We start from the raw sequence: 64,548 nt of genomic DNA on the forward strand, positions 1-64,548 counted from the left end.
TTACCTGTGACACATACCAGCACCTACGTGTTACCTGTGACACATACCAGCACCTACGTGTTACCTGTGACACATACCAGCATCGTGTTACCTGTGACACATACCAGCATCGTGTTACCTGTGACACATACCACCACCTACGTGTTACCTGTGACACATACCAGCATCTACGTGTTACCTGTGACACATACCAGCATCTACATGTTACCTGTGACACATACTAGCACCTACGTGTTACCTGTGACACATACCAGCACTTACATATTACCAGTGTGACACATACCAGCACCTACATGTTACCTGTACGTGACACACACAAATGCCAAAAAATGGTTATTTAGTGCATAGTGTAGCAAGAACAAATTAAACAGTTTGGTTATTAATGAATAAAGAAAATATGTCATTATGCATATATTCCCAATCATTCTCTATAATCTGCAGTGATCAGATAAAATCCATGTTAAATGTTCATTTATCTGGCCCTCACTCGTGCCTTCCTTCCAATCTCACAGGTATATTCTTTTTGACCAGCTTAATACCGTCACAGCCCCAAGTAAATATCGGCCCATTATTTTTTGTAAACAATTTACTAAATATTTTTAGTCAAACCTTTTCTCCTGAAAGGTGAAGGATGTCAGCTATGAGAAATGGAAACGGTCTCCAACTTTTGCACCTAGTGCTGACATCAAGCACAATATAGATATAGATGAAAGCTCCCTCTGTAATATTCCATCAAACACTCCCATATCAGATACAGCACAAGATAGGTGTAGATTAAAGCTCCCTTGACATTATTTGACCCAGCACACCCAAGTCAGATAGAACACAGGCCAGTACAGAGGAAAGCTCCCTCTTCACTTCACGACCAAGTCAGGTAAAGAGCACATTAATGAAGACCTAGGCCAACGCCAAAATATCTAATCAAGCACTCTTATGTCAAGTTAGATGCAGATTAAAGCTCATGCCACACTGTCCTAAGAGAAGGGATTGAGAGATATGCTGTTAGGACAAGTAGGTTAATTATTGGGGCGCCAGTGAGAGCGCACGGTAACTGGGGCGCAGGTGAGAGTGCACGGTAACTGGGGCGCAGGTGAGAGTGCACGGTAACTGGGGCGCAGGTGAGAGTGCACGGTAACTGGGGCGCAGGTGAGAGTGCACGGTAACTGGGGCGCAGGTGAGAGTGCACGGTATTAGAGAGAGTATATATTACTGGGGTACCGGTGAGGGCGTACATTACTGGGGTGCCGGTGAGGGCGTACATCACTGGGGTGCCGGTGAGGGCGTACATTACTGGGGTGCCGGTGAGGGCGTACATTACAGGGGTACCGGTGAGGGTGTACATTACTGGGGTAACGGTGAGGGTGTACATTACTGGGGTGCCGGTGAGGGTGTACATTACTGGGGTGCCGGTGAGGGTGTACATTACTGGGGTGCCGGTGAGGGTGTACATTACTGGGGTGCCGGTGAGGGTGTACATTACTGGGGTGCCGGTGAGGGTGTACATTACTGGGGTGCCGGTGAGGGTGTACATTACTGGGGTGCCGGTGAGGGTGTACATTACTGGGGTGCCGGTGAGGGTGTACACTAATTGGGGTACCAATGAGAGTGCAAACTAACCATGGATAACACTACATGGCATCAGGCCAAGAAACCAGCCTCACTCCAGTTAAGTAGTATAAACAATGTAACTGAGATCCACAACAGGTGATGCCTGAACTGCAGCGATATCAGCAGTTTCAAATATCCATGTCTTTAACACTTTCCCCTGAATAGAAACTAATTGGTAAAGCTCTGTGTTTTGACTGAAATGAATAGGTATTTACTCACTGTGAGCTTCACCTGTCAGCTCTCTGGTTGCTGTGACAGGTTTTCTCCCAAACAAACTCTTCCAGATGCACCCCAAAGGAATAGTATACCTGGGACGTAAGGTTCAACATCTTACTGCACACATATATTAAAATTAGTTCTATAATACTAAATAAGTTTTCATCAATCCTACTCCATCTGTAGGACAGAGAGTGGAGAAATGAAAATCTCACAGTGTGGATGGGCAATACTAAACCTGAGGTTGGGCGTATTGTTGGGATGGAACAGGGTCAGCTTGGCTGTAGCCGATCTACAATTCTGTCACCCATCACTTCAATGCAGATGTGTGGTTAACATGCTCAGGTCACAGGGAGGAAAGGGTACTCTATTTTCCTTTATAAATCTGGCTGATTCTAATAGATTCTCTGCATTGTGTTACCTTTCCCTCCTCCACATTTTCTCATTTTGTTTCCCTCAGTTAAGCACAGGAGTGAGCCTAGAGTTCCACCAAAACCATTTCAGGGAGTCAACCACTACAATTGTCCAATAAGAAGACTGTTCCATTAGGGTAAAGGAAGGACTCTTATAGTGAGCACTAAAGATCCAAAAATTAACAAAATTTTAAAATAACTTGTACTTTTTCTTCCTCATCAACACTTTTACCTTAGTATTTATTGTTACCAAAGAACACCTCCTTATTTCTTTGTCTAAATTAAGGCTTTTTATTCAGACCTCCCCTCCTTACTCAAATGATGGAGCAGTCCTTCAAGGCGTTCCTTCTTTGAGTTAACCCTTTCTCTGCTGTTCCTGTTTGTGTTCTCTCAGATACACATAAATAATGCAACCACCACAACCACTCAGAAAATATTACAGAATAAACAAGCATGGCAAAGTTTTAATTGTCTTACACATAACACACACACGTACAGACATACACAGACAAAAGTGTATGCAGAGATAGACGCACCCATATGGACAGATACAGAGACACATGCATGCACACTAATAATATTTTCTGTTCACCTGCTGGTCCTAACAGTTCTAAGGAGGCAATGTAACATACATCAGATAGAATAACTAACTTGTCCACATCAATAATATTAGTAGACTGCTCAAGTTACTGATTGTCAGGTGTTTTTTAGTTAGTTATGCCAGTGACCTGACCAAGTTAGTGATAGTAACTTATTCAAGTTACTGACCCATGCATAAAAACAGAAAAAGCTGGAAGTGCACACCAAACCAATCAATATCTGTTACTATTTCATCAGAACAGACTATCAGGATTTTCCAGCTATCATTATTTTCTTTTTAGTGCTGACAGTGGTAACCCGACTGAGTGAGCAACAGAAACTATTTCAATCAGTGACAGGAGTAACTTTTCTAAGTTTGTAATAGTAAGCTGCTCAAACCAGTGGTAGTAACAGAGTAATGCTCCATTAATATTGTTTTGTGCACTCTCAGTTCCTTCCACTTGGCTTTGTGCATGGGCAAAGTCATCAAGGCTGATCTTGCAAGGCATCCATTTGTGGCACGGAACCTCACAGGATGCCGTTCTATCCTTCCGACTCTTGGCACTCCCAATTTTCCTGCTTTCTTGCAATCCAGCGGAAGCCTCATTACTCTTCCCAAAACTATGCAAATACAGAGGTCCTACTTTGAATCTTGCAATTTGAAAGAGATCTCATGTCCCAAAATGCTGCTCACTCATATGAAATGGGTAGCATGATTGTTTCTGTGGCATGGCCTTTAGAGGTTGGCTTGTTAAAGGGAATATCAGACCACAGGAACTTCATCAGTCAATGCTCGATAACCTGGGAGCATACATGAGGATTAATTCCGTGAGCCTATTCTCCCAGCAGGGAGCCACATTTGTAGGGAGCGTGGATCAGCCAATCATCATTACAGTGTTGTAGCTTCAATTCCGACCAAACTCCCCTTGAGTTCAACTTCCCTGCTGGGATTGTGGGAATGCTTAATTAACCCTATGGTGCCTTCACTTTGAGACAGTTCGCTGTGCCAGGATTATTTTAAAGAACAGAGGGACTTAACAGATGGCTCTCAGGAAAGCAAGGCTTCCCATAAGTTCTGGACGACGACAACACCCTACAGGACACCAGCAGAATGCACATGCAATGATGCCTTGACCAGAATTAACATGGAACACACTATAGGTATACTGAAGCAAAGATTCCATTGCATAGACCAATCGAGGGTGGAGGGAACCCTTGGGTGAGAGGGATAATAAGAGTTACAAAAGAAGGATACTTGCTGTGCTATGGTACCAAGCTGACAAGTTTACCCTCTCTGACTCTTTCAATGGCCTCCAGGCCGAAAATTCAGAGGTCATTTTCTTTGAAACATGTAAAGCATCTAAAGTTGGGTGGTCAGCAAAGAACGTTATCTTCTCCCATAAACGCGAGAAAACATACAGATGTTGGATTTTAAAAGAGCAGGGATGCAGCCACCCGGGTGCCATGCCTACATCCCTTCTTGTACGAGTCCATTAGAATGCCACATGCTTGATGGCTCATTTTTTGAATCCTAGCTATTTTGAACATCACAATTGGTGATTTTAATTCTTGCTTTATACTCGCTGACTGGTACATTCCCTGCCGCATTAATTATGATTTATGAATACAAAATTTGAGCTAATCAGATACAGGTGTGCCACACAATTTTCGAGCATGATAGCGTAATGTTGAAGTATGATAGACAAAAATGCGGCTAGATTCAACTTGTTTTTATGGCTATATAAATATATCATATCCACCCTGCCTCATCAAGCACTCTCTGATCAGAAACATGATGGATTAGACTTAAAATAGAGGTCATGCTGCATTTTCTCATTACTCACTCCGAGAGCAGGTATAGATAAGATTAAATGTAGTGTAAGATTGCCACTACATTTCCTTTTAAAGACCCTCCTACAACGCTCCAGTTTTATCTTAGCTCCTGCCTTAGGAGAGCATGATCATTGTATCGCTCTGACATCTCCAGTTCCCGCACAAGCCTTCTTCGTGGCATATATCCGTGAACCTGCCACTTACTGCTCAGTCTGTCCCCCAACTCTTTTTGTGTTGAGCTCAAGGCAAAAAAGGCAGTTTCTCTAAGTAGGCAGAGTTTCCTATGAACCAAAGCAGTACCTTTATGCTTGCCATGTCTGAGATAACATGCCCATGATGAACAATTATCATTCTTTGACAGGATAATGCGTGGAATGCCTACTATGTTCTCCTGTCTGCTCCAAAAGGTGGTAAATGCCATAATGTTAGATGATTGCATTCAGGCCAAAATTAATATACAGGTTTAATTACAATAAAGATAATACACAGAAGCAGTAAGACACAGCAAGAAACTAGATGGGGTCATTTTAACTTTGGGCGATGGAGCAAATTGGGTGACGTCGATGGGAGGGAAAATTGGGTGTGGTGTATAATGGGCGGCCAAATCGATATCGTCCATTTTACACCATCGCCCAAAGTTAAAATGACCCCCAAGAAGTATCGTACTTCAAACAATAAATATACAGTCAGTCCACAAGGGGTTAAAATATAGAACATATTTTGAATACAGTTTGATAAACTACATGACTTTTGAATGAAAACAACTTTCGTAGACTTCCCAATGCAATGTCCTTTAGGTGATGCAATTTCTATATTGACCACGAAGTCCAGATAATCCATTCACACCTGTCAATCAATCAAAGTTCAACAACACAATGGAGTTTACTCCTCACAGAATGGCTTGACGAGTAGATGTGCTCACCTCATCCAGGTTTCACTTAACTAACAATGTTTTCACCACATTTACTTTGATCTGCGTTTTTTTGCCTATTGGCTAATTTACAAATCACACAACCTGGCCTGATCCTGCAGCGAATTTATCTGCAGGCCTCTATCTCGAATCTGGGAAAGGGAAGTCACTTCCATCTCAACTCCAGTTATTACAAAACTATATGGCCTAAAATACAGAAATTTGATGAGGATGAAAACCCTGCCTTTATCACAGCTACTTTAGTGCCAACTAGAGCCCAGTTGGTTGCAGCTTTATGACAGTCTAACACTCACTAGAGACTTCTGAAATTTTACTTAAGGAGCTTTGCAATTGCTAGAGGTTTTGACCACAGCAGACTGCAAACCCAGATTCCAGAGGATCTCACTTGGCACCAAGCACCAGTCATATCCCTTTTTTTATACTGTGAGTTTTACATTGTTTAAAAGAGCAATTTCTGAGCTTTCCCATTAGTTTTATCATCTGAGTTCTATTTTTGATTTACTGGGTTTCTCAGATATTTCCATCTATTTTTCTTTTTGTTTTTCCTTTTTCTCATTAACTGTTGCTGTTATGGTTGCCAAATTTTACTGTGTGGCTTTGTTTCACATAACAGAGTCAGAGAGGAGTGTTTTACAAGATAGTGTTAGACCAGGGTTGTAATTGAGTTTCCTGGCATGAAGAAAGACTTTTACAGAGAGCTAAAATTACTGTATATACTACAGAAGACTGCATTACACATAATGTGTATGGAGTAATGATTAAGTGCACAAGGATTGTTTTTTTTGTTCACATGATATGAGCAAATGTGGCAAGGTTGCATTTACTGTCCATTCCTAGTTGCCCTGAGAAGGTAATGGTGGGCCTTGTTCTTAAACTGCTGTAGTCCTTGTGGTGATGGTGCTTCCATGATGGTGTTATAGGTAGGGTTATACCAGGATGTTGACCCCAGCAATGATGAAACAACAGCATTATATTTCCAAGTTCCCATGATAATGCTGCTCTTGTTCTTCATAGTGGTAGAGGCTCTGGGGCTAGGAAGTACTGCTGAAATAAGCTTGGTGAGCTGCTGCAGTGCACCCTGTTGATAGTACGTACTGTAGCAGTATACTGCATATATGCATATATAAGAACATCATGAGGAAGTTTAGCAGCCTAGCTAACTGACAGAAGGAAAAGCATAAGCATTTGTAATGGCTCAGTGTGTTAGGAGACAATTATTTTATGTTTGGGACTCAGTTCAAATCCAATCGAGATAAGGGGACCAAAGTTAATAGTCCAAGATAGAACAGGTTCTTCCAGTGTCAATCCAGTTCCTATCATACATGAGCTTTCACCACTAAATAGTTACTCCTCAGTGACAATAATTGGACATTTTGCCTCTGTGAGGTTACAAAAATAATCCATAAAGGGCAGTATTTCATGGTGCACTGCTTCATTGCCAGCCTAAATAGTGGCAAAATCTGTGTTCTGTCCTAAACTGGATCTATTTGATTTATCAAGTACATGATATCAACAGCCACAAAATGGACAAGAACCAATCTATGTCCCAGCAATGTTGTCTTTTCAATTTTTCAAATGTTTAAAAAAGCCTCGCCCATAAGAGTGGAGGAAACACATGGATCAGGCATAAAAACAGAAAATGCTGGAGAGGCTCAGCAAGTCAGGCAGCATCTGTAGAGAAAGAAACAGAGTTAACGTTTCAGGTCAAAGACCTTTTATCAGAACTGGAAGATGTTAAAAGAGTTAAAGTAATAGAGACCATACCAGAGGTGGCCAGGACGAAAGAAAGATTCTGAGTAACTGAATAGACTATTCCAATGCTCTCCTGGCCGGCCTCCCACCTTGCACCCTCTGTGAACTTAAGCTCATCCAAAACTCTGCTGCCCGTATCCTAACTCACACCAAGTCCCGTTCACCCATCACCCCTGTGCTCGCTGACCTACATTGGCTCCTGGTCTGGCAACGCTTCGATTTTAAAATTCTCATCCTTATTTTCAAATCCCTCCATGGCCTCACCTCCCCCCCGCCCCACCCTCCATCTCTGTGTCTTCCTCCAGCCCTCCAGCCCTCTGAGATGTCTGCGCTCCTCCAATTCTGGCCTCCTGCACATCCCCGATTTTAATCACTTCACCATTGGCGGCTGTGCCTTCAGCTGCCTAGGCCTTAAGCACTGGAATTCCCTCCCTAAGCCTCTCCGCCTCTCTACCTCTCTTTCCTCCTTTAAGATGCTCCTTAAAATCTATCTCTTTGACCAAGCCTGTCCTAATATCTCCTTATGTGGCTCGGAGTCAAATTTTGTTTGCTAACACTCCTGTGAAGTGCCTTGGGACATTTTACTATGTTAAGGGCACTGTATAAATGCAAGTTGTTATTGTTGTCAAACATATATCAGATCACATGCTTTCTCAGCCTCAGAGCCTCTTAATATTTTACATGAGAGCTGCTGCTATGCTGTCAAGAAAGTCGTAGATAACATGAGAAACACATTTTAAACCTGTGATAAATAAAATTCCTACAAACACAATCCCACAATCTATTGCCAGTAACATAGTCAAGGGTGTTCCTTTCTAGGGGTTAGCACATGGATATCTGTTTTAATAGTCAACATTATCTCCTGCCAAAACAGACCATAATTTGTAGAATCCAGGATTCATTATTGTCTAAATAAATGATGGCTACTAAAGCTCCTGGTTGACAGGAGATACCATTAAAAGCAAAAATTATTCCATTAAAAGCCTTATATTTCTTTCAGACTCTTTTATCATCACATTGGCTGCTTTGGAGAGGAGCCCACTACCTGGAACTGCCAGGGATTGCAGTACTAATGACGGTGAGTGACATAAGTCACCAAGAGAGAGAACGAGAAAGGCGGGAGAAAGAGAAGACAGTGATTTTTTTAAAAGTCTATTTGAGTTTGAAATGCTAATTTCAATATTTATCACATCTACAAAAACCAGACTCAGTTGGATTAGTTTCCAGTATTGTACTTTTGTCACAAGCTGAAGTTGCCCTCCCCACCCCCACTCCAACACCCACAGCATCAAGTGCTGGTGTAGGGTAAAGAAATCACAGCATTGGGGACTTGCTAATTCCATTGAAATGGAGATAAAGGATAAAGAGGAGTTATTTTGGAGAATGGAATAAAACAAGTGTGCAAGAACCCTGTTTTCACTCAGAGCCCAAATGAGCAGTGACACATCAAGGTTGCCAGAGTCTGGAGTATCTAGGAAATGAGAATTGTTGTTGTCTCTCCTTCTGAAAATTTCACCTCATGCAAACAGCTGCAAAATGTTATTCTTATCCTTGCACATCATGGACATGGGTTTGAATGCAGCCCAAGACTAGTGGGATGCAAACCTCATCTATCTGAAGGCTTCTCAGGGACTGATGTGAATAAGTTGCAATGATCCAGTTCGCAGTGGGCAGGAAGCCACAACATTAAACTGGTCAACTTCAATGTACAGTTAACTCTCTATGTAAGAAATGGCAATTTGCCACATTAAAAAGTTGTTGTATTTGTTTTATTATAAGTTTGTAAAATTTGGGGTTGACTGTATCTTCTTTTCCAAATTCAACTTAAGTCACCAATCATGTATGGAATGGGAACAGACTGCAAAAGTACAAGGAAAATACATGGAAACTTTTTTTAGTTAACATAAGTGTAAGCATAACAGTTTATTCTGGTTACTAATTGAGTTTGGATGGTGTTGATGGCAAAATGATCCAGAACTCTCCCAAACTCATGCATTCCTATTATTTGAGAGTTCTTAAAAGCTTATTTCCTCCAGTGCTGTGATATTCAAATGACATTTCTCTACACCAATTTTAAAATTGCAGCAAAATGGTCTCCACTTTGATGTGAAGCCGATGTTGGTGTGTAAACAGAGATTGCATTGGAGCAACTGAGGATTTCACACCCAAACTGCAGATCCCAGATGGCAGTGTAAACATGGTCTTCCACAGTTCAGGTTTAAAAGTGCACAGTGGAGCAAGTCAGCCAAGTAGGTAAGAAGGTATTATGATTTAAAATTAAGTTTCCAATTGGAGGTCCCTAGCAACAATGTATAAAATGTTTCATTGTTTGCAAACTTTACAAATTGTCATGTGTACGTATACTCTGAGCATTATGACATCAGCATGCGTAATGATGTAATGATGTCAACAGGCTTCAAACTGATTTGAAACCCAAAGAGTAAGATTGGATTATCGGCTCTCCAAACCTAAAGTGAACTCGGGAGGGATTCCCTCTCGGTTCACTTGGCATCCTCTGTTTCAACCTCCCATTTCCTGACTTCAGCCCCGACTCCTGCTGCTCCACTCATGAATTCCTACTTCAGTCCATGCTCTCCCCTGCTCTCTCCTACCTACCTCCCAACTTTGGTCCTGGTTCCCACTACTCTCTGATATTGAAAAACATGGCACTTTTACACAAGATTGAGATTTTAATGACCCAAATTGCACGTTAACACTGCTTGCTTACAATTATGTAAATGGATAATTTGCTCTTTATATTTGAACAGTTTTCACATAGAATAACACCACAGGCAATTTGCTACATTTTAATTCTGTACACCATGGACGGGCATTAATCCTAACATAGTACTTGTTAAGCAGGGTTGACCATATGTGATTAGGAAAAGTATAAAGGTGACAGGGCGAGAAAATCAAAATGAGGTGAAAGTTTCTAAATCACTATGAACAGGGAGATTTAACACAAAAACCTGTGAAAGTCTATTTTGGAAGGGAAGGTGATTCTACATGAAAGGACGACCACTGATAGGCCCTTACTCATACCGATCCCAAGTGAAATATCCCCGTTGAATCTGATTTACCATCTTGAGTCCTCACAGGTTGAGCAATTGGAGTCAAGATGGGAATCAGGTCAGCAGATTCTCAATCCTCCCTCAACTACATCAACATTAGAACATCAAAACATCTCAACCTCAATCAAAGCACAGATCCCAAGAGCCCTGACCACTGCTCTTAGTTCTTAGTTCGGGTCTGTAGACTAAAAAAGCCATCACATTTTTGTTACATTCACAGCTAAGTTACACCTTCTGCACCACGATTGCTGCAATATTTTTAATACTTACTTAATTTTGGATTTTGTTCCTATTTTTGATTTTTTTTTTTAAATTCCCTTTGCATCATTCCCCAGCCAACAAGTTGAAGGATGGGCCTCTACTCATGTCACTCTTGAGTCAATTGGTACACAGACTACAAAAACAGTGGAGATGAATTACCTTCCAATCTTCCTTCCCTCCACCTTGGGAGATGCTTCCACTCAGAATCTTCCCAAAACAATTCTGTTGAGATTGTATGAAAAATCTTGTACACAAACCTAAATCCTTCAGTTTTATGCGCGGCGATGTATTATGCCCTTGTCCTATCTCGCAATAATTATATTTTAATCATCCATCACAGATAGGATTTAAGTGTCAAATAGCAGCTATTTGATAAAAGCCCTTTGTTACATTTAACACTAGATGTGGTATATTTACATACACAGGGTACACCTGGAATATATATTGGAATGAATACACAACAGTCTTAATCTGTAGCATTATTGAGAGGAGATGATGTAACAGCTATTGGAGGCATACATATAACATAAGAAGAGAAAATGGCAGAAGCAATATGAGCGTAATTTGTAAAGATGAAAACAACAAAGTAATAATTAGCAATAGCTATTAACCACCAGACAGAGAGCTGTTTAGGTAACTAAATGAGGTAAGTAGGAAATTCTAATCAATAATCATAGGGAATTCAATATCCTAGAATAAAGGGGTGAGAGCACAATTCATTTCATAGAGGTAACAATAACTGCTTAATACATTGAAGTCAGCACAGAAAGGCAGTTGCTGCAACAGATTATGAATTTCAGCAGAACTGATTGATAACCTGGAAACAGGTGGAAATTGTATACTTTAATTTCACTTTGTAATTATGACTAAAGCTAAAAATGATGAAACAGTTTTACTAGACATTAGAAAAGCAAACAGAGCAACAAGAAGAGTTGTAGGGAGGATTAGGTGGGAAGAGGATGCAGGAAAAACAGATAAAAATATTGAATTTTTTAAAGACCACTTAAGGGGATGTGGGAAAAAAATGATATCTCTATGAGAATAGTGAGAAATATAACAAAACCAATACCACTGAGATTGAAGAGGGAGCTCAAAAATAACATTGGTGGGTGGGAGGGTCTTCTGTGTGTTACGTGTAACAAAACTGCATAATTTTTCTTTGTAAATGTGATTCATGTTTTTGTTACACATAATGCACAGAGCAAATCTTTCCCTCAAAGCAGAAATGTTTTAAGATATAAGAAAACAAAAAGTGGTGAGGACTGGTAGTCATAAAAGGACAGCCTGAATGGGTATTGAAGTAGAAAAATAATAGAAAGGTGGACAAAACCATGAGGGATTTGGATGCATTTTCTGCAACCTGTGGGGTTAGCAGAATGTAATGGCTAGATAGGTCCTTCAACAAAGTTGACGAGTTGAAGTGGTGGCAGTATTAACTGTACATTAATTTTCACAAATGAAGTTTGTTGACAAATCACAGATCTAGTCATTTTCCTCAGGAATATAAGATCCACAGACAGTAACGCATGTGTTAAACGTACAGAAGGTAACTGGGCCATGTGACATACACCCTGTCAAGAAAATTAGAAAGCATTTTCTGAGACTCTGGTTAATGTTCTTAAAAATTCTAGAAGTTTCATCAATAGATGAGCTTTACCTGATGACTAGAAGTTAGCAAATGCTATATTGATATTCAGAAAAGGAGTGAGACGTTTAGGTAGGAATCATAGATTAGTTAGCTTAACATCAGTACAAAAAACACTCCAGGACCTCTTGTAGGTTGCTATCAATGTTCATTTAAAGAGCACAGAGCAGAGGCCACAAGGCGTAGACAGCATGAATACAAAAGCAGCAGGTGGTGCCTCAGGTATCTACTGAAACTCCTCGAGGAGATAAGTAATTTATGGACGTAGGTAGTCTGCCGGTTATACTATATTTGATTTTTAGAAAGCATTTGATGAGGTCCACGTGTAAGGTTTTTAAAGATTAAGGCTCATGGGATGAATTAACTTGAATGAAAATTTAATTTGCAATAGAAAACAATCCAAACCCAGCACAACAGCCGGAAGCAATTGAGGAAGAGGAGGAGGAGGAAGTGGAACAGCTCGAGGAGAAAGAAGAGTAAGAGGGCCTGGACCTCCCCCTTTCTCCAGGCCCAGATGAAGAGGCTTTTGGGGAGGATACAGAACACCAGGGCCCTAATCTTTGTCCTCCTCTAGAGCACGTCATCCTCGAGAACCCTAAGCTCCTCCAACTTAACATCTGCATCACTCAGCACACCCGTTCCAGGCACCAGCGCAGAGACTGGCACTTGAGGAAGGTAGTTAGCCGGAGTCAGGAAAGTTCCCCAGGTGAGACACAGAGCATTTGGGGACCTGGAAGATTGGCAAATGGGGGAGGATATGGCCATTTCTCCACAAAGGCTGAGTATGAGGCGGCTATGGACATCAGAGATCTGGGATCCAGACTTCATGGGTACTCGCCTCAAAAGATGCACGTACCAGCAACATGAGAGGTACATGAGTGCTCTGGGGATGATCTCCCTTGATATATGGCATCTCACAGGTGTGGCTGCAGAGTCCATACTCTGATTTGCAGCAACATCATAGAGGTGTTGTCTGCTCTGCAGGAACCAAGTGGCAACAGCATTCAGGTCTAGAGTAAATCCCCAGGTAAAGTGCAGACAGGGACCAGTCAGCACCTCCACCTCCATGGAAGCACGGACTGAAGCTGTAGTGGCATTAGGGGACATATTGGAGGGCATCTTTAATTGTGTCTTTCAGTCCTTGGCTAATACAGTGACTCAGGGCTTAGTGACAGCCTTCACACCAGTCATCCAGCTGATGTGGATGCAGGGCCTCATGGAAGTCCAAGTGCCTGATGTGCCATCTCTCAGAACTACAGCACATGCCAGGACTCTGGCCTTCCCCCTGAGAGCACCATGCCAGTGGAATCTGGCAGACTGCCCAGGAGCTCCCTCCAAAGATGCAACCAGCAGTGGCTCCATTCCAGGAGCCAGGTGCCATGAGTCGAGAGCCACCTCAGTCCAGCAGGAGCCCATCACTTCCCACCTTCCTGGCTGTCAGGGCACTGTTAGACGCAGCACTAGAACAGGTGATAGAAAGACATGTTTAGGCACCGGGGGATGCATGATGTTAGGAAACTGTAGGGTGACTGTTTGATTGTATGACAAGTTCAAAGTGCTCTTGCTTTACTCGTAGTTAGTTATGGAGGCTGCTTTGTACATTGCCATAACTGTATGATGCTTGACCGTGCGCTTATTCTGTTCTATGGGGGATGATTTGTATTTTACCATTAATAGATTCATGTTGAATGTGCACTTAATTTGTGTTTTGTTATTCATGGAGGTTTGTTTGTGTTTTGCCATTTTTTGAATTAAAGTTGATTGTGCGCTTAATCTCTGGTTTGTTAATCATGTAGATCACAGTCATACAGGAAAGGGTGCACTTGTTTGATGCAGACACTCACACAGGTGATGACACTTGTAACTTCGTCATGTCGGGGCAAAGAAGGCTGATGTGTTTAGCATGTCCTCGGGTAGGTGTTGCTTTCAGACAATCTTTATTGGCAAGTGAGGGATAAGGTGGAAAAGCTGTGTTCTGTAAATGGAGGCAATCAGATGCTGAAGCCCTCTGTAACAGGCTGCACTCTGACAGTGCTGTCAGCTTCGTGCGACACGTCTGAGCAGCCATCATCGATGGGGCTCCGGAGCTTGCAGCTCAAGATCTTCTGGTGCAACTGCCTCTTAGCCAGGTATGTCCAGACTGAGCCCTTCCTGTAAGGCGAAATTGTGAAGTGTGCAGCAGGCCCCAATTATTCTTGTCACCCTCTCAGGCGCGTACTGCAAGATGGCCCCTGACTTGTCCAGGCATCTGAATCGGCCTTCAGAAACCCTATGGTTCTCTTTCTCAGCCGTATGGTCTCTATATGGGCTCGATTGTAATGCTCCTCTGCTTCATCGCAGGTCACACGGAATGGTGTCATCGGCTATGGCATCAGGAGGTAAGCCTTGTCCCCCAGCATCCATCCGTCGATTCGGCTCTCCTACCTGAATGGCTGAGTGCCACAGGATGATTGTGCCATGGCAGCTTTCCCCATGCTGTGAGTTGACGTGCACTATCCATTGCTGGGCATCACAGACAATCTGCACATTCAGCGAGTGGAACACCTTCTTCTTGATGTTGGACACTGGGTTCTGAGTTGGCACTTTGAGAGCCACATGGGTGCCGTCGATAGCCCCCTGAATCCTAGGAAAGTCAGTGAGCCGGTAAATAAGAACACATGAACATGAGAAACATGAGCAGGAGTAGGACATACGGTCCCTCGAGCCTGCTCTGCCATTCAATTAGATCACGGCTGATCTGCGACCTCAACTCCACTTTCCCGCCTGATTCCCATAACCCCTTGATTCCTTTAGTGCCCAAAAATCTATTGATCTCATTCTTGAATATACTCAACGACTGAGCATCCACAGCCCTCTGGGGTAGAGAATTCCAAAGATTTTCAACTCTGAGTGAAGAAATTTTTCCTTATCTCAGTCTTAAATGGCTGACCTTTTATCTTGCGGCTATGACCCCTAGTTCTAGACTTTCCAGCCAGGAAAACAGCCTCTCAGCATCTACCCTGTCAAGCTCTCTAAGAATTTTAGTTATTTCAATGAGATCACCTCTCATTCTTCTAAACTCCAGAGAATATAGGCCCATTTTACTCAATATCTCCTCATAGGACAACCCTCTCATCCCAGGAATCAATCTAGTGAACCTTCATTGCACCCCCTCTAAGGCAAGTATATCCTTCCTTGGGCAAGAAGACCAAAACTATACACAGTACTCCAGGTGACCCTCTTGCAATAAAGTAACATAACATATGCCTTCCTAATTGCTTGCTGTACCTACATGTTAACTTTCTGCAATTCATGTACAAGGACACCCAAATCCCCCTGAATTCCAACCTTTCTTAGTCTCTCACCTTTTAAAAAATATTCTGCTTTTCTATTCTTCCTACCAAAGTGGATAATTTCACATTTCCCCACATTATACTCCATCTGCCACCTTTTCGCCCACTCACTTAACCTGTCTATATCCCTTTGCAGCCTCTTTGCGTCCTCCTCACAGCTTACTTTCCCACCTAGCTTTGTATCATCAGCAAACGTGGATACATTACACTCAGTCCCCTCACCTAAGTCATAGAGTTATACAGCATGGATAGAGGCCCTTCGGCCCATCGTGTCCGCGCCGGAGATATATATTGTAAACAGCTGAGGCCCAAGCACTGATCCTTACGGCACCCCACTAGTTACAACCTGCCAACCTGAAAATGACCCGTTTATTCCTAATCTCTGTTTTCTGTCCATTAACCAATCCTCAATCCATGCTAATATATTACCATGAACCCTAATCTTGTGTAATAACCTACTGTGTAGCACCTTATCGAATGCCTTTTGAAAATCCAAATATACTACATCCACTGGCTCCCCTTTATCTACCCTGCTAGTTACACCCTCAAAAAACTCTAATAGATTTAGAGTTCTCTGTATAGAACTCGATTAGAGTCTCTCTGCTCTGTGTCGGTCTGGCGATAGTTGATGAAATCAGGTGACATTCAGAAAAGGGCATCTGTCACCTGATGAACGTAGGCTCTAACTGATCCCTGATTGATGTTACATAGATTCCCTGTGGCTGAATGGAAGGATCCGGAGCTATAAAAATTCAGGGCCACTGAGACCTTCATCTGTACAGATAACGCACTGCAGGCAGTTTAATGTGGCTTGAGATCTTCTTCCAAAATGTAACAGAGGTGGCCTATGGCTTTTTTGGAGAAGATCAGTCTTCTGACGCACAGCTCCTCCGAAAGGTCTTGGTAGGACCTGCGCTGCATGTACACGATCTGCGAGGGCAATAGCGAGTGGGCTACTGTCTTCTGCCATGATGTCTCATTCTCGTAGCCTCTTGTCTCCTACTGCTCCTCTTCCTCCTCCATTATAATGGAGTACAGAGATATGGCCATTGGATAGCCCTTACCTGCTGCTCAGTTGATCTGAACACACGGGTGGAGGGGTTTGGGGTCCGAAAAAATCTTGGATGCAGTGAGACTGACGACACTGTAGTAACATGTAGTGCAGTAATAAAAAGTCAAAAAATATCACTAGGAAACCTGCAAGATATCGAGTTCTTGCAGAAATCCAGCAAAATAGTTTGGGGACTCTTCAGTGCTCAAACCCCTCAGATGGGTCAAAATCAGGTGACAGAGGGCGTGCTGTGCCTCTTATATCAGGGCATAAATCTAAGCCAGCGCATTGGTGGAAACTTGTGTCAGTTGCGCCATTGTATGGGGGCAGGACTATGGAAATGAGTGGTGCAGGGCTTCAACGAGCAGATGATAGAACCGGCCAAAAAGAGTGAGGAAACTGGGACATAGGAACAGGAGTAGGCCATTTAGCCCCTCGAGCCTGTTCCGACAGTCAATGAGATCATGGCTGATCTGTGACCTAACTCCATATACCCGTCTAAGCCCCATATCCCTTAATACCTTTGGTTAACATAAATCTATCAATCTCAGGTTTAAAATGAACAATTGAGCTAGTATCGACTGCCATTTGCAGAAGAGAGTTCCAAACTTCTACCACCTTTTGCGTGTACAAATGTTTCCTAACTTCACTCCTGAAAGTCCTGGCTCTAATCTTTAGGCTATGTCCCTTAGTCCTAGACTCCCCAGCCAGCAGAAATAGTTTCTCTATCAACCCTATCAGTTCCTCTTATTATCTTGAAAACTTCGATCATATCACCCCTTAATTTTCAAAATTCCAGGGAATGCAACCCTAGTTTGTGTAATCTCTCCTTGTACTTTAACCTTTGGAGTCCAGGTATCATTCTAGTAAATCTACGCTGCACTCCCTCCAAGGCCAATATATCCTTTCTAAGGTGCGGTGCCCAGAACTGAACACAATACTCCAGGTGTGGTCTAACCAGGGCTTTGTATAGCTGTAGCATAACTTCTACCCCCTTGTATTCTAGTCCTCTAGATATAAAGGCCAGTATTCCATTAGCCTTTTTGATTATTTTCTGTACCTGTCCATGACATTTTAATGATCTATGTACATGGACACCTAAGTCTCTTTGGACCGCCACTGTTTTGAGCTTTTCACCATTTAGAAAGTACTCTGATCTGTCCTTTTTAGGTCCAAAGTGGATAACCTCACACTGGCCTACATTGAAATCCATTTGCCACCGTTTTGCCCATTCATTTAATCTATTAATATCTCTCTGAAATGTTATGCTTCCATCTACACTGCTTACAATGCTGCCTATCTTTGTGTCAATGGCAAACTTGGATATGTGGCTCTCTATCTGGTCATCTAAGTTGTTAATAAATAGAGTGAATAGTTGAGCCTCAACACAGATCCCTGTGGGACACCACTCGTCACATCCTGCCAATTTGAGTACCTGCCCATTATCCTTGCTCTCTGTCTTCTGCCGCTCAGCCAATTTCCTAACCAGGTCAATAATTTGCCCTCAATTCCATGAGCATCAACTTTACCTAACAGTCTCTTATGAAGTACTTTATCGAATGCCTTCTGGAAGTCCATATAAATAACATCCATAGACATTCCCCTGTCCACTACTTTAGTCACCTCTTCAAAAAATTCAATCAGGTTCATCGGGCATGACCTACCCTTTACAAATCCATGCTGGCTCTCTCTGATCAGATGAAAAGTTTCAAGGTGTTCAGTCACTCTATCCTTAATTATAGACTGTAGTAATTTCCTGACAACAGATGTTAGGCTAACTGGTCTAGAATTCCCTGGTTTCCCTCTCTCACCTTTCTTAAATAGTGGATCAAAAGAACATAAGAAATAGAAGCAGGAGTAAACCACATGGCCCCTCAAGCCTGCTGCGCCATTCAATCAGATCATGGCTGACCTTCGACCTCAACTCCACTTTCCCGCCCAATCCCCATATCCCTTGATTCCCCTAGAGTCCAAAAATCTATCGATCACAGCCTTAAACATATTCAACGACTCAGCATCCACAGCCCTCTGGGGTAGAGAATTCCAAAGATTCACAACCCTCTGAGTAAAGAAATTCCTCCTCATCTCAGACTTGAATGGCCAACCTCTTATCATGATACTATGCCCCCTAGTTCTAGACTCGTCAAACTCCCTCAGAATCTTGTACGTTTCAATGAAATCACCTCTCATTCTTCTAAACTCCATAGAGTATAGGCCCATTCTTCTCATGTGACATGTGCAATTTTCCAATCTAAAGGAACAGTTCCTGAATTGAGAGAACTTTGGAAGAGTTAGGGCATCTGCAATATTCTCACCTCCCTCCTTTGAAACCCTGGAATGGAAACCATCTGGTCCTGGGGACTTGTCACTCTTTAGTGGAGGGTGGAGATTTGTCAGCACGAAAGCGGTGCAAGTCACTTAGATGCAAATTTCCTCGCTAAAAATCTGCAATATGCTCATGCATCATATTCACATCAACAGTATGAAGAAATTCCAGATCATTGTGTACTTGGAATGTTGAATACTGATTAGAATTAAGGGAATATTTAGAAATCACAATTTCTGTGTCTCTCACAATATTCAGTAAGCAATTACATATATTGATTTGTCAAATATTACCACAGTACACAGAGTCAACCAATAAAACAAAATACAATGTTTTAGTATTTAGAAATAACTTTGCTTTATTATGCGATGGAGTCTTGGATATTTACTGAGCCCATGGACAGAACCACGGTGTCCATGGGCTCAGTAAATCCATTCCTTTGGTGTTTTACAGACCCTAAATTATGTGCTGTTTATAAAATTTATTGTTGTAAAATATCAGAAATCTGAACTAGATATAATAACCTGCTACAACTAAAGCTCCAGAACAGAACATCATATATATGCATAAATACAGTGAGACATAAATACAGACCCCCATGGACGCACATGTGCAGAGACATTTATATATTACATATAATTAACACATATTTGCAAAATACACATAGCAAGTGTGTATAAAGTATGATATGAACAACACCCTGCATCAAAGTGCTAATGTTGTCCAGGAAACGGCTGATTTTCTCATTACAGTCTAAGTATTAATTAAAGAAAACTAATTATATCAATTGAAAAAAAGCTGATGCAAACATAAAATCTAAGTAGCTGCAACTTTTGAAACTGTTGTGTATGATGAGCAATTTAGGGCGCAGTTATAGTGTCACTTTCAATGCAAAGTGGTTTTGACTGTGAAAGTTACTGTATAACTCTAAAGTCAGATTGGCAATTTGACTCCGGGTTGCACCAAAACATGTTTCACAATGCTTCGACTTTGCGCTGGATGTGGTATAACTGCAGTCTGGTGAGTAGGAACGTATGGGGCCTCCTGAAGACTTTATATACTTACTTTACAATATTTTTAATGTTAGTGGAAAGTAGTTGCTCCCTCACATCTCCCCTAACATTAAAAATTTACCTTCTGGGGAGCAGAACTCTTGTGCATGAATCCAAGCTTCTACGTGCTGAGCTTTTTGTCACTTCGTTCAATGTGACCTGCAGTGAGAAGCAGCTGACAGCATAACTCAGGTCTTCCAGCTGAATATCATACTTTACTGATCCCTGTCTGAAGCCACTATCTGCAGCAATAGTCTTTCCATAAGTAAGTCTTTAATACTTTGATCTGCGTGGTGATATTGCCATTTAAATGTTATGTTGGATAAACAGTTTTCCTTCTTGGTTTCAGCACTGATTTTAATCCCTTCTTTTTATAGCTCTACAGCCATGCACTGTCCTGGGGGCTTTTTAGCTTAATGTGTAAATTAGGATTCTGCTCTTCTGATGACTGAGTGGCTGAGCTGTACAAACCAGGAAGTTTCCAAGTTCGAGTCCCGGTCTGTACCGACTCAGCTGATCTCAGCCAGGGTAGCAGTATGAGTGCCACAGTTGGCCTCACCTAACCTGCGTTAGGGAAAATAAAACTGACCAGGATTCCAGCTCTTAATTGCTATCCAACGACCCCTGCTAATTCTCTGGATTATTAGTCCAGGCCTCTTGAGTTACGGACTGCAGCAGTTCAAGAAGGCGACTCACCACCACCTTCTCAAGGACAATTAGGGATGGGCAATAAATGCTGGCCTCGCCAGCAACGCCCACATTCCATGAATGAATTTTTTAAAAGTCCAGCAACATTACCACACTACCGTACCCAACAAGCGAACAAATGGAAAACCCCAACCACTGCGAGTAATGGATTCTACTGTAATTTTCCACAAAAATTCACAGTGGTAGTGAAAATTCTTGTGTCTTTGTGTATAGGTCAGTATTTAAGATCTTGTTACATGTGACTACAATACGTTATATATTTAGCACATTACATATAATACTGGAACATGTCAAAGTAAAACTATATTATTCAGCTATTTGGAATAGTTTCTGCCAAAAAAAAAGGGTAAGCAATAATAACATGTATTAAAGGCTCCCCTTAAAGACTCACTGGGTAGCTGGCCCATTCAAACCAAGGAAGTTCCCAAGTTTAATACCTGATCTACATTGTTAACTGATCTCAACCAGAACACAGTAAGGGGCCCTACAACTAGCCTCAACACCTGAGTTAGGAAGGAGGCAACCAACTATAGTTCCTGCATTTGACTTCTATGCAGTGGCCCCTGATGGAAGTGCATGTATGTAGATAACAGATAAGAACAGAATCAAGCTTAGCCGTGATGCCTTTGTACCTCCTCCATGGTCAAACAGCCTGCCAATTATCACCATTAAGGTTCATCCACGATTATTAGCCATTTGGGTGAGATACCAAAGGGTGTGGAACTGTATCTCAGCAAGGAGTCAACAGCTCAAGGAGAGGAGGCATAATGGAATATATTGTTTAAAAAGTAAGAAATCACAGTGGGATAGTTGGTGATTGTTACTGCTGTATATTCAATGCAACTTCTTGTTGTTGCCTGACAAAGCCTTGGCTCCATGGTAGCTCTCGCCTCGATTCAGAAAGTTGTGGGTTCAAGGCCCATTCCAGCATTTAAGCACAAAATCTTGACTGACATTCCAGTGCCGTTTTTTCAGAGGGTCTCACCTGCCCTCTCATGTGGACATAAAAGAGACTCCTCCAGAGACTTGAGCACATAATCTAGGCTGACACTCCAGCGCAGTACAGAGGTGGCATCTTTCGGATGAGTCGTCAAACCGAGACCCTGTCTGTCCTCTCAGGTGGACGGTAAAGATCCTATGACTCTATTGAAGAAGAGTAGGGGAGTTCTCCCAGTGTCCTGGCCAACGTTTATCCTTCAACCAGCACCTAAAACAAGTGATCTAGTCATTTATTTCATTGCTGTTTGTGGGACCTTGCTGTGTGCAAATTGACTGACGCGTTTCAACAACAACAACTTGCATTTATATAGCGCCTTTAACAAAGTAAAACGTCCCATGGCGCTTCACAGGAGCGTTATCAACAAAATACCAAGGATGTGCTGAGGAGATATTATGACAGGTAACCAAAAGCTTGGTCAAAGAGGTAGGTTTTAAGAAGTGTCTTAAAGGAGGAGAGGGAGATAGAGAGGTGGAGAGATTCCTATATTACAACAGTGACTACACTTCAAAAATACTTCATTGGTTGTAAAGTGCTTTGGGACATCTTGAGATCGCAAAAGGCGCTACATAAATGCAAGTCTTTCTTTTTCTTTTATGATACATTTCTGGCCACCCCAAACACACAATGCCTAATGAAGTTCTGAGGAGGAGTGTTCACAAGAGCCAAGACCCTGGTTATGTAGATTCCTGAATCGCATGACTTCCTTCTAGTCATTTAATTCTTTCAATTTATCAAACTGGGATGTGAAGCTTTGCCATGAAATAATTGAAAAGCTTTGCTATTCTGAACCAGTTTTCCTGGCGGAGCTGTTGTACATCGACCCACAGATTAACAGCAACTACACACTTTCAGCAATAGCAGAGGAGTCTCTTGGAATCTGAACAAAAATGTTTAATGATGTACAGCTCTGGCTGGAGGCCATGCAAAGAGCAGGATATACAGGAAACAATCTCTAACTTCAGCACTCACAGGATTTGAATGTTATAATTAACTGTTGTGGAAATGGAAATTAAAAATGGGTATATTTTATGTACACTGTGGTATCAGCCTAATGAGAAATGATTGCCAGTAAAATGCACATTTATAATGCAGGCAAAGATTAATGTGTTTAGACCTACAATTATCATTGAGCATCAATTATAACTCCATTTATTTATTTGCAGATATAATTCACCAGGATTCCCTGCAGTTGAACCATACCTGGTCGGTGTTGAGACCCAACAGCAGCTGGAGCATGACTGGGCTATTAAGATTCTGGTAGAATCTCCCCTAGGACTGGAGTGGCCATTTGAGTTTGCCAGAGAAACATGTCAGTGAAAGAGGCTTATCACAGGGAGAACAAATTCAGGAAAATGAAGGAAGTTGACTACAATCAATGGGGAGAGAGGAGAAGATTGATGAAAGGCAAAGCACAAAGATTGAAGGCCTGAGCCTGAAACTGATAGAGTTGTATGGACTTGTAAGGCGCTGCAGGATGAGCAAAAGACAAATATCATGAGGGGTGGATGAAAGGCAGTAAAGAACTGAGAAGTTATCAAGCAAAAATGAGGATGTCAGGGAGCTCAATAGGGTCTCCTGGAGTTCAATCAAAGATAGAGGGGTTTTGGGCCCTTCACAGAAGCCAGGCTACAACAATTATTAAAGGCTAGTACAAAAAGAAGCAAAGGAGGGACTCGAAAACGTAACCTGAAAAAGAACATAAGGAAAGATTTGTGTAGGTACAGAAGGATGTGCTGAGGAGATAAAGAGAAACTAAAAATTATGCAGAGAAAAAAACTCAGTACTTATAGCCTTGAAATTACTGTTGGCAATATTGGTGGATGAATTCTTAATGAATTCATATGATATTCCTTTGTCCAACATTTTAGCAGAGGCAATAACCTATTTAAAATAAACAGGCGAGCACCTGCTTTGAAATACTTGACAAAGAAATGTTATACAAATGTGGTAAGTGTTCCTTCATTAATACTGCCAACAAAGGAGGGGGTATACAGGTAGGAATAAAGGAACCATAGAAGAAGAAAACTTAAATTATTTCTTTTAGAAAGATCTGTAATGTATGGGGAAAATCAGCAATCACATTGCACATAGACTGAAATGTGTTAAGGAGAAATGTTTATTATTTTCTTCCTTCAGCCAATAATTTGTACTGAATAAATTGAGACTTTACATGCTAATTGAAAACATCTCTTAAAAAATTATTTGATTCATTTATAGTTTTATACACTAAAACTACCAATGTAATACCACTTTTCACTAATTATTTCATCAGTCAAGAGGTTAGTCACACAACCAGGTGTCACTTTGTCGTCATCACTCTTCTCTACTCAAATCCAGTAATTTTTTTTAATATAAATCACCAATTGCGAACAATGGTGCGATAAGCACGTGGAAATACTCTGAGCAAAAAACTCAAAATAACATAATAGTTAAAATAAACATCTTTTTCCTATCTTGCTCTTTCTGTCTCACTCCTTGTAAGTCATTTATAGTACACAGCTTGCACCAACACAAAGTGCTTTCAGTTTCCCATCAGCACAAACTGTGTAGTGGAATTCAAGTGTGAAGTCGGCTGAATCGCATGTGGATGACCACTTCCAGGAGGCAATGTCGATGCTGCTACGCTACAGATATTTGTCTCTGTGTAGTGTGATACGCTGCAGGCAGGCCCAAAACGTGCCACCGGCTGCAGGTTGCAATGAGCTCAGTGACAAGGAACTTCTGCCCACATGTGTTTGCAGCGCTTTCTCCTGTGGGTAACTAATTGTTAATGTTATGAAAAGTGGGTGTGGGCGCATCCGCTGTCTCTAAACATTAAAACGTTTCCATACGAAGTTTAAAAAGTTACCAGGCAGCCCAATATGGCGTGAGACTGCCTTCTGGAAATGAACTCACACCTCCTGATCAGGGCCTCGCTCACAAGTTACACTGCTGCTTTTGTATTGATTCACATCCAGAACTGGTTTGCTTAGTGGTAGTCCAATGGCATTCTAATGCCACTTTGGCTTTGCACTGGCTACAGTAACTTCGGTTTAAAGTTGGCTGCAATATATGATTGTCTGGCTACGTCCCTGTGTTACTTGTGCATGTGTTTATCTGCATGTTTCTGTGGATATTTGTGTATGAATGTGCATTTATGTGTGTACATTTGTGTATGAGGGAGGGTTCTTTTATTTTAACACTGATAGCAGCAATAAACAAAGCCAGTAGAATGCTGAACTTGTCAGAGGAAGTTATGATCAAACTGCACAGTGCTCTGCTCAGACCCTACCTTGAGAATGTTTCCAGTCCTAGTCATTGAAACACAAGGGAGACAATCAAACCCTGGAGTCAGTACAAAGAAGCACCACAAGACTGATCCTCCTGTTAGAGATCTGGGACATAAGAAAAGGCTGAAAAAATTTGGGCTTTGCAGCTTTTAAAAATTGCATCGAAGAGGTGGTCTTATAGAGATAATATAAGATAGTAAATGGCATAGAAAAGGTAAATCTAAACTATTACTTTAAATTGCAAGAGAACAAGGCGTTACAGGTTCAAACTAGTAAAAGGCAAATTTAGTACAGCTAACAGGAAGTTCTTCCTCACACAGTGATCACCACATGTGTCAACAAGTGACTCCTGCATAGGGTAGTGTACAACTCCCTCCACTGCCTCGCCACTCCCGATCGCTACAACCTCCTCCAGCCTTACAACTTTCCAAGAACTCTGCATTCCTTCTGACGTCTAGGCCCTTAAGTTCTGGAACTCCCTCCCCAAACCTCTTTGCATCTCCACCTCTCTCACCTCTTTTAAGATACTGCTTGAAGCCTACCTCCTCCAACAGACACCTGGTCGCCTGTCCTAATGTCTCCTTCTTTGGCTCGCTGTCAATTTTTGTCTGATAATGCTCCCGTGAAGCACCTTGGGACGTTTTACTACATTAAAGGCACTATATAAATGGCAGTTGTTATCGGAGGCCCAAACTCTGGAATCATTTAAAAATCAATGGAATGCTGCAAGGGGGGGGACATTAGGGATGAACTAAGACGGGACGAATGGCCTTCCTTACCTGCATTTATCTTGTGTTCTACAATATTAATTTATTTCCTTTTTTTGTTTGTATTCATTATAATCCACAGCAATCGATTTACCAAACTGTCGTCCTTTCTCTCAGTGGACCACAGTTGGAGATATTGTATTCATCTCGCTGATTCTAAGATAATTTTCTGTCCGATTTTGAATCCACTGCAACGCGGCCGCTGTAGATGTTGGAGATAGCCCAAAGGATCTTTTACCAGGATGTTTGTCGTTTTTCATGATCCCATTTATTCTGAAACAGGCCCCTTCGTCCTTTTGCTCCATTTATGGCTCATCCCTCCTGTGTTGTTTCCATATCGGTGGGGAGACTATTTAGAAAAAAAAGCAGTCTGAGCCCAGCATGTCCCATCTCTCAAATCACCAAGGCCACTGTTACACCACTGCCAGCCAATGCTACTCCCACTGCCAAGAAAGGGCCCCAGCCTCCAACCCACGTACACTTAGAGCAAACAGTCACCTCCCCGGGGCTGGCATACTGGCCCGCTCTGGCATTAGCTCCAGACCGCTGTGGTCACATAGATATCACTGCCAGGGCGGAAAGCACTTCGCAGCAAACTTATCAGTCCGACTGCAGCTTAAAGGCAGACACATTATTGAAAAGCCAACGCTACGCGGCAGATTTTTATGTTTGTGCGTATTGGTGTGTGTGGTTGTATGTGTGTGTTTGCATGTGTGCGTGTACTTGTGCATATTGGTGTGTGTGTATGTTTGTGTGTGGTTGTATGTGTTTGTGTGAGTGTGTGTATGTGTGTATTTGTGTTTGCTTGTATGTGTATTTATGTGGGTTTGTGTGTGTGTTTGTGTCTGTATTTATGTGTTTGTGTTTGTACCTGTATGTTTATGTGCATTTGTGTATGTAAGTGTTTGTATGTGTGTATTTATGGGTGTGTCTGTGTTTGTATGTGTGTGCGTGTTTTTGTAGGTGTGTTTATGTGTATGAGTGTTTGTGTGTGTGTTTGTGCCTATTTATGTGTGTATTTCTGAGTGTGTGTTTGTTAGTGGATGTGTATGTTTGTATGAGTGTGTGTATGTGTGTGCCTTTAAGTGTATTTGTGTGAGAGTTTGTGTGTGTATGTTCATATGTGTTTGTGTGTGTTTGTATGTGTGTGTTTATGTGTGTGTTTTTATGTATGCGTTTGTGTGTGTAAGCTTTTGTATGTATATTTGTGTGTGTGATTGTATTTATGTGTTTGTGTGAATTTTTGTATGTGTTTTAATGTATGCATTTCTGTGTTTTAGTGTGTGACCGTCTGTTTGTGTGTATTTATGTGTGTGTGTTTGCGTGAGTGTGTGTTTGTGCATATTGGTGTCTACATGTTTGTGTGTGGTTGTATGTGTGTGTTTGTGTGAGTGTGTGTTTGTATGTGTATATTTATGTGTGTTTGTGAATGTGGGTTGGTATCTGTATGTTTATGTGCATTTGTGTGTGTGTGATTGTATGTGTATTTATTTGTGTGTGTCTGTGTTTGTGTGAGTTTTTTTATGTGTGTTTATGTGTGTGTGTTTATGTGTGTATGTTTGTGTGTGTGTGCATATTGGTGTGTATGGTTGTATGTGTGTTTGTGTGTCTGATTGTATGTGTATGTGAATGTGTGTTTGCATGCATATTGGTGTGTGTTTGTTTGTGTGTGTTTGTCTGAGGAATGTGTGTATATGTGTTTGTATGAGTTTCTGTTTGTATGTTGTATGTGCATTTGCTTTGTTGGTGTGTATGTGCGTTTGTGTATGTTTTTGTATGTATGCATTTGTGCGTGAGTTTTTGTATGTGTGTTTGTGTGTATTTATGTGTGCGTGTGAATGTTGTGTGTTTGTGTGTGCGTTTGTATGTGTATGTTTATGTGTGTGTTTGTGTGTGCGCTTGTGTGTGGTTATGTATGTGTAGGTGTATGTGTTTGTGTGAGTGTCTGTATGTGTGTTTATGTTTGTGTTTGTATGTGTGTGTTTATATTTGTGCGTTTGTTTGTGTGTCTGAGTGTGAGGGGGAAAAACCGCAGCAGTTTTATGATCATTGCAATCGTCGCAAACCTGTCATAGATTCCCCGCACATTCCCAACGGCGGAGGAGGAAGGGCCGAACTCGAGGTTAAGCAGAGAGCATCAGCCTGTAGTGTCCCCACCCAACGGCAGCACCAGCCTCACCTGCCCTGTACTTTCTGTATGGATATTGAGAAGACTCGTTTGCAATACCTAGCCTTTAGAAATCAAATTCGTTTTAATATATTTTATTGTGGGAAAAATATTTCCTTATTATTCTGTAGTACAGACACGCCAGTCGTGACACACATATATTTACAATCGACAATGAAGACCATTATAAAACAGATCTATGGGGACGGACGAGATAAGACATCAACAGGTACATCAAGAAACAGAAATCACACAGTGCCATTCACATACACAAGGTCCTCGGCGCTAAACTCCTACAGACCGTCCTTTTCTTTTAAAAACCCGTAGAAACTTGCAAATGAGCCTCTCTCACTCACACACATTCCCGTGTGTTCAAAGCTGCAGCTGGCCTTGCGGGCACTTTAATTTTTTTAAATCCTCCGACCTAAAACGTGAAAAAAACACCATCCCCCATGGCTCTGTCTGTGGGTACGCTGGATGCTACTAGCCACCTTTAATCAAATCCGTCTTAAAAGAATTAAATTCTCGATGTACAGCGAGAGACGAGGCGGACTCCTTCCATCACTGGCCTCCTAATCCCAAGGTCATTGCAAGCGAGGACGATCCGTCTTCACCACTGCAGTTGAACTTTTATTTTAAAACAAACAGTCTCTTTAATTAAAGTATAATCACACGGTTGAAGTTTTTTTTAGTCCATTTTGTGTCCTGCAACTCGATCAGAAGTGGACTCGATAATTCCACAATGGGCCAGTATAATAAAACGTGTTGAATATATATATATATATATATATTTGTTTAATGATCTCAGTCCACTTGTCCGGCTGCTCGGGGTGATCATTGCACGAATTATACTGAAAAGTTTGTATCGCTGTTTTTTGTTATCCAATAATGCCTCTAATCTTCTGAAATGACATCAATGTCCTCCGGGCTGGTCTGTCTGGTGGCCATTCTCCACCTGTTAACGTGCTGTGTCCCTTTACGTTTTTGCTGTGTGTCTGGGCTCTCTTCCTCCAATTTCTGTCGCTTGTATTTGGTCCTTCTATTCTGAAACCACACTTTTACCTGACGAGAGAAGCAGAAAAATGAGTGAGACTTTCCATTTGATTTTATTATTTATCCAAGTAGAATAATATCACACGGAAATTTGGATAACTGTCAGGGAGGCCACATCTCAAGAAAATATCTCAGGGGCGGAGCTGGCACAGCCTCGTGTATTATGTTTACCTAAATATGTACATAGACTGGGGTTGCCTGTTTCTAATCTCATTCACTTTAATGGGAGGAAAATCGTGGGCTGATGCGGGCCGAAGTGGAAAATCCTAACCACATTCTCCAGCCCAGCCCTCCACCTGTCCTGGCAGCTGTAATCTAGGATGTGTTTCTCATCAGGGTATTTGCCCAATTTTACTTTGTAGAGAGCTACGCTACTTGCCCCTACAATCGCCTTTGGTGAACTATTCCAAAAACTGGCCACCCTCTCAGTAAACTAACATTTCCTTAAGCCGAAGCTTACTTTTTCTCAACTTATATTCAGTCCTCTACAATGTCCTATCAATTAGACCATAAGACCTTAAGAGATAGGAGCAGGAGTGGAGCTGGAGCGTCTCGAGCCTGCTCCGCCATTTAATGAGATCATGGCTGATCTGATTTTTACCTCAACTCCACTTTCCCGCCTTTTCCCCATATCCTTTGGCTCTCTTGCTGATCAAAAATTTGTCTAACTCAGCCTTGAATGTATTCAATGACTCAGCCTCCACAGCTTTTTGGAGTAAAGAATTCCAAAGATTCACGACCCTCTGGGAGAAGAAATTCCTCCTCATTTCCATCTTAAAAGGGTGACCCCTTATTCTGAGACAATGCCCCCTAGTTTTAGATTCCCCCATGAGGGGTAACATCCTCTCAGCATCTACCCTATCGAGTCCCCTCAGAATCTTGTATGTTTCAATAAGATCTCCTCTCATTCTTCTAAACTCCAATGAGTATAGACCCAATCTGTTCAATCTTTCCTCATAAGACAACCCTTCCATACCCGGAATCAACCTAGTGAACCTTCTCTAAACTGCCTCCAAAGCAAGTATGTCCTTCCTTAAATAAGGGCACCAGAACTGTACACAGTGCTCCAGGTGTGGTCTCACCAGCACCCTGTACAGTTGTAGCATGACTTCCCTGCTTTTGTACTCCATCCCCCTAGAAATAAAGGCCAATATTCAGTTTGCCTTCTGGATTACCTGCTGCACCTATATGTTGACTTCATTCCAATAGTTCTGACTGCTTCTCTACACACCTGAGTCTTATTAACTTGAAAACCTCAATCATATCTTTCCCCTCCTCCAACCAAAAATCTAAGTTCGTTAAGCCTCTTCTCCTGTTTTATTCTTTAGTTCCCTTAACATTTTAGTGACTTTTCTCTATGCCTTTTCCAGCTCAGCTACATCCTCCCTGTAGTGTGGGTTCCAGAACTTTTTTTTTATTCATTCATGGGATGTGGGCATCGCTGGTGAGGCCAGCATTTATTGCCCATCTCTAATTGCCCTTGAGAAGGTGGTGGTGAGCCGCCTTCTTGAACCGCTGCAGTCCATGTGGTGAAGGCTCTCCCACGGTGCTGTTAGGTAGGGAGTTCCAGGATTTTGACCCAGCGACAATGAAGGAACAGCGATATATTTCCAAGTCGGGATGATGTGTGACTTGGAGGGGAACATGCAGGTGGTGTTGTTCCCATGTGCCTGCTGCCCTTGTCCTTCTAGGTGGTAGAGATCATGAGTTTGGGACGTGATGTTGAAGATGCCTTGGCGAGTTGCTGCAGTGCATCCTGTAGATGGTACACACTGCAGCCATAGTGCACTGGTGGTGAAGGGAGTGAATGTTTAGGGTGGTGGATGGGGTGCCAATCAAGCGGGCTGCTTTGTCCTGGATGGTGTTGAGCTTCTTGAGTGTTGTTGGAGTTTCACTCATCCAGGCAAGTGGAGAGTATTCCATCACACTCCTGACTCATGCCTTGTAGATGGTGGAAAGGCTTTGGGGAGTCAGGAGGTGAGTCACTCGCCACAGAATACCCAGCATCTGACCTGCTTTTGCAGCCACAGTATTTATGTGGCTGGTCCAGTTAAGTTTCTGGTCAATGGTGATGCCCAGGATGTTGATGGTGGGGGATTCAGCAATGGTAATGCTGTTGAATATCAAGGGGAGGTGTTTAGACTCTTTCTTGTTGGAGATGGTCATTGCCTGGCACTTGTCCGGCGCGAATGTTACTTGCCACTTATCAACCCAAGCCTGGATGTTGTCCAGGTCTTGCTGCATGCTTCATTATCTGAGGGGTTTGGAATGGAACTGAACACTGTGCAATCATCAGTGAACACCCCTGTTTCTGACCTTATGATGGAGGGAAGGTCTTTGATGAAGCAGCTAAAGATGATTGGACCTAGGACACTGCCATAAGGAACTCCTGCAGCAAAGTCCTGGGGTTGAGATGATTGGCCTCCAACAACCACTACCATCTTTCTTTGTGCTAGGTAAGGCTCCAGCTATTGGAAAGTTTTCCCCCTGATTCCCATTGACTTCAATGTTACTAGGGCTCCTTGGTGCCACACTCAGTCAAATGCTGCCTTGATGTCAAGGGCAGTCACTCTCACCTCACCTCTGGAATTCAGCTCTTTTGTCCATGTTTGGACCAAGGCTGTAATGAGGTCCGGAGCTGAGTGGTCCTGGCGGAACCCAAACTGAGCATTGGTGAGCAGGTTATTGGTGAGTAAGTGCCACTTGATAGCACTGTCGACGACACCTTCCATCACTTTGCTGATGATTGAGAGTAGACTGATAGGGCGGTAATTGGCTGAATTGGATTTGTCTGCTTTTTGTGGACAGAACATACCTGGGCAATTTTCCACAGTGTCAGGTAGATGCCAGTGTTGAGGCTGTACTGGAACAGTTTGGCTAGAGGCATGGCCAGTAATAGAACTGTACAGACTACTCCAAGTGTGGCCTGATCAATACTTTATATAGTGGCAGAATTACTTACCTTGAGCTCTGTGTTTTTATATAACCAAACATCCCATTAGCTTTTTTGACAGCAGTCAGACATTGGCTTGATGTCTTGATGGGTCTATCTACTATCACTTTCAGATCCCTTTCTTGGTCAATTATATTTTCCTATTAATCCTGTAATTCCTCTGCCGGTTCTATATCCCTAAGCATAGGACTTTACTTATCTACATTAAACTGTCTAATTGTCCATCACCTCCCCATAAAGTCTGAGTCTACTGTTGCTTTTCCTCATCTTCCACCATATTAACCCCCCCCCCCCCACCGATATTTTCACAGATTAGGTGGCCACTTTGCTGAAAACCACCATTTTGTCTGCAGGTGTCCCCGAGCTACAACGAAAGGAAAGGACTTGCATTTATATTGCAACTTTCATGACCTCAGGGCATCCCAACGTGCTTTACAGCCTATTAAGTACTTTTGAAGTGTAGTTGCTGTTGTAATGTAGAAAACGTGGCAGCCAATTTGTGCACAGCAAGGTCCTACATTCAGCAATGGGGTAAATGACCAGATCATTTGTTTTTAGCAATGTTGGTTGAGGGATAAATGTTATGTGTCGAAAACTTCAAGAACAACGTTTTATCTTTGTCCTTGGTATTCTACAGTTCTATGGGCTAAGCACTAACTTCAGACCTTAGTTATATCCTCATTTTCAACCCTGTTGCAATTTCATTCTTGACCCCTATTTTTCCATTTCCCATTTCCACAGGCCTCCCCTTCTCTTAGGTGATAATAAACCCTTTCTTTCTTTAATGTGCTAGTGTTACTGTCTATTACTTGGTTGAGATGATGTGCTACGTCATTCCACTCATCATTCCCCTCTGGAATTGTCTGGTTTATATATATATATTGCCTCTCCTTTTTCTCATTGCTTATTCGCCTCTTATGTTCCAATTCTGAAAAAGTGTCTGCACCCAAAATGTCAACTCATCTGTTTTCTCCACAGATGCTGACTGACCTGTTCAGTGTTTTCAATATTTTCTGTTTTTGCTTCCGATTCCAAGCATCTGCAGTATTTTTACCTGTTATTTTTGTGTCAACTTCAAACTTTAAGACATCTTTTTCCAAACCATTTATAAAAATGAAGAGTATTGGTCCAAATAACCAAGCTTGAGGGATTCCACTTGTCACACCCCTACATCCAGAATGCATCCCTTTGTTTCCTATATCCATCAATCCATTTCAACACACTGCTGCTCATTTTCTGAACTAGTTTTCGTATAAAAATCTTTCCTAAAAATCCAAGTATATTCATCTAAATTCTTGCCCTTAACCACATATTTTGTTACTTTATCAAAAATTATATTATCTTGCTCTGGCATAAGTTCCCTTTCGTAAATCTTTTCAATTAGTTTATATCATCCTAATTATTCCATTACCTTGTCCTTGATTCTAGACTTTCCCTAGCACTGATGTGAAACTATAGCAACACAGATTCCCTCTTCCCCACCTCTTTTCAATAAGGACAGTACATTTGCCACTCTCCAGTCGTCCACTACCACCCCCTTATCTAACCAATCTCTAATTATTTCCCTGAGAACCCTAGAGTGAAACTGATCTGGCCCAGGTGCTTCATTTACTTAGTTTTGATTCAAGTATCCAGCCATTAACTCAGTATTAAGATTAATTGCATTAATTACACCCCTCAATCTGACTATTCTGGAACATCCAGTTGATATTGCCCCTGTATTGTCCTTTTCTCATATATATGGAGCTAAATAACTAATTTAATTCGATGGGTTTAGTCAAGCACGTGAAATAAAGCTGAAATTAGGCATTGTTTACTGTTACAGCAATCCTTACCTGATAGGAATAGATACACTGTAATCCTAACGTTCCAACACGTGTCCCATTCACTTCTATTCTCATTGTACAGATCCCAATGTACCATGTCATTCTCATTCCTTATCATGGTACAGAATCCCAAATACATCAAATCGTTTCTCATTCACTTCCATTGTAAATAATATTCGACCCAGATCAGATCCTACTCGGTACAAAAAAAATTACACAATTCCCTTTTCAATGCCCAGTACGCTGGAAATAATTGATCCACTGCTCCCGTGCACCTTCGGCGGAAACACTGGAGAAACGCCGTAAATTGAGTGATTTCCCCTCGGAAATTATTGGCATATACATATTTAGAAGTTCATCGTGCATGCAGTGATACCTTTCTATTAAAAATAACTTAGATTAAGGTACAGAACGAATGTTTCCATTGGCCTTGGTGCAAATGATGATTTTTACATGCCGTTTACAGAAGTCCGGTTTTAGGTATAACTTATCTTGGAAAACTGACCATCTATTCACCACCCTTCTCATGGCGGTCTGATGTGAAAATGAACAAGGTTGGGGGCGGGGGGAGGGCGATCTCAGCCCTTCATTGTTGACCATTCGGAGACACTTTCATTATCATTTCAGTATTAAGTAAATCGCAGCTAAAAATGTAACAGCCCTTCTCCCGTCCTTTAGAGTATCATAGTATCATAATAGGGACAGCACAGGAGGAAGCCATTCGGCCCATCGTGCCTGTGCAGGCTCTTTGAAAGAGCTACCCAATCAGAGCTACCCCATAGCCCTGTAATTTTTTTTCCCTTGAAGTATTTATCCAATTCCCTTCTGAAAGTTACTATTGAATCTGCTTCCACCATCCGTTCAGGCAGTGCATTCCAGATCATTACAACTGGCTGCCTAAAAAAATGTTTCCTCATGTCGCCTCTGGCTCCTTGCCGATCACCTTAAATCTGTGTCCTTTGGTTACCGACCCTCTGCCACGGAAACAGTTTCTGTGTTCATGATTTTGAACACCTCTATCAAATTTCCCCTTAACTTTCTCGGTTCTAACCAGAATCTCCTCTCACAACTTTGCTTATGTCTCGTTAGAATGGTCTCATCGCTGCTAACGCATTACTCTCGCTCTAAATTCCTCCCCAATACGCTGAGGCCACATTCAAAACAAGATCCAAAAATCCATTTCAGCTTCAATCAAGTCAGAAATTACGAATCCTTCGTGTCTAATATATTCTCCAGATTTCGGTTTGTTTAAATTCTGCAAATGAAATGTACTGTTTCTCCCCTTCTCTCGGAAATTGGAAAGTGTTAATCATAACTACAATAAACGGAGTCTTGTTAAACTCTCGAGTTTTCTGAAACAGAAATACCATTTATCTTCTGTACAAACACCTCACTCAGTCCCCGCAAGTACATTTTAATTAATAGCAAACAGACATGTTTTCTGCTTCATTTGCACATAGAACCCGGGGCATCAACACCCAGTTATGATAATGTCACAGAAAATACTGCACCGAGGATTATTCAACATGACAACCAGATGAATACAGGCCAGTTTATTTATTTTCTTAAACAGAAAATCCAACATGTGCATTCCGTCTCCGTGCATCGAATTTTCTCCTGTTATCTGACTTACCCTGCAAGTCCCTCTTAACTGAACAGTTTGCCTGCACCGCACGTTAACTGTGTTTAGTGCACTATATGTAAAACACTCTGGTATTTGGCATTGTATCTGCTCGTTGGTGCGGTAATAGGCTCGGGGTTTCCATTAAACAAAAGTTGTAGAGAAAATTCCGCCGAATTCTGACACAGTGCCCAACTGTGCTTACATATAATGCTAACATCGCCGAGATGGGGGCAACGTTTAATCAGGATTTCTACCGAACGCGATCAACCGTGCCGGCTAATCCGTACAGTAAAGCAAAACTCCTTACCGTAACGAAAAATCCCATTCAAAGGCGGCGTGATACTAAGTCATTTAAAGCGGCTTCAGGTTCTTGCCCGTGCTGAGAACGGCAATGGGGAAGAACTGGGGCAATGTTTTATACTGTGAATGTATTATATCTGGATTGAGAGTTCTATAAAACAGGGGCTACATTAGTTCGGATTCTTTCTGTGTGTGTCAATTAATATTTAGCGACCTGTACATCTGATTTGAACAATTTGAGTTTGGACAATTTGGCCAACAGTTGGTCAACGAGTGAACTCACTACACTCAGACATTACGCTCATTTCAGACAATACCCTATTTAAACCAGCGAGTCGAAATTAATTCAGGCCCAAGTTAATTCTGTAAGTTTCACCTTGTCGTTTACCTGGAGAGATTCAAACTTTCCAAAAATGAGGGAGGAGCCGACGCTGCTGCAAATTACCCGCGGTCTGTGAGAGGGACGGCTATCCGGGCCCAATACACTTCTCTCCGTCCCTGTTTTCTTAAGTGTAACACGGAATAAATACACGGGCCGGTTTGCTTAGGTTACAGAGCACACGAGAAGGGGTTCCCCAATCTGGCCAAAAAAGCTGCAGAACGCGTTGTGATGCCTGGGATCACTTGTATAGATTGGCTTTATTTATATATAGTTATAACAATTGAACACGTTAATATATATATGATAAACATTTATTATTTTTTGTGTCAATCAAATGACACATTTCGAATTCGTTATATTTGAAGGGCTTTAGGACGTTGAGAAGAGACGAGATTAGTGTTTTATAAATCCACATTTTGGAATGTTTCTGTAGAACTATCCTTTTAACAATATTTTCTTCCCAGTTATAAAAATATTGAGTGTATGTGTGCAACTTTATTGTTTGTTAGTTGAACAGAAACACAACTATCCAATTGATATAGACATATTTAATTCGTTATTTTGGGAAGTGACGAATTTTCACATTTAATTCCACGGTTCATTCCTTACTGACTATTTTATTTTCGTTCACAGCCCGTGGTTCTGGGAAGGATGGGGTCAGCCGGATGGGAAAATATACAGTAATACTTGGACATGGAGGAAGCCCAGCCCTGAAATAGCAGCGAGCGGTAACATTAAAGGGAGGGAACCAGCAGCGAGTACTGAGAATGGGTCGGGCAGTAGCGGGCGATTTTACAAGGACCCTCCAACTTTATTCGATCTACTTTCCACCTTCTTTCGCATTAAATACTTTTTTATGATACTCGGAAATTCTCGGACAATTTTCTATCAAACCGAACCAAAAATACATTCTCCCATCTCTGTGCCTTTTAACTCTGCTTTATCCTATTCATTCACATGGTCTTCACCCACCCCTCCTCCGTAGTGCCCGTGTTCTAAAGAAATTGAACTGTCGGGGACCCCGGCGTTTTATTTGAAGAAGGGCGCATTACCATTATATCGAGTGAATAGTGAAGGGGATTAGCTACATCCCCCGTCTTACTTTCATTGCAGAATAGATCGTTATTTCACACACTACACCGAGGAGCTCTTTGAACCCCCAGCACTCATGCACAACTCGATAACTGTTTTTGTTGTCGTTAAAACTTGATCGGCCTCCCAGCCCCAGAATTAACTAAATCGAAGCCATCTCGGCGTTTTATTGTGTTTGTGTGCGTCTGAAATTGCACATCTCTGGAATCCGTGAAGTGTGAATGTGCTGGCAGTCGGTGGGGTGAGCAGAGCCCCGGCTTGTGAACTGGTTGACGGTGCCCTTGACACAGGCTTTCTCTGTGGCTGCTGGCTGGCACACTGTGGTGAGTGGACACGTCTATTCCCTTGGGGTACAGGCACTACGTAAAGTGAGGGTGGCTGAATACCCAGGGAAAGCCAAACAACCCCATTCCCATCTACACCCACCATACCCGTTCATCTCATTTGAATCGTATGATGAATCGTAGATGTTCCTGAATTTTTTTTTGACTTGCCCCAGAAAATCGGATTAAAACATAAAACAATCAGGGACAAGAAAACACCATTTGTCCCCGGAAAGTTGCTCTCTAGGACCCGAGCTCTCCTGGTCTAATATCCAACTATATCTCGAACGCTCCAGTTCTTGACGGCGCATTACCCGGCGGGTGTACTATATCTGTACAATATATGACAAAGTATGGGCCTCGGGTACTGCTATAGACAGTATGACCTGGAACTAATGCTGAAAGGCAGCATTACGGTAGAATTCTTTAAAACTAATGAGCTCACATCAATCTTGATGCGGTATTACCGCACACACCGAAAGTTTGAAAGCTTATGTGAGATCTACTCATTCTGAAGTATTGCAGTATTAGTCCTGTTCGGCTGATCGGTGAGAAGTTAGCAAAATTTTAATTATTGACTGCGCTTGGATAGATACCTGGATTAAAGAATCACCACAATACTGGCCACAGGGCAGAAGGCGGTTTTTTTTGCACATTTATATTCCTCAAATAGAGCGGAGTCGGGTCCGAGTTTGAAAATGCGGCAGCACACGGCAACGGTCTATTTAAAGGGGATTAGGAGATCTGTTCAGTAAATACTTGACCAGACCAGACATGTAACCATTGCCGTTTTAATGCGCCTGATCTACATTAAGCATAGGGGGCTTAATTCGCTAAAAAAAATACTCCAAACATTTTACCTTTTAACTAACTTACGGCAGAAAGTGAAACAAATTTACACTACATTTTCCATTATCAGATTTCCTGTAACAACAGCTCTGCACCTCACCGTTGGTCTTTGAGTCCACGGGAAGGTGACGCCAGGAAAGTTCGATTCTTTTTATTATTAATGCAGTGTTTGAATATGCTGCCGTTTCATTTATACTACAGTAATAATGTCGGACCTTTAGACACTCAGTGATTCGGGATTGTCTGGAGTCCAATCTGTGACAGGGTGGGGGAGGTTTTGATCTTGGGTAATATATTTTTTGCGTGGTTGGGCCGGTTCTTGTGCCTGATTTTTGCTACAATTTAAGGGGCAGCCAATAAAATCCCGCACTCAATATTTGGCCGCACAATACACATTAACACGCAGACAGCACCGGGAACACGTGTCCTGCTTTACTGCTCAGTGTAGTGCCGAGCAATAGAATCATAGAATGGTTACTGCACAGAAGGAGGCCATGCGGCCCATCGAGCCCGTGCCTTTGACTTTGATCATAAATACCAGGTACAATAACCATACAAATAATTCTTTACACCTTGGCAAATTGTTCATGAAATACCTTTGAGATCGGATTTTCTCTCCCTCCTATTCAAATGACCAGTTTTTAATATTTGTAATCTAGTACGATTCATTTTCCCTGGCACTAATTCTAAAGGAAATGATTAAACAGTTAATTAACAAAAATAAATTATAAGAAAGTGCTAATGGGCCAACGATTATATTTGTAACATTGGGTGCAAAAGACCATCGATTGACAGAACCGTGCTTGATCCGCACTAAACACTGGAAAGCAGCAGTGAGGCTTAAACTGAAACGGGGTTGGGCACCTGAGTTAGAAGCCCTTATAATGCAAGTAAACCGAAAGCCATTTGCTCCTTTTTCTAGTCCAACATAGGATGAATAGGAAGTGATTTGGGATACAGCCTCGTATAATATAAGTGAAAAAAATGGGTCTAATCAGAATAAATATGATATAATAATGTCTATAAAAGGAGGGAGTTGACAGTCTAGGGCGATGATTTGACCAAGTACTGACCCACGGTTCACTGTCCAACCTTAATAATCTGAATTCTTGCTCTGCAGTTAAAGGTTGACAACACACCTGCTTCCAATACACACTGAATCCTTATTTTGTAAATGTATTAAAACAAAAGTAATTTCTTTTAAACTTGCACATTGCACAACAGGCTCCTCGAACACAAGTTTATTTCAATCCGATTTGAGATTCGGAAATAAAGTGAATGATCACGCAGCCTGTCGCCTAACACTGAAACTACCGAGCACCAGCTAAAATTAACAGCTCCGCTCGCAAAGTACATTACTACGTGTGTGTTTATTTGCGTGTGTGTTTGTGTGTGTTTATGTGTGTCTCTGTGCCTGTGTGTGTGTTTGTGTATATTGATTTGTATGTGTGTGTCCGTGTATTTCTGTGCCTGTGTCTATGTGTGTGTTTGGGTATCTGTTGTGTCTATGGATTTGTATGTGTGTGTCAGTGTATTTCCGACCCTGTGACTACGTGTGTGTTTGTGTCTGTGGGTCTGTATGTGTGTGTCAGTGTATTTCTCTTTGTGCCTGTGTCTATGCGGGTGTGTTTGTCTTTGTAAGTGAGAGAATTGGCTTTTCGTAAACCTCTCTACACTGACAATATCCATTTGGATGGCGTTAAATGAACCTCAATAAGCACCATTTCGTGTTCCACCTTATTTATATTTTCTCCCTCTTTCTATAGAGCACAGCCCTCCCAATCGGTGCACTTGCAACATTTTTTTTCAATTAGTCATCCTTGAAACTGTGGTCAAACCAGAATTCTGTAATGAATTTTAATTTCACTATGCAGGACAGGTTGGGAATTGGTTACTATCTACCTATAACTTTGTCCTTTAGTTTGTTTTCTCTTCCTGTTTCTGGATTGTTCTGTTCACCGACAAGGAGCGGTTAATCCCCGCTTATACCTCTTTCACAGGGTGGCTGCAGTTCCAGCTGTTGTCAAAAGTTGAACTTGTGTACACGCCGTAACTAAAGGGCTCCACGGCAGTTTAAATAGATCACTGACAGATGTGGGAGGATGTCCCCCTTCTACACTGTCTTCTCGCCCAACCCGTCCCATCCTTGATAGCTGCAGCTATCGGAAATGTTTCATCGGACGAGCCCTGCGTCTCATCCGCTGTGTTAGTGCGGAAACGTTCGAAAATGATGCATGAGATAATTTGGACCATTGACGTAAACTCTCCTTCAGTTAGATTATTTTAAATCTGATTATTATTGGTGATACATACTTTTAGAGGGTGGGCGCAATTTGCCATGTTTATGTATTGTTCTATTTATCAACAAAATATAATGGATAAATAATTAAACCGAGCATGAATAATCCGTTCACTTTGCCTTTCTAAATATTGACGTACCTGTATTAATATATAATGGTTTCCATGTAGTTAGCGCAGAAACTATTGTTATTTCATTGTGTATGGAATGCCACTTTTAAAATTACAGCCAGAATCAAGCAACTACTGGATCAGACCCAAGTTGATCTGCGTAGTTTCGGCTGACTTGGGACTACCGCGGTGTTAAATCGTCTATAGGACTGCAAACTTTACATCCTTCAGTTTCAATGCAATACCAGAGTGCACTACTAAAGTAACACGGGATTCGACCAATTTATCATTGTATATCAGTGGATCGCTCGGAGAAAGATGACCTATTTCAATCGACTTAAGTTCTATATGACAACCCAAATGTCGCCAGATTATATTAATTATCAAAGCAGTTCACTCCAAACACAGGCAACCGTGATCTTGCCATGGACCACGGCACCTTTGATTAAACAAAATCCCAATGGGTCACACCACATTGTATTATGCAGAATTCCAGGGCAAACTCAATTGCTGTATTAAATTCCAATAAAAAACACTTTCCCACCCATTCCCATCGTAGAGAATGTATGAGCTAGGCATTTTAACGCATAGTCTGGAAACAAACATACCTCCTGATTTTGTTTACAGTACTCAGCACACTGAGTATTGCCAGTCCTCCCCCCTGCTTCACTCAAATACTGCAGTACTATTTGCACATTAGCGCCTTCTGTAACTTATCCTCCGTTTGGATCATTTTATCACACTACAGTTTTGATTCAGACCTTATTGCGGAATCGCTGTTTAAACAGACTGAGGAGTACATCCTAACACATGTATTTGTTCATATGCAGTCTGTCTAAACGCCAAACCAACTGACGATTACTGACATTGCTTTTGTCGGCATTGTACAATTCTACTGACCGAGGTCTAACCGTGTTTCGCGTTATAATATTCCGTTCCGGGTTCGTGTTCTAATATTTGGTCCTTAATAAGAAGCTACTTGTTCATTTTTGTTGTTGCAATGTTCTTATGCAATGTTCTTATTTTGGAGCACGTGACCTATTACATTAGTAAAATGTGATAGTTTCCATTTTACACCAGACTGAGTATGGGGATGGCACAATAATCACAAGAAATCTATGCTACACTCGTACATGTCACAGAATGTCCCATTTATTACCACCTCCATGTCATTTGTCTTTCTCGTTCATAACGACAACAGTGTCCACGATTAAACATGATACACCTTCCTCTCCCTAGTTTAAAATCGAGATGTCTTTATGACAGGGAACAAAAAGTGTTTCTAGCACTTTTTTCTGGGTATATGCAACAGTCTTGAAGACTCCAGGTGTCCAGGCGATATACTGGTACAACAATAAACTGGTTGCCTGGCATTTTGACAAATTACTGTCGGAATGAAAGACGGTTCTGCGCATGTTGGATTACTTCTATATTTTCCTCCTCCCTTTTCGTCAGAAATGTTCTGAATATTTGCAGAAATTTCCCTTGAGTTAGCAGAGAAGAAACCCCACGAGGCACTTGGTAGATCAAAGTTTAACTGAATTGCTTGTATATGTTTTACTCTGCTTAATGTACAACTATTTGATTAGTTAAACGACGGTCCAGATTAAACTGTCCGCACACATGTAATGAAGGATTATTATTTGCGAAGACGGAGTAGTATCGTGGAACTTTTACTCAATAATACAGCAACTGTCTCACCTCATAAAAAATACAACATGACAATCCTATTTGGGGTTTTTTTTGTGTATAGAATCATACAGCACAGCAGGAGGCCACTCGGCCCATCGCGCCTATGCCGGCTCTTTGAAAGAGCTTTCAATTAGTCTTACTCCCCTGTTCTTTCCCCACGCCCCTACAATTTTTTTCCTTTTCAAGTATTTATCCAATTCCCCTTTGAAAGTTACTATTGAATTGGCTTCCACCACCCTTTCAGGCAGCGCATTCCAGATCATAACAGATCGCAGCCTAAAAACATTCTCCTCATCCCCCACTCACTTTTTTCTTTTGCCAGATTCAGGTATCTATCTTTCTGTCTAGTTCCACATTCTTACCTGGGTTTCTGTAAGACACAAGCTGTTTGCTAATTGTTTTCTCTCAGCTCCCACCACATAGTGATTTTTCTCGAAGGCTCTCTCTAATCTCAGGAGCTGGGACGGGGAGAAGGCTGTTCGAATCCGCTTAGGTTTCCTGGTGAAGGGGCCGTGAAGGAGCAAACCCTCGGCTCCTCCCTCACTACCTACAAACAAAAAAATAACAAGGGCAAATTTGTTAGGAGGAATTCGTATCCGATTAGTACTCCATCACTAGAACATGAGACTGTTTTGCTTAGAAAATATGATCAAGAATAATGACTGTATATTGTGTGTTCTTACTCATAAGTGATTATAATTACCCACACACTGCTGTTACTTCACTTATATCAGGACCAGTACACTGGCAAAGATCGCGCTTTAGCCAATATGTTTTATTTCTGTACCAATAAGCGAGATACTTTTAATTTATCACCTCAAATTGCTCCACAGCCATCATTAATGACAGACGTGTTAACGGCACTAGTGTTAACCTTAGTGTTATATGGTTCAAAATGCTCTCTGCAGATACAAACCACCTTTGGAAGGACAATATCCATAATTCCATGGTTGAGTTTATTTCATAGTGTTAAGTGGACAAAGCACCGAACTTTCACGCGTCTACTAGTACGCTTCACTGAAAATTTAGCGGCAAAATCGATGTAATTATCTGCATGATACACCTGATATCAAAGTGTAAATCTGAACTTTAAACCATTACGTTTATTTACGTGGCAATATATTTAGCTGTCGTGTCCATGAGAAGGAAACAAAACGGGTCCAATCAATATTATTTTTGCAACAAACCAATTAGCATTAAATAAGAATGCACGGTAATTGTACAGTTATTAATATCTGAGTCGTTGCTGTACGAATATAAAAGTGTTATGTATTAGATATGCGCAGTGTAATTAAACACTATTACACTGCAATGTGCCAACAAAATTCACACCTTAAAAGGAAAAGAAAAAGAACACTGATATTGGCACAGTTCCCATTTAATCAACAACATCACTACCAGAGTTGGATTAGTAGAAATTTAGCAGAAACTGCAGTCTTGTTTTGGGCCTAAACTTAATTAAAACGCAATCTTTTGTTTAGAGAATGTGGTTAAAACTTGGTTTAGGATTAGCATAAATTGCGTCCTAGTGTTGGAGTTCAGAGTTATCTCGGTTAGACTTATCAGGGACTATGGGTTTGCATTGAGATTATGGGTGAAGAGTAGAAAAAACGACAGCCATGTTTCGGATAAGCAGAAACTGCTGCTTTGTTTGGAATTTGTTAGATCTTGATTTAGGGTTAACAGAAACTATAATGTTGTTTTGGGGTTAGAGTTAGATTTGGGATTAGGGTTTGGTTCAAGGATTCGGTATGGTTTAAGGATTAGGGTTTGGTTTTAGGGTTGGGGTTAGGGCTTAGTTTAAGGGTTGGGGTAGGGCTTAGTTTAAGGGTTAGGGTTTGGCTTTAGGGTCGGGGTTCGGGGTTAGTTTAAGGATTGGGGTTTGGTTTAAGGGTTGGGGTTAGGGCTTGGTTTAAGGTTAGCAGAAATGGTAGCCTTTTCCATACTCAACAACAACAAATGTACAAGAAGTGTGCGAAGCGATGGCTTTCTTATGGTTTGGTTTTATCCCTGAGTTGGAACTTATATCTGCCAACGGAGGAAGCGGTCATCCATTGTCGCGCACAATAGGGGTACACCGGGAACACAAATCTTGCAATCTGGAACAGTTCGGCAACCCACTAATTCTAAATGGCCAGTTAAAACTATTACTGTTCTTCAAAAAATGTTAAACGCGATTTTCGCTCGTCTACTGCTGAGGTTCTGTGACGCAATCTGATAGAAAACCAGCAGAGCGGTTCCCAGGTTTTGTTGAGTGAAAAGAAGCAGAGCGTGACCCTAAGTCGGAAACCGCTTTCGGTAAACGGGGGCCGTTCCTGGGTCTGATTTCCTTTTGTTATTTTGGAAGTCAGAGGTCAAAGCGTCACAGAAGAAAAACGAAGTTCAGATGTATATATTTTTAAAAATAACATTTCGTGTCTTATGATGAATATGGATACCATGGGCTCTGCTTCTGTTTTCGTCTCTCCTTCCCTTTCGCATTAATATCGTTGCATCTATCATAGGTCTATCATTTATATATTCATTCATCTATACACTAATCCATATATCTACACTTATCCAACTATTGGCTTGTCCATTCGATACAAATGTCCTACGCTTTTTTAAAGGTTGAGTTTTACTCTGCATGGTTTAGTTTCCAAACGTCCACACACAGATTCGTGCAGTGTGCACAAAAAATACAGTGTGCGATTTTTTTTCAATGTTAGGTTTGCTTGCCAAGCCATCCCTCGCCATTTAAACAGGTGATTTACAGCCCAGAGCAACGGCTGGTAATTGTAGGTGGGACCAATACAGTCTGACTGTATTGCAAAGAAACACGCCAGGAATCCAAACGCATTTCAGGAACAATTTTGCGTCTGAGAAGTAGACGGGAGACATACCAATTTTTCTTAATAATTTATGACCTGCGAAAGAAATCGTGGAAAGGCATGTTTTTGAGAATTCCTGAGACTGCAGTTTGGTCAATACGACGATAGCAGTCAATTGTGGCCACCCCTAATAATTCATTCTTTAAAGCTTCGCAACTAACTTTCCAGCCGCTTAACCAGAATGACAGTTCGTTAATGCAGTTGTGGAGTACAGTTTCCGAAGAAAATGACGCAAGGAAATGTCCGGGTTTTCCCTCCGCAAACACGCACCCCCGCAAGGATCCGGTAGCTCCCGCCGGAAATTTGAGAAAGCCCGTTTTCTCAACCAGAATCTGGAATCCTAGTAAACTATGGCTAGTGAAGGAATGTGAGCTCATATTTTGTTTTGGTTGGGGGGAAGGGATGACTCCAAAGTACGAAAGAAGGGGGAAAGGGTGGAAGTGTGTGAGTGAAATAATCTGCGGGTGGTTCAAAAAAAGTTGTAGGATTGAAGAAAGAGCACAAAGGCATGAATAATGCTGTAAAGTAACAGTACTGGACATAGGTAGTCATTAAAGATATACGCAAAGTGCTGTACTGCCACAAAGGAATGTTAGCAAGGATATAGGGATTAAAGAAAATAGCAAGAATTTGAAAAGGACATTGTACATGTCATGATGAGAGAAAGAAGGAAATTCCATGGACCAAACTACCCTGACCTATTCCTTGCTGCCTTTATGTTTAAACATGCATATAAACAGAAGTTGCAGCATAGAGCAAGTGGTGGACACCTCGATACAAAATAGCTCATTCTATATGCGCAAGATACTGTACATCTGTTCAGGAGGAAGAGTTTGGAAAGTGATGGGTCAGTGGGAATAGGAGATCCCAGTATGTACCATATTAATTGGATATTTTATGATTTGCTCAATCTCCAGACACAGTGATTATGCATAAACTCATGATACTGTACTTAATGGTAACATAGTACCCAAATGGACAAATGTGCTTATTTACTCATAATATACCATCTGCTGTTTTCACACAGCATGAAGAACCCAGTTGCTCTCCAGTCACATCCGAACAGTACTAACCAACAGCATACCAACCATCATGACCCTACTTGAAATAGGCACCAGCACAGATATATACACACTGCTAATAGCTAATGACTAATGGCTGAGGAGGAAGTACAGGATGTCAACAGGCATTGGTGAGGAAAGGATAACCATGCTGTAGCTAAAGAGTGGTCAGCTGATCTGGTATAGAGGCCTATCTTGCTAAGCACCCCTCCTGAGCTGTATGGGGAAACAGGTTTTAGTGAGACTCCTTCCAACAGTTCTGACAAAAGGTCTTTGACCTGAAACGTTAACTCTGTTTCTTTCTCCACAGATGCTGCCTGACTTGCTGAGCTTCTCCAGCATTTTCTGTTTTTATTTGAGAAGTCATGTGTCTCCTTGCACATTACATTGGAAGGTGGTCTGGATAATGTGGGGGGAGTGCAACATGCAGATATGCACAAGTAATGATAGGTACTGCCTCTGAAACCACTGAGATCACAGCGACTCCAGCAAAGAAGAGCCCCAGCACTGATGGAGGTGTTTCAGGATAGGTCACAGATACAGGAATGAGGCTTTCTGCATCCCTTATATCTCATCATTCGCTATGCCCCCACCAACCAGTGCTTCCCCTTCAACTACTTAAAATTAAGACATTTGAACAACCAGCGTGATGAAGTTCACAATGCAAAAAAGACAAGCACACGTAAACAGTACCACTGCATAATTGAATAAAATTAATTCAGTTTTACTTTATCTTGCAGTCAACAATTCTTTAACTGTAGTAAAGAAAGCATCAGGTGTCCAAAAGTCAAAGTGGCTAACTCCTGAGGGTGCCTGTTGAGGGCATCGGTGCCTTCATCGGCACTGGTAGAACATTTAGGTAGCTGATTGTTCCTCACATCTTTGTGGACCAGGTGGCACCTCTCAATCATCTGCTCCCTCATGTGCCTGAGCCTCCTTACATCATGGTCCTCTTTCCTGCCCAGGTAGCTAACTGATGTAGGCTCACCCCCCAGGCTGGGACTCACTGTGTGTCTTACACTCTTTGTGCTACCAGGCTACCTGCTCCTCTTTTTCCTTTTGTTCCATTGCAATACAGTTGCCAATAGCAAATGCAGCTTTGCTGCCTGACAAAAAAAAACCTGATTACCTTTCACTTCTGCCATTCCTTGTTGATACTTTAACATTTTCCCCTTCAATAAGTTCACTAATTCCAAGTCTGCGCTGGAGTAAAATATTCACAATACGACTGTGCAACTGCAGAAACCTGCATGGGTTCATTATTAATGGAACTAACAAAGCTTTAACATGTAAAAATCTGCATATTCTCTATTTTTCCCCTACTATTTGTTAATACAACTTTGGAGGTGTAGAAATGTAAGAGCAACACTAAATAGATAAATAGCCCATTAGTGCTTTCTACTCACATCGGAAGGTGGTGACAAAACATTGGGCAATTTTCTACTCAATACAAATGTCTGTTGTTCTTAAAAACAATTTCTAACTGAGCCATATGACTTATTCTAAATATCTACTGAAAGACCTACCCCAAACCAACACTCCTCTTGCCATGCCTGTTAGCTAAATAATTTGCTGTGCATTATTATTTTTCTACCCTCTTTTACCTCCTCTCCTGAAGATGTTAACTCCTTTTTAGGATACCATTCCATTGGTAATGAGTAAGCTTCAGTACCTCATCTAAGTAGTCATTATTCATGTGTGATCTTTGACAGCAAGAGTCTGCAGGCTATTCAACTACAGAAGAAATCATAGCCAAGCCCAATTCTGTTGTCACCCGATATCCAATCACACAGACTTCAGGAGTGTAAACTCTGGCTACTTTTCCTTTCACTAATGTAGCAGTGCTGAGGCTTATTTAGTGTCCCTACAAACACCTGTTTAAGATCAGGTAACAGCCAGGCTGAACCTGGGATCTTCTTGATTTGGATAACTATTATTCACTGATGGTAATTTTCCGAGTATGCGGGGATGACGAGGAACCTTATCCACTGTCAGTGTGTATTAGAAAATCTGGGGCACGTGCCCTCGAATTTTCAATATGCACTGGTGACGAGTGAGGTTCCTCACTGTTATTTTATACTCTGAAAATCATCCCTCTGTGTAAACCCATCATACATTCTTGTTAATACAACATTAAGTGCCTTTATTCTATGCATCTGTAATATACACACAGGCCCCGATATTTGCGGGGAGGCGGGGTGGGAGCAGGGAGAAAACCCGGAAATGCCGGGAATGTGGAAATTCTGCCAAATTTATCAGCAGAACCTCATTATATTTTTTTACTTCGTTGCCCGCCCGGCAGCCAGAAAAATGAAAGGTTGGCTGGCTGCCAGGCGGGAAAACCAGTGGTAGAAGGCCGCAGCTGGAGCGATAGAGATTACACAAACTAGGGTTGTATTCCCTGGAATTTAGACAATTAAGGGGTGATTTGATCTAAGTTTTCAAGATATTAAGGGGAACTGATAGGGTAGATAGAGAGAAACTATTTCCGCTGGTTGGGAAGTCTTGGACTAGGGGATATAGCCTAAAAGGTAGAGCCAGGACTTTCAGGAGCGAAGTTAGGAAACACTTCTACACACTAAAGGGTGGTAGAAGTTTGGAACTCTCTTCCGCAAATGGCAGTTGATACTAGCTCAATTGTTAATTTTAAATCTGAGATTGATAGATTTTTGTAAACCAAAGGTATTAAGGGATATGGGGCTAAGGCGGGTATATGGAGTTAGATCACAGATCAGCCATGATCTCATTGAATAGTGGAACAGGCTCGTGGGGAGAAATGGCCTACTCCTGTTCCTATCTTCCTATGATGGTCCCCGGCAATCAGAAAAGATCAGGACATAGTTGGGGGGGGCTCAGAGCGTGGCAGTGAGGAGGGAGGGAGGGAAAGATCGGGCATATTGGGGGGGGGGGGGTGGGCTCGGCAGATCGCGGGGAGGGAGGCCAATCACGGTAGAGGATTTGCTTGAAGGGTTGTGGGGAAGCACTCCTGCTCCTTCTGGACCATAAGCAGTGCTCTAAAAAGTACTTACCTGTTGGATCCAGCAGCTCCCGCCTTCCTTTAGCTGCCTGGTTTCCTGAGCCCTTGGAAGCCTGGTCAGCCAGTGTTAAATTTAAATGGCAGCCAAAATCTAAGGAACAGATCCTCATTAACATATTATAATCACAGAACCACCTCTCCAAGAATGGATTACTCGGTCCCTCCATATCTGCCACAATTAAACATATATTAATGTTTGGAAGTGACTGGTGTTTCAGTGAAGGCACTAATAGTAAATGACTTTTTGAAGAGGAGGATCTGAAACTATCTGGGGCCATTTAAATCAAGTTTGCATATTGACTCAGTAATTTGGAGCCTTTCCACCCTCTCCTCCTGTGACACTTCACTCTGCTCTATTCACTATAGAAATAGGAAGCATTGTTTGTTTGAAGTTTATCTGGTTAAAGTTATGTATATGCTGGGTAATTATATTCATGGTCCACATTCACATCGGTTGTAATGAGAATAACTGTTTGAATAGAAGCCACAAAGTCTTCAAATCTCCCTTGGATTTCTTTTTAATTTATGTGTGGATTTCTAGAAATATCTTAGAAGATCTCGAATCAAGTATTTTGTAATTGAAGTGTTTATTCTTGATTTGCATCAAGGTGTGCCTGATGGGATGTCACAAGAAGATTTTTGCTTAGGGCTATCAAGCTGGTTCTCTGGAACAAGCTAGTGTTGAATTCAGATGCAGGGGCCATTCACTATTATGGTACAGTACTATCCTACAGTTTATACAAAGTGACTACTGCTTTATTCAGGCAGGTGCCCTGTTTAACTAGATAACAGAGGAAACAGTTGTTTAAGAGAGCTGACTGTTCAATGAAGGTAGCCAGGTGAATTTGTTGCACTGTAATTGACACTGTAATTTCTATTTGCAGACAGAATGCATAACTGTGCAGGAGTTACCAAGCACTGCACATCACTAGCAGACTCATTAACTTCCTATGGACTGCAGCGGTTCAAGAATGTGGCTCACCTCCACCTTCTCAAGGGCAATTAGGGATGGGCAATAAATGCTGGCTTTGCCAACAACGCCCACATCCCATGAACGAAAAAGAAAGTTTCCTTCCAAAAATGTAACTTAAAATTCCCCACAATTGAGACAGTGCCTTTTTCAATTCAGGCAATAAGAAGATACTGTTCCTTAAATATAACCTAAATCCCAGGAAGAGTGACTATTCCTTAAATATATCCTCAATTCTAGGAAGAGTGACTATTCCTTAAATGTACCAACAATTCTAGGAAGAATGGCTATTTCTTAAATGGACTCTCAATCCCAGGAAGAGTGACTACTCCTTAATTGAACCATCAATCCCAAGAAGAGAAACTCTTCCTTAAATGGACCCATAATCACATGAAGAGTGACTATTCATTAAATGGATTCTGGATCCTGGGGGCAGTGTCTCTGACATGTTTATATAAAAATCTACAGTTTCAAGAGAATTGTAAAGGGGGAATCTCTAAGCATCTATCTGAACCATATTCCACTATAAAGCATCTCATAGCCCTTACTCAGAACCATAGAAGTTTACACTTCAGAAGGAGGCCATTCAGCCCCCTGTGTTGATGCTCTTTGCTAGAGCAATCCCATCACCCTGCTCTCTCCCTATAGCTCTGTATCTTCTTCAGCTTTAAAGGTTTATCTATTCTTCTCGTAAAAGTAGAAATTGTCTCTGTTTCAATTGTTTCCTCTGGCAAAGCTCTAATAAAGCTGTAAAGAAATTTCTCCTAACTTCTCACCTCACTCTCTCACTGGCTATTTCCAATTGATGACCCCTCATTACTGTCTCCCCAAATGGAGGAAATAGTCCTTCATCCTATCTAAACACTTAATAATTTTAAAGACCCCTATTAAATCGCCTATTGGCCTTCTCTGCTCCAGTGGAAATAGTCTCTGTATCTCAGATTTCTGCTCATAGCTATAGTTTCTCATCTCTGGCATCATCCTGGTGAATCTATGCTGTACACTCTCCATGGCTGTATGTCCTTTCTATAAAGGGACACCCAAAACTGCACACAGTCCTCTAACTATGGCCTAACCATTGCCTTCTACAAATTTATCATTACTCTTTGCTTTTGTATGCTATATCCTTATTTATAAACCTAAAAATATATTGTCTCATGATCTAATTATATTTTAAATGTATATAAATAATGCTACATTTATTGTTTTCCATTAAAAATACTAACACTATAAAGTTATCCAAAGTGATTCATTCAGTTGAATCTTCACCTGATGAGTATATTACATATTTTCATTTTTAAGAAGTTAGATTTGTTTAAATCATCAAGCTTTGGACTCTGTCTCTTTTAACATGGAAGATCCAGACAGGAGCAACAGTGAAGGCAATTGGCAATAGCCATTGGTGATGTTTTCTAGAACTAGATGTTCCATAAATGTTATTGTCAATTGTAGCATCTTTCAGGGAAAGACTTTCATGTTTTCAGACCTTATTCTAAAAGAATGGCATTTAACCAAAGTGTTACAGGAATAAACATTTAAGAAAACTGCAGGAAAAATTTAATTTACTTGGACATGACTTTATAATTGTGTTTTTTAAATGACCTAAACTATGCTATCTCTACACAGTGTTGCAAATGATTTAATATTGCAAAGATGTCTGCAGGAGTTACAATATACTGTCATATGTGGCCTACCGGTGGCAGAAAGCATGTAGAGATTACAATACATGGTCACACATGACCTATCAGTAACAGAAGGACAGTAGGACATGTACTGTTACATATGACCTACTAGTGACAAAAAGCCTGCAAGAGTTACCATGCCTATAAGTACAAAACCTGTACAAGTCACACACACTGTCATGCATTGTCCAACTTTGATGCTGCAAGGAACCTCTAACAGTTTGGTTTAACCAGCTACTGTGCAAAAAAGAATGAGGTCACTGGCAATTTAAGTGCACTTCTCCCTCAATAAATTATCTGCAATGTGCATATTGAAACTATTCTATGAATTATAGGGGTTGATTATGTAAAACAAGACTGCAGCACCCATATCAAAGAATTACTCAGCTTGCTGATTAATTTGCTCATGTGTTCGATTGGCAATTATGGAGAAGCTATTAATAACACATTTAAAACATGTTCAATATAATATTTAGAAAATGTAGTTTCGGGCACTAATGCTTGATGTAGGCAAATCATTTCTGTATCCAAATGTTACATACACAAGTAGATAAAAATAATCATCAGGGTTGAGGTTAAACAGCAGGGCACTAATTTAATCAAGGGGTCCAGGTTATGTTATAAACAGCAAAATGCTAAACATTTCCCACTTCAACTATTGTCAGGCCTTCAGCTTAGGAGTATCATTACTGCAGCCCCTTATCAAATGAAACAATATTTAAACTCAGTTTTTTTGTATATAAGGAGAGAATTGATTCCAACTGCATCATCGCATTGCTCCTACTATGTGTGTGAGTGAGAAAGAGAATCATAGATCTGAACATTAACATTTTCACGGCAGATATTTTTATTCCATCCCATAAATACCTAAGTACTTTGGAAACTATAAGGCTAATGTAATATTTCAAATGGATTTATATGTTAAAGAAACTGTGCATTTAGCTCTGACATACAATTTAGTAAGTCGAGTACACACACTACAGCCCTAACGACTCATGATGGATTATCTCTTTTAAAGTGTTCACAACCCATATTACAGACAGGTCTGTGGCACACTCTACACAGCCTTTACGATATGATCTGCATAGTCTAACATTCTCTGCACATGTGTAAAGTGTTTTGCATGTATTTAACATGCTCTGCATTGTAAGTAAACTCTCCATGAATCTAACATGCTGAGCTCGGTCAGTAATATGCTCAACATATAAGTAGCAGGCTCTGTATGCATATAACATGTTCCACACAGTTTCTAACATGCTTTGCATGTATGCAACATATTCTACGCTGGTAACATGCTCTGCATAATATGTAATGTACTCTGCATGAACTGTCTGCTATGCAAAGTCTAAGATGTACTCTGCAGGGTACATTTATGCTATGTATAATACATAACATGCTCCACAGAGTAAATGTCTGCAATAGACACTCTGTAGCATGTTCTGCATGGTTATCATGCGCTGCACACTCTATAACACGCTCTTCACGGCCTGTAACATGCTCTGCAAGATAAACGTGTGCTGTGCATGGTCTCTATGCTGTACAGTCTACTGTATGTACGGGCCTTACAAGTAGTTATTTTGTTGTTTTGCTTTGAGTGGTGATTGTGATAAAGTTAGTTTAGCGAGTTTATATTTATATGTATTGCAGTTGAAAGCACAATTCAAGTACTCTAGAGTAGTGATACTATATTTCGGTGTCTGTTCGGTTGTATTCTTTGCTCTAAACTTATATTTATATTTAAAAACTGTATTTGGGGGGATGGATACATAAATAAACTTCCTTCAAGTTATCTCAGAATCAAGCTTCTCAAGATAGTTCATTCACGGTTATTCGAACCAATGTGTCACTGAATCTTTGCCTTTTCTAAAGAGGCAGCATACTCTGTCTCCCATCTCTACTTCAATTGCAAGGTCCAATTTCGTCCTGTCCCGCCATCTCCCTCTGAGAACCAACTATTGCCCCAAGCGATGGGTAGAATTTAGTGCTAATTTTGACTACTCGGTCCTGGAAACTATTTTTTTTAAGTTCAAAGAGTGATTAATTGGAATTTTGTACCTATTTACATATTAAGGAGTCATTTGCGTTCGTGGCATCGATTGCGGCTTTAACTGTAACTTCCCCCTTAAATGATCTTCTTTATATTCCAATCAATTTAATCTAGATGTAAATTACATTAAGAAACAACTTGCCTTTGTAAAGGGCCTTTCACGCCCTGAAGACGTGATACTTTTTGTATTAAGTATCTGAGTGTCATATAACAGCTCCAGTGAATTATATAGATCGCATTGTATCGCTTATTAATCAAATGATTCTGTTATATAAACATCTGAGGACAATCTTTTAAACGCCTGCGCATTTAAACTGTTACCTAGGAATTAAATCTTTCTGTGTTAGTTTCGTGCAACTCAGTTGTGTGTGTGTGCGTGTGCTTATAAATTACGTGAATCTAGTAAATTGCCTTTTATATTGAATTAAACTGAGAGGCTGGTGGAAAGGTGCAGGCTATCTACACATTACACACTGATATTCTGCATTTATGACAAGGCCTTTGCAATGCGTTTTGTCAGATATTCCAGCAGAGGTGTACTTGTATAATTCACAGTGTTAAAAAAACTGTGCTTTGAGTCAAGTCGTTTTTAATTCTAGACCAGGACTAGATAACAAGACTGCATATTTCTGCAGCACAGAATATTATATCATAATACTTTCATAGCGAACGCTTGTAAGATTTGTTTTACCGGGTAAAGGGTGTGAAGGTAATGAGATCATCAATAGTAGGCAATGGGCAATTAAACCCAGCTCTGATTAGTTTTTAAATGATTGCATTTTATAGCCGTGCCGCTCTGTGCTGGAGTGTAAACAGGAACAATAATCAGTGTTATAATTTAACGAGTCTTCCCTCTCTTGTTTGATGTATATTGGTTATAGGAGATTGTTACACCGTCCCAGGATTTCGAGACTCTGAGCTACACACTGGATGCGCCTTTTCCTGGAGTAAAAACGTGCATTAACCAGCAGGGGTAATACTCCCCAACTACTCTCGCGATCCATGTTACAATTTTCAGCAAATAAATTGATTTACATTTTTTTAAAAACGTTGTTGAAAATGGTGTTTTGAAAATAAGTACAACTTTCTCTATAAATTCAGTACACAAAGCTGTAATATAGCCAGTTTTCAAAACGAGCACCCTACACAAAACAAAAATACAAACCAAAAGATCTCGCTCTTTTCTGGCTGTTCTGTATTTTCATTGCAGATTAAATGTTGCTGATCGCCGTATGGAGTTTTGTTAGTTTTAGATCAAACCAGCTACTTTCAGACTAGATTCGGAGCGCCGGGGAGAAAAACATCAGAACTATCAACCCAATCTTTATCAACTTAGATTTAAGTCCACAATGGAAGTGTCATAGAACGGTCTCTGTCTCCACACAGCACTGTGTCCCTGAGACCATTTTAACACGGCCGAAAGTTCAGAAACTCTCCGGGAAGCAGTTCTAACAACCGTCAGGGCTGGGGTAGATTTGTTGCAGCCCAGTTTACCGAGGTGAAGTGATGGCGGTATTCTAGAAATCCTGCTAAAGTCTGGTTCTTAGTGAGACTTTTAATATTTTTTTTAAAAACAATCACCTGATCTCCGTTCCACTTGCCCCCTTTACTTTTTCATTCTGTGATTCTTTTTTAATTCAACTTCCATCTGAACCGACCCGTAGTTTCACTTTCTGTTCCAGTCAAATTTACCGTGTAATATACACTATATATCCTGATATTCCCGTCACTTACTTATTTAACTGACTTTAAATCGTTTACTTATATAACTACTTATTCACGTTTGGTGAAATAAAAATAAAAAAGGAACATGTACAAAACATGTCGGTAGTTTCATGTTGGGTAGAAGTGGTAGATTTTTTTCAAACTGATCAAGAGCAGACACCCGGTATTTCAGATATAACTTGTACACACACACAAACTATACAATGTAAGTAACTGAGATTAAGAGTTTGTCTAATCATTGACTGTTAATACAAAGTTGGTTAATGGGATTTATTCAGATGCAATTTAATATTTAATACCTCTTTCTTAGCCCTGCATCACAGTATTGACACGATATTTACAAACTTACTACTTAAAAGTATATCCATTTACCTTGAAATCTGTGACCCAGGTATCTGTTCCTTAACACCCATGGGTAAAAACTCAGCGCTTCCCTCTGCTGTGGTGCAAAGAAAGACTGTGCAGGGAGATGGTGCGGATTCCCCGGGTGCATTGAGAGAGCGGGGCTGGCCGCGTGGGTCACCGGCTCGGGAAACAGGAGCTCGGGGCTGCTGTAGAGAGTCCTGCCGGCGTTCTGAAAGCTGCTTCCAAACGGGGAAGCGTGCACCGAATCGGCGTATCTCAGAGCCGTGGGTCGAACGGGTTCATCCCCGAGTGTGGACGAGTTGTCTTTGCCTACCAGAGCCTCGATGGTGAAGCATCTCTTGGCCGTAGGCTGGAACATGGCTTTCGCCAAATGCGTTGGCTCTGATGGCAAAGATCAAGAGGGTTTGAGAAAGTCCAAAACAGGATCGAAATAAGGATTTTTTTCCCCCAGTAGGCACAATTCCTTAGATCCAATGTGGACTCCAATCCATAAAACAATCCATATGCGTATCTGGCAATGTGTGATTCGGTTTAGAAAACTTGTGCTAACGATTTGGAGCTGTATGATCTAATTAAAAGGGGGCTGACACTAAACAGCCCATTGATTGCGAGCAGTTTCTCACCGATTGGCTCCATTACCTGCCCTGCTACTCGTGTCAGTTACAGGCGTGGTGGACATGCGCAGAATGCAAAAGAGAATAAGCTCTATTTAACCTATTCCAAACGAATACTGACCGAGAAGCCAAAAAATGCAGGTCTGGCTGTGTGTGGAATAATTACACAGAGAATGATGAAATATCGCTGGAAAACTACCAAATCCCTCCTTCTCCAACCAAATTCACCAGTCTCTCCGGGGCTGAATATTAGAGTCATTAGAACCTTTCCATTTTGAAATAAATATAACAAAGCATTTCTACAGGTTACTAATGTGACGAAGAAACAGAAATAGCACGAGATCTATCAATCGATCTATTTATTTAGAAATCTATCTATACAATTGACTTTTCTATATCTATTTACCTATATATGGATTAATCTGTCTCCCTTTATCTCGTAACCTAGCTATATATTTGCTTTTCCTATATACATCTGTATATTTACCTCTATATCTGTTTAGTGATCTGTCCAACTACCTCTCTATATCAAGCTATCTCTATATCTATCTACTTATCCATCTAACTATGACTAGTCCCGGGATGCCAACTCCCTATCTTGCCCGATGAGCCCGAACCCTTGTACCATGAGAATACTCCCAACTCCACTTGATTAGAATACCCGCCCGCTGTCATCAGCAGTCGGTGGCTTCTCCGAGTCAGATTGCCCAGTAATATCAATAAGCCTCGGGTTTGAAGACGGGGGACGTGCCGTGAACTTGAGCCCACTGGAAACTATCTCTCACTTGGGCAGAATTGTTCATAACCGAAGGAAAGAGAGGTAGTAGATGGATTAGGTGTCTGCAGACGAAGAAACGGGCGGACCGAAAGAGTCGAAGCATCTTGCTAGGCTGGGAACAGTTCTGCAGGTGAAGCAGAGCTAATCCGAGTACCTTCATGGCCATTGAAATCATATATATTTAAATTAACCCTTTGCCTCCTCCTGCTGGAGAAAGGCAGGCCGCGCTGCACATTTCACTAGCCAGAATCAAAACGAAATCAAGAGCGATTAAGATTAAGAAAATCTTCGCTAGGAACCCACGTCACTCCCTAATTTAACTACTTTAAATTTAAGGTTGCTACTGAAAAACTGCAGCTGTGGAAAGCTTTACTGTTTCTCCATTCTACAGTCGAAAGATGATGCAATGCTGATCGAGTTTTATTCTTTTAAAAATTTGATTGAACTATTGATGTCCTATTAATGATCTTAATCCTTTGGTGTAATAGTTAATATGAGACATTGCTCCTTAATCTTGACATCACATACACACAGGATCGTGCCTGAGAGTGCAAGTACCTGAGAACGGTTTCATTATCGCCTGCAATCACTAGCAAACATTCTTGATGTTCGATGCGCAAATACTCCCACACTGGGGGGTGAATTCATTGATATTTGTTCAAAAGTGAAGCACATTCGGAGACAGAGTTGGATTCCTGTCTGTTCATCTCACTGGGGAGAGGAGCAAAACGCTTCCTTTTCCCATTTCGTTTATAATATTTTGACCCTGAAAGAAAACCCCGCGGCGTTGATTAACTCTGTTCCAGAATGTAGATATTAGGAACATAGGAACATACCAACAATGATGGACAGGAAAAGACTCTCTGGTCCATCCAGCCTGTCCCACACAATTGTGATACCTTATGCATCATAATATATACATTCCCCACTCCACCATGTGATCTCCTGGGAGAGGCGAAAAAACAGATAAAACCCGGGGGGGGGGGATGACAAGGAGTAATTCCTTATATATCAAATATTGCTATCACTTTCCACTCTCACAGAAAAGTGCAATCCGCTAGTGTGAATATGGGCAGTAAGAGATATATATCTGTCGTGAACAAGTATATAAATAGTAAATTATGGAAACCATTCCTTTCCATGGAACACCGCTACATGTAACTGCAATCTCCTCTCAATGAAACATTACTACAGATAACTGCAATTTTCTCTCAATGAAACAGAACCGAAGGAGAGAGCGATAATAAATGGATAAGGTATGCGCCTGGAAACCTGGAAAGGCCGAAAGAGTCGAAGGATCTTGCTCGGCTGGGAACACTTCTGCGGGTGAAGCAGAGCCAATCCGAGTACTTTCAAGGCCATTGAAACCATATGTATTAAAATTAACCCTTTGCCTGCCCTACATGTAACTGTGGGTAACTGCACTTTCCTCTTAATGAAACATTACTACAGGTAACTGCACTTTCTTCTTAATGAAACATTATTACAGGTAATTGCACTTTCCTCTTAATGAAACATTACTACAGGTAACTGCACTTTCCTCTCAATTAAACATTACTACAGGTAACTAACTGCACTTTCCTCTCAATGAAATATTACTACGGGTAACTGCACTTTCCTCTCAATAAAACATTATTACAGGTAATTGCACTTTCCTCGTAATAAAACATTATTACAGGTAACTGAACTTTCCTCTTAATGAAACATTACTACAGGTAATTGCACTTTCCTCGAAATAAAACATTATTACAGGTAACTGAACTTTCCTCTTAATGAAACATTACTACAGGTAACTGCACTTTCCTCTCAATTAAATATTATTACATGTAACTGCACTTTCCTCTCAATGAAATATTACTACAGGTAACTGCACTTTCCTATCAATGAAACAATACTACAGGTAACTGCATTTCTCTCAATGAAACATTACTACAGGTAACTGCATTTCTCTCAATGAAACATTACTACAGGTAACTGCACTTTCCTCTCAATGAAATATTATTACATGTAACTGCACTTTCCTCTCAATGAAATATTACTACAGGTAACTGCACTTTCCTATCAATGAAACAATACTACAGGTAACTGCATTTCTCTCAATGAAACATTACTACAGGTAACTGCATTTCTCTCAATGAAATATTACTACAGGTAACTGCACTTTCCTATCAATGAAACAATACTACAGGTAACTGCATTTCTCTCAATGAAACATTACTACAGGTAACTGCATTTCTCTCAATGAAATATTACTACAGGTAACTGCACTTTCCTATCAATGAAACAATACTACAGGTAACTGCATATCTCTCAATGAAACATTACTACAGGTAACTGCATTTCTCTCAATGAAACATTACTACAGGTAACTGCATTTCTCTCAATGAAACATGACTACAGGTAACTGCACTTTATTCTCAATGAAACAATACTAGAGGTAACTGCACTTCCCCTTTCAGCGAATCCATTTTCGCTCAGGTTGCACCCTTTGTCCCATTGGTACTGACATTGCACGCACCCCCCCCCCCCCCCCCTTTCCCGTATAGTGCGCTAAACGCCTGCTGTAGTGCTTACTGTTTGTCCAACAAATTAACAAAGTGATATATAAATACGTCAATTTTAATAATAGCTCTTGGATTATAAATAGATCGCCAAATCTCTGTGAGCGAGTTAGCTCTGCAAGGGCTCTTGACGAGGGAATATTTCTCATCTGAATTTGTGGTAAGCATTACAATCAGTCATTCTGGAGATTACTGCATGCATGATTTGGATCCGATCTGGAAGTCCAAACATAAAGGTCACATCGCTTACACTTCGAATGGAAACCGACTGTAATTTGATTTTTTGTTTGTTTGCAAGGTTGAAAAATTGGATGGTTTAAATTTAAAAGCCGCACGTTAGGACACTGCACATTTCAAGAATATGCTCTGGGTTCAGGTTAATATTATTGACGGGTAGCAATATTTGCAAAACTCTGACATTGAACCGCGGTCCGTGCTTTCTTTGTTTTGTTCTTTAACAAATTAAAGTGCTACTTTATCACTGCCACTTTAGGCCAACTGTCGCCCCAGCTCACGATGTTAAACTGTTTCTAAGAACAGATAGGATACGGTTACGAAAATGCAACGACAGGAGAAAAGTATATAAGCCAATGATGGAACCAGAAAAATCATTGCATTAAAAATCTGGCAGCAGGTGCGCCTCCATTACTGATACCAGAGTGAGCGTGGAAGTCTGTGCCCGCTGGGTTAATGTGATCAGAATCTGGACAACCGGAACCGAATTAACAAACACTCGCGAAAGTTCAGTTATTGCCAATTGAAGAGTGTCACAGCATCATAGCATCATAAAAAGTTACGGGACAAAAGGAGGCCATTCGGCCCATCGTGTCCGTGCCGGCCGTAAAAGAGCTATCCAGCTTGATCCCACTTGCCAGCACTTGGTCCGTAGCCCTGTAGATTACACTTCAGGTGCTCATACAAGTACTTTTTAAATGAGTTGAGGGTTTCTGCCTCTACTATCCTTTCAGGCAGTGAGTTCCACACACCTACCACCCTCTGGGTGAAAAAATTCTCCTCAGCTCCCCTCTAATCCTTCTACCAATTACTTTAAATCCATGACCCCAGGTCATTGACCCCTCTGCTAAAGGAAATAGGTCCTCCCTATCCACTCTATCTAGTCCCATCATAATTTTATATGCCTTAATTAAATCTCCCCTCAGCCTCCTTTGTTCCAAAGAAAACAACCCCAGCCTATCCAATCTTTTCTCATAGCTAAAATTCTCCAGCCCTAGCAACATCCTCATAAATATCCTCTGTACCCTCTCTACTGCAATCACATCTTTCCTCTAATGTGGTGACCAGAACCCTAGTACTCAAGTTGTGGCCTAACCAATGTTTTATACAGTTCTAGCATAACCTACCTGTGTTCCAAGGTCCCTGGATTAAATTCCATTTGCCACTTTTCTGCCCACCTGACTAGTCCATTGATATCTTCCTGCAGTCTACAGCTTTCCTCCTCATTATCAACCATAAGGCCAATTTTTGTACCATCTGAAAACTTCTTGATCAAGCCCCCCCAACATTTAAGTCCAATCATTAATATATATACCACAAAAAGCAAGGGACCTAGTACTGAGCCTTGCAGAACCCAACTGGAAACAGCCTTCCAGTCACAAAAACACCCATCAACCATTACCTTTTCTTCCTGCTACTGAGCCAATTTTGGATCCAACTAGCCACTTCCCCTTGGATCCCATGGGCTTTTACTTTTTTGACCCGTCTGCCATGTGGGACCTTGTCAAAAGCCTTGCTAAAATCCATGTACACTACATTAAACACGTTACCCTCGTTGACCCTCCTTGTTACCTGCTCAAAAAATTCAATCAAGTTAGTCCCACACAACCTTCCCTTAACAAATCCATGCTGACTGTCCTTGATTAACCCATGTTTTCTTAAATGACGATTTACGCTGTCCCTCAGAATCGATTCCAATAATTTGTCACCAATACAGGGCGCAGAGAACTGAGTAAAGACCAGGCCGTTTGTTATTTAACAAGTGCTCTGCAAACAGACAGTCAAGTACAATGTACACAATGTGTACACATACATATTCTCACTGTATATCAACATTTCAATGTATAACGTGCTGTTAAAACCAGGCACTGAGCAATTTCCGAGCGGCAATTAATTAGCGATCCATCGAGTAGTCGAATCCCTGAAACATCACTCGCAGATCCTGAAAGGACATAACAGAAGAGGAACTGCCAGCTACAGCACTATCTACCCTGCAATGATGTGCTTTTAACTGCTCACATTCCCTAACAGCATTATATTCTTCGCAGCCAGAAAAGGCTAATTCAGGCTTTAGACTATTTGAAACGTTGAAGCCAATAGAAGTTTAGTTTTAGTAGCAGCTGGTTAATGTACTAATGTTTCTGGTTAGGCTTATCTTTATGAACCAACATACGCACAGAGTGTTGTAACGAATAATTAATCTGTCTTTGCTCAATATTATTTTCTTTATAAAGCATTGCTGTGATTCAGCTGTCCAGTGTCGTGTCATTAAATTAATAAACAAATAGATCATTTCAAAAGGCTAATTTTAAAATCACAAATGAAGTACAATAATTTCTATTTAATAGATAACTGACATTTAGAAAATTGAGTTTTGCGATTTGCTGTTTGTGGGATCTTGCTATGCGCAAATTGCCCCCCTTTGCCTTAAAAGTAATTAATTGCTTGTGACATGCTTCGGGGCGCTCAGAGGATGTGAGAAGGCGCTATATGAATCCAAGTTCTTTCTTTCTTATTTAATTACAGTGTATAAATATCATAATTATTGATACTATTGTTTTCCTAAATTATAAAACATCACGTGAAATGTGCTAGTTACAATAACTGCTGCTTTTATGAAAACAAACATAAAATGATATCTTTTTTTTTCACCTTGGCTGTGTTTGGTATCTAGTTTGTATAATATAATGCTCCACAAATATACTAGATTGATACCATAACCACCACACTCTGAGTGGGTAACCACAATCTAAACGTTGGCAAATTCGCTTTTACCTAGTCTTCGCTGTCCAGTTTACTTGTTAATAGTCTAGGATGATACGCGTTAATGTCTTAGATCAACTTTTTTATACATACATTTGAGATCACGTAAATCGAAACGTTTAGAAATAAATACCTCAGACTGAAGGGATGTCTCCACCATTAGAACTCTTAAAATAGAATTCTTACATTGAATTCTGATTAAGTTTAAGATCTTTACTATTCCGATTGAATTTCGAATTGTTTAAGTAGTGAGTGCCGGTGATGTAATAGGTTAGCAACTGGGAGGATTGGCTACATAACAATAGTCAGGGCACATCAAAGTAACTCATTGTAGATAAAGAGTTTTGAGACGTTTGTGAAAGGCCTGATGAGGTCACATATAAAACCCAATCTTTTTACTGTTGGGAGTAAAATTAACATAAAGGAGTAAAATAACTGTAGATTTGTGACTCTAGTTCTAAGGCACTGTTAATTCAACAACTACTAATCGCACAATGTCAATATCCTCATTATTTAAACTTAATAACGCAATTAACTTAAATAGTTAAAAAGGTTCATGTAACACTTTGCAACTGGTTTACCTCTCAAAGGAATCCCCAAGCTGACTCCGTCTTTAAAAGGAATTCCGTTGGGGATTCTATATCGTTAATCCTCTTAACAATATAATGTGATACACTTTTGCTACAATTTCTATTTTGTATACTATGTCAGTGCTACAGGCACCAATGGAGTCCATGACATGGAACGGGTAAACTCATTTCCACCCAGTACAGTTGTCATAGTGGCAGTGAGCGTTTACAACTTTAACGTTGATGTAAGGTGGTTTCCGCTTAATATTTAGAGCATGAGATCAGAGTTAGGGCCCAACCTGGCATGCTTCAGTTTGACACGGTATGGAATGCTACCCCAGTGACAAATTGGGTTGAAACATTGTTCAGGGGGATCTTTGGACCTCTTGGGTGCGTTTAAACATTCCTGCAGTTAATGTAAGTGTTTACAGATTGTTGATTCTCCCACAAGCACAACCTAAAAAATTACATTTTAACTACTGGGAAAGAGCTCTGCTGGGGAGGAAAGCTGGAGTTCCAGCCAGGCAGCCTAAACAGGCTACTGCCTTGCTGGAATTCGTATTGTAGCTGCCAGTCTGAGACCAGCAGCTGTAGTATAAATACAGCATAATAGCGCCACTGGCTCTTAACGTTATTTATCTACTCAAGGAATAGTTGAGTCATACAGCCCAAATCAAGAAGCACCCAGGCTTGGTCAATGCTCTAAGCAGAGTTAGCTGACCTCAGCCCTGGCAGTCGAAGAATTGCTTAGATGTCAGTCGTGGCTCAGTAGTAGCACTCTTATCTC

At 41.1% G+C, this 64,548-nt stretch overlaps 1 protein-coding gene across 1 annotated transcript; it reads right to left on the bottom strand.

The window, feature by feature from the left end:
• Window positions 1-28,089: 28,089 nt before the first annotated feature.
• emx3 (empty spiracles homeobox 3) lies at window positions 28,090-56,796 on the bottom strand. The gene is made up of 3 exons (XM_067995869.1): window positions 56,249-56,796; window positions 42,847-43,031; window positions 28,090-29,043 (listed from the first exon to the last, which is right to left on the bottom strand). Exons 1-3 carry the CDS (start codon window positions 56,598-56,600, stop codon window positions 28,876-28,878), a joined length of 705 nt encoding a protein of 234 aa, XP_067851970.1. The 5' UTR covers window positions 56,601-56,796; the 3' UTR covers window positions 28,090-28,875.
• Between the last annotated feature and the right edge of the window lie 7,752 nt (window positions 56,797-64,548).

This window comes from Heptranchias perlo, chromosome 14, assembly GCF_035084215.1.
Source record: "Heptranchias perlo isolate sHepPer1 chromosome 14, sHepPer1.hap1, whole genome shotgun sequence".
In the NCBI taxonomy this organism is placed as follows: domain Eukaryota; kingdom Metazoa; phylum Chordata; class Chondrichthyes; order Hexanchiformes; family Hexanchidae; genus Heptranchias; species Heptranchias perlo.

What these genes read in the sequence shown, in the direction of transcription:
- emx3 (XM_067995869.1), bottom strand. Translation starts at nt 56,600, where the DNA reads ATGTTCCAGCCTACGGCCAAGAGATGCTTCACCATCGAGGCTCTGGTA. An exon ending in CCTGGGTCACAGATTTCAAG is followed by an intron (nt 43,032 to 56,248) that starts GTAAATGGATAT and finishes TTTTGTTTGTAG; the next exon opens with GTAGTGAGGGAGGAGCCGAG. An exon ending in TGTGTCTTACAGAAACCCAG is followed by an intron (nt 29,044 to 42,846) that starts GTAAGAATGTGG and finishes TTCTCTCGTCAG; the next exon opens with GTAAAAGTGTGGTTTCAGAA.